This window comes from Gallinula chloropus (assembly GCF_964237585.1).
Source record: "Gallinula chloropus genome assembly, chromosome: 1".
Classification (NCBI taxonomy): domain Eukaryota; kingdom Metazoa; phylum Chordata; class Aves; order Gruiformes; family Rallidae; genus Gallinula; species Gallinula chloropus.
This window is the reverse complement of record NC_140085.1, coordinates 77,069,058-77,140,648: the sequence shown is the minus strand read 5'-3', so window position 1 is coordinate 77,140,648 and position 71,591 is coordinate 77,069,058. Positions and strand designations below refer to the sequence as shown.

Sequence of the window (71,591 nt, the reverse complement as noted above, 5' to 3'; positions counted from 1 at the left end):
TTCCCTGGGGAGCCTGTTCCAGTGCCCCACCACCCTCTCTGTAAAGAATCTCTTCCCAATGTCCAGCCTAAACCTCCCCTGTCACAGCCTCATGCCATTCCCTCGCGTTCCATGCCCGGTCACCAAAGAGAGGAGATCAGCGCCTGCCCCTTCACTCCCCCTCGTCAGGAAGCCATAGACCACAACATGTTAATTAGAAACTGTATCTGACTGATCTAAATCCTTTGACACCTTAGAGATGCTGCATTGAACACCTGTTTGGAATAGCAGGGGAACCAGTCAGTGAAACCAATGCTGTGTATTAGCGTAAGTGCCTGAAAAATTCTGTAGCACTTGATTGGAGATCTTTATGATTCCTGAATTACTGCTTGTTGCTAGAGAGACCAAAATATTAACAACTTTGTGATACAAATAATTATTGATTTTTTTCCCCACACATTTTCATCTTTCTTTTTAGCAGGAAGTACTTTGTGAGTATGAGCAACACACAGATCCTTGTTAGTGTCTGTGTCAACTTGACAAGTTGTTTTTCACTGCAGCATTTATCAGAAAATCCTGTTGAGATACAAACCTTTTTTTTTTCTCATTTTAAGTGAGAGAGATGATTCCAGCTGGATTCTTGTAATACTGTGAACCTAATGATATTCTTGTTTCAGTACTATAATGGCGGTTTAGTTTAGGTGTGTTTCCTGTGAACATAAATACTCCATGGATTTGGATTTAGAGAATTTTTTGCCAAAAACTTTTAAGAAATCTTTGTGCAAAGCTGTTGTAAACTATGTAGCTTCTAGTTGGAAAACATAAATAAAGGTAATGAAATGTTAACATTGAGGTATTGTTTGTTACAGAATGATGTTGCTTGTTTAGGGTGTACCCTTTTTCTTCAGTAAAGAACTGGATTTGCAGTCTTTCAAACTGCATTCTAGCCTGTGCCTACTTAACTCAGACCTACCTTTGCTGAGATGTTTTGAATGAGTGTCTTGGTTGATGGTAGTGCATAGGTCTAAGGTGTGCTACCGAGGGGGACGCAGGTCATTGATAACGGAGAAAGCCAGCTCATTAAGCTCAGATACCGGGTACAGTGTGCCACCCAGTGGTAATCTTTGTAGTTCATCTTTGCCTGCACCGTGTGCATTTCCTGCTTTATCGGTCCTGTGCGTTGGGTTGTGAGCCTGTGGCGCGTGTAATGAATAACAGCCAGCCAAGGAGAGTGTGAAGGCATCTTCTTTAAGGGGTCAGTTACACCTGCAAAATACTGTGACACTGAGGGGGGGGGGAAATTTGCTGATGTTCTTCAATATCTCAAATTGGGTTTTCTTTTCTCTTAATTTTTAACAGAAAATTTTCACTGAAGATGGGAAGGAATATATGTATGAAAAACTCTGCTTGTGTGCTGGAGCAAAACCAAAGTTGATTTTTGAAGGAAACCCATATGTATTAGGAATCCGGGATACTGACAGTGCACAGGTAAATGTGTTTCAGATGTATAAATGTGTACTATATTCCTGCTTCTGTTTCCAAATACTAAAAATGGTTGCAGACTGAAATGGAGAAACATGCAATCATGTTTGTTATTATATATCCTTAAATAGGAATGCTTTCAGTAGCAGGGAAATAGTCTTACATACCATTAGATAACTCCAATGCAGTGATTTGGGCTTGTTCAGCCTAGAGAAGAGAAGGCTGTAGGGGGACCTCATTGCAGCCTTCCAGTACCTGAAGGGAGCATACAAACAGGAGGGGAATCAGCTTTCTAAAAGGGTAGACAATGGCAGGATAAGGGGGAACAGACTAAAGCTAAAGGAGGGAAAGTTTAGATTAGATATTGGGGGGAAGGTTTTTACTGAGAGAGTGGTAAGGTGCTGGAACAGGCTGCCCAGAGAGGTGGTGGGCGCCCCATCTGTGTAGGTGTTCAAGGCCAGATTGGATGGAGCCCTGGGCAACCTTGTGTAGATCCAGGCCTGGAGGTTGGTTGCCCTGCCTGTAGTAGGGGGGTTGGAACTCTGTGATCCTTGGGGTCCCTTTCAACCCAGACCATTCTATGATTTATTATAGATAGCTCATAGACAGTATTTCTAACATGATAATGTAGAATAAATGGTATTCTTTTACCGTCCAGGCAGAAACCAATGTGAAAATACAAACAGGAAATAGACACCAGTAGACCCTTCCCTGAGAAGGTGTGTCTGGTACATGGTACTTCTGGTGAGAAGCTACTGATGGACTTTTGTTGTTTGGGGTTTTTCCCCCTAGTTCTACTGTAGCTTCCCCTTACTGTGCAGAAAAGAGCTACAGTTGCGGTCGAAGATGTGGAAAAGTTTTCACATGAGGAATGGCTTAATAGACTAAAACTTCAGCTTGAAAGTCGAGTGAGGTTTCACTGCTATTGGTCTTCAAAATTAGAGGAGATGGGGTAAAGGTAAACACTGCTTCTTCCTAACATAAGAACTGTAATTTAATGAATAAAGTTGGACATGGAGAATCAGAGAAGTAATTACTTTTTCAAGGGAATTGAAGTGAAACCATGAAATTGTTGTTTGTTTTGGATATTAAAGCTTTACCTGAGTTTAAAAAAAGAAGATACACAGAAGAGGGAAGAAAAAATACACAAAAAGGACAGCCCTTAATAAATTTATCTTGACTAAATTAAAGAGAAATGTGCCACTCAGGTGGCTGGCTGGAACCTGTGGGGATGTTCCTGGTCTGTATATTGTCATTTTCTGATGGTCTTCCCTGCGCATCCACTGCCGGCCGCTGTGGGAAGCAGTGGATGGGGTTATCATTTGCCAAAACTGATGCTGAACTTTGAGGCTGAAAACGTTTCTGGCTTTTTGTTTGTTTTTAGTGGTGATTGGTTGCGTTCACTAGTCCCTCTGATACAACTTCAGTACCCCTCTTTGAAGGGATTAAAGGACTGCAGTTTTCATGGTCTTTTAAAGGTTAGGTTCTCCAACCCAAATATGTAAATAGGAAGCATGGATGAGCAGATTTTTGTGTAATTGCAATAGTTGGTCTGATAATGATGATTCTTGATTTGTATGAAAGAAAATACTTGAAGTGGTGATACAGTAATCTAAACAATACTGGTCTGCATGTTGTAACAAAGATGCGACTTGGAGACTAGTTTCTTTCTGAAAGTGTTTTGCACAAATAAAATTGGTTCTCAGATTTGCTACATTTTTTTCTTTTAATTCATGATTTCTTACCAGGAATTTGTAAACTCCTAAATGTCTGTATGTTTGCCTTTTATTGTTATGCAAATTACCATGAAAGTTAATCTAGTTTTATTACAATTTGCATAATAGATACCACAATGCTAATGATCTCTAGGACGAAGAAAAGACTCTGGATACTACTGAGGGCTTTGTCAAATTGGTTTAAATGTAATTATTTAACTTTTGTCTCAGTTTGAGATTTGTAAGGCTGAATCAATAACTTCATCCCCTAATGTGCTAGAACTTCACAGGCTTCATTAGCTTATCTAACAGATATTAGCATAAACAAGTGTGTATCATAGTCTGAGAAAATCAAAATAAGACAACTTAGGAGAGCAAGAAAATGCTGAGAAGGATGTAATTGATCAGTGTGAGGGAACATATGACCTAAGTTGTAATTGACTTTTTTTCTCAATGCAGGCTTTTCAGAAGAATTTGGCTCAAGCTGAGAGAATAGTAGTGGTAGGAAATGGTGGGATTGCACTTGAATTAGTGTAAGTAAACGACTCAATTTCTAAAAATACACATGCAAGTAATATGTGTAATAAGGCACTGGTAAAACTGGTGTGCATGAGTTTGGGAGACTTACAAAATTGTAGCTTTTAAAGAGCATTTAGTAGCAAGTATGATTAAAATATTTTTTTCACGGTATAATTGTGCTTTCTTTTGAAAAAAATCAGCAAGCTTCAGAAAAAGCTTTGGCACAGATAGGAAGAATATGCAGCATTTTTCTGATTTGGCAACAGGTGCTTCTATTAAGGGCAATATTTAAGTTTTAAAACTTGTTTGACTTCTGGAGGCAGATGATGTTAACAGGAGTAAAGCAGCAGCTTACCTGCACCCTGCCTAAATTAAGTCTGCAGAGCTTTGGAAGTGTGACATGGAGATCAGACACTGAACACGTGGTCCTGCAGCCTCCTAGGTTGCAGAGCCACTCATATGACACAGTTGCATGGTCTTGTGTTGTGATTTCACTTTCACAAAACTGTCCTCTGCATATCTTTGCCAGTTCATGTTCCAGGTAGTATAAAGAAGATCCAAATGCTTGTTTTTAGCAGTGGGCAGTCTGGGGAAAAAAAAAAAAAGCACATTTCTTTCATTGTGGGGAGCAGGAAATACCCAATATGATTATTAAAATTTGATCTGCCTCCCTTCACCTCCTGTCCTGGTTCAGTCAAGGCTGCGCTGGTGAGAAAGTATGACCTGTCAACTTGAAGAGATAATTTCTTTTTAAATTATTTTGATGGGTTTATTATGTAAATATTTAGAAGCAGTAGGGGAATTGATAGGTTGAAAAGCCTTGGGTACCTTATTTTTAATTTCTGGAATGAAACCTGGCATGCTTCTGTCTGTGTTGTGAGAAGTCAGGTAGACTGTGGCTTTATCCATTGTTTTAATGTCCACAGGTATGAAATTCAAGGCTGTGAGGTGATCTGGGCTATCAAAGACAAAGCCATTGGGAACACTTTTTTTGATGCAGGAGCAGCTGAATTTCTTATTCCAAAACTAACTGCTGAAAAACAAGAGACCCCAATTGAATGCAAAAGAACCAAGTATACAGTGGAAGGTACGGTTTTCAGTCTCCTGATGCTGCAGCAGCAGTGTTTAATGTTAAAGATACCACTAAGGTCAGGTAATTTTAGCAGGCTGTAAATAAGGTTTACTGTTATCATCAATGGCATTTCCTTCTTTAAAAAAAAAATAATTAAAAAGTGATAGAAAACCCCATCCAGAATTCACGTAGACACACAGCAGCATGTAATAGTTGCCTACAAACTCTAAAAATTCTCTATATTTGTGCCAAGCTTATTTAATTTCCTGATGTATATATCCTGATGTAGTGTACCTGGACTTCAGTAAAGCCTTTGACACACTTTCTCAGGGCATTCTGCTTGAGAAACTGGCTACCACTGGCCTGGACAGGTGGACCCTCAGATGGGTTAAAAACTGGCTGGGTGGCCAGGGCCATAGGGTGGTGGTAAATGAAACAAAATCCAGCTGGATGCTGGTCACGAGTGGCATCCCCCAGGGCTCAGTCTTGGGTCCAGTTCTGTTCAACATCTTTATCAATGACCTGGATGAAGGAATTGAATGCTCCCTCAGTAGTTTGCAGATGACACTAAGCTGGGAGGAAGTGTTGATCTGCCTGAGGGTAGAGAGGCTCTTCAGAGGGATCTGAATGGACTGGACCGATGGACTGAGACCAACGGGATGAAGTTTAACATGGCCAAGTGTAGAGAGCTGCACATGGGACAGAACAACACCATGCAGCACTACAGGCTTGGGGGAGACTGGCTAGAGAGCTGTCAGGAAGAGAAGGACCTGGGGGTGTTGGTTGACTGCAGGATGAATATGAGCCAGTAGTGTGCCCAGGTGGCCAAGAAGGCCAATGGCATCTTGGCTTGTATCAAAAACAGTGTGGCCAGTAGGTCTAGGGAGGTAATTGTGCCCCTGTACTCGGCATTGGTGAGGCCCCACCTCGAGTGCTGTGTCCAGTTCTGGGCTCCTCACCATAAGAAGGACATTGAGGTCCTTGAGCGAGTACAGAGAAGGGCAACCAGGCTGGTGAAGGGGCTGGAGGACAGATCCTATGAGGAGCAGCTGAGGGAGCTGGGGATGTTTAGCTTGAAGAGGAGGCTGAGGGGAGACCTTATCACTGCCTACAACTACCTGAAGAGAGGTTATAGAGAGGTGGGTGTTGATCTCTTTACCCAAGTAACAGGTGATAGGATGAGGAGGAATGGCCTCAAGCTGTGCCAGGGCAGGTTCAGATCAGGAAAACATTCTTCACCAAAAGGACATCAGAAGAGGCGCTTGAATCGCCATTCCTGGATGTATTTAAAAGATGGGTAGATGAGGTGCTCAGGAGTATGGTCTAATAGCGGACAGGTACGGTTGGACTTGTTCTCAAAGGTCTTTTCCGACCTTGTGATTCTATCTGCTGAAGAACTTGTTCTATTTTCTGTAATCTCTTGATGTTTTCCTGAATTACACCAGCATTGTAGGAAGGAGCTATCCCGTAATAAGCTGTTGGGAGGACCAGATGAAACCTGACAAAGTATTACAGATGCAGTGAAACTGCAGAGTCTTACGGTAACAGATAACTAGAACTGCACGAACAAACATTATGCAAACATACATGTGATTGAAGTAGTAACAAAAAGGGTGTGGTTGCAGACTTCAGATCAGAGGCAAAAATTGTCAGTCAGCACAAACATCACAAAACTCTACCCAACATTTTCATGTGTCTCATGGGATGCTGGAACATGCAGCTCTGTGCAGTGGACCTGAATTCCAGTATTAGCCGTGATATAAAGCAACTAAGTCTACTGTGGGTCTCCAGAACCCTGGTGCTGTTGGGGTCTGGCTGGCTGCCAAGGGTCCATGCAGACACCTAACAGTGATGTGGTTGTTTTGGAGACGAGCAGTGTAATGGAAAGGCATGAAGGTGAAAGGTGTTAAAAAATGCTGGCTTGACATCTGATTTATTGGCAGATTAATGGGGCATCACCCACTTCTGTCTCCCCTCTTGGCAACTGGATCGTATTTCCCTGAATTGAGAAACCTTGTTTTGAATTGTGTGGGCAGTGAAGCCTGCATGCTCAGTCTGACATTCCTCACCCCTTTCTTTCAGGAAGTGAGGAGAAGGAGAGACCCGTGGCAGCATCTGACAAACTGGGCAGTGCCTTAGGCCCCGACTGGCATGAGGGTTTACATCTTAAAGGGACCAAAGAGGTACGGACACAATCTGCCTTGTTTAAGTGTTGCTTTAAGTGGGTACAGGTGACAGGATGTGAAATGCCACATTCAGGATTATTAGAAAAATAAAAATAAAATGCACTTGAAGTGATTCTTCTGCCAGAATGAAAAAGGAAAATATGTTAACACAAAGCAACTTTCTGCTTCGGGAAGAAGGTGACTGGTCAGATCTACTGGCAGGGTTTTAGCAACGTGCTCTTCAGATTGCAACATAAATGTTGGTTAGCATATTGCTGTGGGGCTGGTGTCAAACCAAGCTTTACCCAGGAGTGGTCCCTCTGTTGTCCTCACTTCAGCTGCTGCATTCACGTTTCCATTTGTGAAAAATGGGACAGCAGAGTTTGTACAGAGGTACAGGGACCATCTCTCTCTGGTCACAGCAGATAATGAAATGTGAAATCGGCAGTGGACATGAGTATTGTGAACAGTTGCATGCTTGGAAGCAAGTAAAAATTCTCACATTCTGTTTTTTTAATCAGGTTTTTCTTTATTAATTTCTTAGCTGCAAGGTGTTTGCATCTGTTGTGTGCATTTAACACAAAGACCTCTGAAAGGTGATCAGTCAGAGATTGTACAGAGTGGTTTTACAGTACCAAATAAAGGCTGTTTAGGATATTCAGCAGATTAATCGCTGGCATTTTGGCTGCTGAAGGCTGTGGAAATATGGTTGTGTAGTGCAGAATAAAACGGTTCAAGGCCTGAATCCACAAATAGTTTAGAGATAAACGGGAGCTCAGACTAGGAGTGAAATCCTGCAAGATAGAGATGAGTTAACTTCTTTTTTTTCTGGTTCTGAGTATTGAATTCTTTTCCTGTAAATTCAGGGGAATTTGAATATGTTCTCTGCCATGACAGGAAAATCTATACTGGTGTGAAGTTTCAAGGAGCATCAGATACCTGCTGAAAAAGCAGGCAAACTGCCATTTGTTACGGTTAGATCTGTGCCATAAAAGGAAAACGTGTGGGAACTCAGCTAATGCATTGCGCTTATAGGATGGGACATGTATGTGCTGGCTTGGTTTGGGTTTTTTTTTTTCCAGTTGAGTAATGGCAATTTAGGTGCAGGTATACTTGGTGTTACACACATTTTTATTGCTAGTCATTATGTTTAACACTTTGTCAATCTTTTCTTTCAAGTTTTCTCACAAAGTCCACATTGAAATACTCTGTGAAGTAAAGAATATACACCTGCAGCAAGAATTCCTGCAACTGCAGCGGCCTTCTCTGAGCTTTCCTAAGGAAGAGGAAAACGTCCAGCAGGAGGAGGGTAGGTGCCAGTGCTGGAACGTGTGTGATACCATTCGCTGGTTTAGAGTAGAGATTTGGAAAGTAAATCTTTTATTTCTATAAATTAAATGGAGGCCTAGCCATTTATAGTAGTTGAGAATTTAATTTACAGGCTATGATTAAATTACAAAATATAATGGGTCAGGCACTTTCTACAAACTGATTCCGTTGTGACAGTCCAATAAAATCATATATTAATAGTGGAGTTAAAATGGAAGAGGGGGAAAAAACCAAATTCTTGTCAAAACTGAAGTAATCCTTTAAAGAAAGTAGAAGGAAACAGAATTATTAATCAGGTAATTGATACCTATACCGTCCACATGAAGATACTTAATATTTAAAATACTATCTCATTAAGCAGTTACTTGCACCATAAGATCTTAGAGGAGACCAAATCTTGGGCATTCTCTTTGCTTATTGAGGCATATCCTGTGCTTCTGTGCATTTGTATGTGAAAGGATATTTGGCAGTGGAGAACATCCCGTGGGCCTGAAGCACTGGCAGGACACAGTATTTGCTCCCTACTTTGATTTAGTAACGTTCCAGAGGAAGTTAAAAGTAGGACTAGGAGCTAAGCTCAAAATATCTTTTTTCTAGTCCTGAAAAGGTAAGAAAGGTTACAAGTAACCTCTGATTTTTTTCTTTTCTTTTTATTTTTCCCTACCCAATCAGTTAGATACCTCAAGAGAATTTTTAATTTCTTTTCTATCTTATTATAAAATGTAATTAATCAAGTAACTTCTGTTGGTTACATTCTCAGGGCAAAATTTTCCCCTTTTTCAGTGCTATGGCCTGTATATGTGGAATTAACCAACGGAAAAATTTATGGATGCGATTTCATTGTCAGTGCAACTGGAGTTGTGCCTAATGTTAAACCATTTCTTGATGGCAATGATGTAAGTATACTGATTCCTTTTGAAGTTTGTTTTTTAAGGACAGTGAAATGAACGTTTTCAGCTGGTTTATGCTTCTATTCTGACATAAAACATTGTGTAGCATTTCAAAATAAGGCAGGTATGTTGACACTGGAAATACCCAGCATGATAAAAATTAATTTCATTTGCAGTCTTGGCTTTTTGTGCTCTTCATATGTACTGATACACAGTACACATACAGTATACACTGTTAGGATTACGCCCATAGAAAATGAGTTGATTAATGTGGCTAAAATTTAGAATAATTTTCATGTTAATTTTGCACCATAATCTTACCATTCAAATCTTAACTGTTTCCTTCTCCAGAGAGAGTTTTGTTTCCAGTATTCATCATTTGTGAGTCTGAACTACAGAGTTGGTCATATCCAGTGAGGGAAATCACTTGTAGACTCAGCATCCAAATGTGGATGAAGATGATGGAGCTCATAGCTACCCTGAGATCGTTCTGCCTGTGCGTTAGGTGTCTGGGTTAACCCCCACCAGCAGCTCAGCCCCACACAGCAGCTCACTTACTCCCCGCAGTGGGATGGGGGAAGAGAGAGTAAGAAAACTCATGGTTTGAGAGAAAGTCAATTTAGGCAAACACAAGCAAAGCAGAGAGTTAATTTGCTACTTCCCATGGGCAGGCGGGTGTTCAGCCATCCCCAGGAAACCAGGGCTCCATCATGTGCAACAGTGAGTTGGGAAGATAAGCACCACGATTATGCATGTCTGCCTTTCCTCCTTCTTCCTTCAGTCCTTCTTGCGGAGCGTGACATCATATGGCACTGAAAGTGCCTTTCATCAGTGGGGCTCAGCAGTCCCGGCTGTGTCCCCTCCCAGCTCCCTGCACACTCCCAGTATTACTGCTGGTGGCGTGGGGTGAGGAGCAGAAAAGGCCTTGGCTCTGCAAGCACTGCTCAGCAGTAACTAAAACATCCCTGTTATCATCACTGTTCCAGCACAAAGCCAAACCATAGCCCTATACCAGCTGCTGGGTGGAAAATTAACTCAATCCTAGGAAAACCCCAGTATATCAGGGTATTGGGTTTTGTGTGGTTCCTTCTGATCGGGAAACAAAACAGAAGAAACAATGAAAACATGGATCTCACATTGAGCCATGAAGCATTTCAAGGCTCCGTTACAGAGTTAGATGAAGAATTAGGCAGCAATGGTATTTTCTGGCCTTGGCAAAAATACAAACTGAACACTTAAGCCTAGGTAGGAGTTCCTCTAACATACATAGTGTCATTTGAAATTTGGCAAGCTCTCTTGCCTAGGTAGGTAGGTATTGGTAATGGTACGTTAAAACACTGTGCTGTGTTCTAGAAATAATGCCTAATGCTCTGGGTCTGACCATGGAGGTCTCACCATTCTGGACAATCTCTTGTGAAATAGTTTTATTTGGTATGTAATGCTGTTCTAAGGGGGTTTTAATACACAGACTTTGATGTATTTTAAAGGATGTGTGATGTCACTTGTAAAATGCAACACTGGTCTTAAACTTAATGAGGAATGGTGGTGAGTACCTGGCATCCAGCCAGGGTCAGCCCACCAGAGTCCTTTTTGGTGCCCAATGTGGGGCACGAGGAATTTGAGGTAAGGATCATAATCGGGAAAGGTAACAGGCAAAACATGGATTGAGCACAGCTGGAGTGTGAGAAGCAGAATGATTGTGGGCAGTTTCCATTGTTGTGGTTGTGGTGAAGGGACAAGGGGCAGAGTGTGTGTGTAAATTTCCACTTTTTTTTGGTGTTGGATGACCTTTCAGTTTTGGTGTGGGGAATTCTTGTTGGTGTGAGTGAAATTTGTGACCTTTGTGTGATGAATATGGATTTGAATGGCAATTGTTAAATTTGTGATTCACAGGGTTGGAATGTTTTGGGTTTGCATGACTAGGTTGGGGGGGAGAGGGTGGGCTACAGGGGTGGCCTCTGTGGGGAGCCGTTTCCCCTAGCTAGGCCCAACAGAGCTAATGCCAGATGGCTGAGATGGACCCACCACTGGCTGAGGCTGAGCCTGTCAGTGATGGTGGCAGTGCCTCTGTGATCCTGTAGCTAAGGGTGGAACACCCCACACCCCCCCCCTGCAATACCAAGAATGATTGCAGCCAGAGAGGAGCCAGTAGAGCCAGTAAGAGAGGAACAACCCTGCCAGGTCAGTGAGGAAGGAGTGGGAGTAGGTGTTCCAGGTGCCAGAGCAGAAATTCTGCTGCAGCCCAGAATCTGTAGGGGAGCGATAGAGTGGCTTTGGGGGCACCTGGCCTCCAGACAGGGTCAGCCCACCACAGGAGCGCAGAAATTGCTAGGAAAAGGTGCTGTTGGAGGCTGATTTTGCCTTGGCTCACTTGAAGCATTGTAGCTTTGCTGAGATTCAGGAATATTTCTGCAGGGGGTGGGGTTGCAGTACAATATGGAGAAGTAATACTTGATAGGCAGGCAGTTGGAAGTATTTCAGTATGGCACTCCCCAGGGGATCTGTTTTCCCCTTGAAGGTGCAGTCTTGAGACTGTGAGGTTTTGAACAATATGTTTCTCTCATGGTCGTCAGTCTTTCTTAACTCAGTCAGGTTAGATGGGAGAATGAATAGCCACAAATAGTTTACAACCAGTGACCTATTTCTCTGTTGTTATGCAGCATCCAGAAGAGCACTGCGCTGGGTTCTCATACAATTTTACAGCTCCAAATATTTTGATTAAGCAGAAGAGTGGATTTACTCAGTTTCTTTTAGGAGTCTGCCATTAAGAAGTAACAAATGAGAGTACTTAGTTTAAATGATTATTTTTCTTCCTGCTCACCTGTGTGAATACTTTAGTTTGCTGTAGGTGAAGATGGAGGTCTTAAAGTAGATAAACACATGCACACGTCCCTGCCAGATATATATGCAGCTGGAGATATCTGCACGGCATCGTGGGAACCGAGTCCAGTGTGGCATCAGGTAAATTAACTCACAGGACTGCCTGCTCAGCAGCAGGCTGACCTGTAAAGTAAACTGCACAAACAGGAGAAAAGGGAGTTTGCCTGAAATGGAAACCAGTGAAGTACTAAATAGATAATGCTGGGTGTGCTGCTGACAGATCCTTGTCTCTCTGTGCCCAGAAGCTGGGATGTGCAGCCTTTCCTAGCGTGCACCGACGGGAGCGCTGCGTCAGCCAGCGACACGCGGCTGTGGTGCTAACACCTTCTCCCTTTTCCAGATGAGGCTGTGGACTCAAGCCCGGCAGATGGGGTGGTACGCTGGGAAGTGCATGGCAGCAGATGTGCGTGGGGAGGCCATTGATATGGATTTCTGCTTCGAACTATTCGCTCACGTTACAAAGTTTTTCAATTACAAGGTAAAGTAACTCAAGGCCGATGGCGTTGAGCCGCTGAGTAGCACCCCTTGCTCGTACTGACACAAGTGGGTTTGTCTCTGTAATAACCTTACTCAGGATTTTCTCAACTCATACTCACTTGAATGCTGAAACCAAAGAGGGCACAGATCTTTACAGAAACATTACAAATTTAATTGGTGAGTGACAGCTGCGCTCCTTCTGTTACCTCTGTTCCATTTCATTAAGATTCTGTTGACAAATCGTATCAGCCCAGCTCAGCGTAGTAACTGGTTTGTGGTTTGGTTTCTCTCTGACACTTCAAGGTGAAGACTTCTAACTCCATTGCGGGTTTGCGAGCCAGTGAAGGGGGGAGGGTCCTGAGGGACAAACACTCCCTCTGTAGCTTATCAGCAGAACCACTAAAGGCCATGACAGTGCTCCTACCAGTGGTTTTTCTTCTTCCTTCGTTAGGTGGTGGTTTTGGGAAAATACAACGCTCAAGGCTTGGGTTTGGATCATGAACTGCTGCTGAGATGTACCAAGGGCCAGGAGTACGTTAAAGTAGTGATGCAGAACGGCCGCATGATGGGAGCTGTGCTGATCGGTGAAACCGACTTGGAAGAAACCTTTGAAAACTTAATTTTAAATCAAATGGATCTTTCAGCCTATGGTGAAGATCTCCTGAATCCAGATATTGATATAGAAGATTATTTTGATTGAACAACCATTTCCGTACAGTTTTGATGCTGAGTAACTTGGCCGTTCCCTCAGGATTACCAGAAAGTGGAGATAACAGGGAATCACACTTAAGATTTTGTGTTCATCCTGTCAAAACACTGACTGGCACCTTAGATTTCTACACAAATGAATGTAGCAACAGAGGTTTGTGCTCCACTAACCGTGAAATTGACTGTACACACTGGGACTTCTTCCAGAAGATTATTGGTTTGGGGTTTTTTTTGGTGTTCTTTTTTTTTTTTTAAAAAAAAATCAGGGTGACTGTTTAATTAAATGAATTAATTCCACTTTTGGCAAGGGTTTCAATTCAGTCATGGACAGCTCTCTGCCAGAAAAGTAATGATGAAGAGTGTGTTCTTAATCATGTTTGGTTTATATTTAAATTGGTATACAGCTGAATAGTCAAGTTTGAACTTGCCTTATTGATCACTGGGGCTCTGCCACTCTGGCAGCAGCATGACAGTTTCTGGAAACTGGAGGAAGGGAGGAGGTATTTCTACTCCACATGCAGTCCAGCATTCTTCCTGCTGAAATGGGAGGCAGAAAAATTCTGTAGCTGAGTGTTTCCTTCACTGGTACAAGCTCTACAGGGCAGCAGGGAGGCCCCAGCACCAGAGGGAGGACAGGATGCTGATGCTCTTATCTGGACTCCCCGTCCCCTGGCTGCTCTGGGCACTGAACATGGAACAGCGCGAAGCCGCCCTGTTTCCTTGCTCCGAAAAGACTCAGGTTCCTCACATCCCTCTGTGAAAATGAGCTTTCCATTATGATTGAGTTTTTCCTTTTATATAAAAGAATCAAATGTACATAATAAGATGGCAATAGTGTTCTAGCAAGTTCTTGAGGTACACGAGGGAAGGTTCTAGGTTCTAACATGGTTCTAGGCTGAGGTCAGTTATTAAGGGTAACTTCCCAATTCCCAAATTTATCACAGCAGCACTTTACAGGCCTGGAGTTAGGGGATCAGCATCCATCATCATAGTGTCATTTAGGAAAACGTATGAGGGGAAATCCATTCAGAACACTGAGGGGCAAGGAAAGGCCCGCTCCATCTTTCTCACAATCTCCATGTGGCTGAAAGATTCTTTCTAATAACTAGCACAACCCCATCTGCACCACTGAGATTGTCCCTCACCTGTCAGCAGCACTGAAACCAAAAGGTTCTTCAGGCATTTCTCCTCAATGCAGCTATTCCTGCCACGGTCTCTGACAAAGGCAAACAGAACCGAGATACAGCTGCTTCCAGCTCTTGGCAGCAGTGTGAGACCTTAACACCAGTAAGGCAAGCTGGTGCTTCAGGAGCAGCTGCTGGTTCAGAAGAAACGTTGGACCTCCTGGTTCAGAGAACAGTTAGACAAAGCCTAAATGGTGGCCATTTACTAGCAGGCAACACTCACACATCGATACTGGTGCCAGTATGATTCAGGGCCTTCAATAACAATCTGGATGGAGGGATGGAGCATGCTCAGCCAGTCTGCAGCTGCTACCAGGGCTGCTACTGTGAGTAGCCCCAGACAGGCTGGGCCCAGGAGCTGATGTGGACTGGCAAAGGCAAAAAGTGAAATCCTGCACAGGGGAGGGAGCAGCAGGATGCAACATCCCAGGCTGGGGCCAAGGTGGTTAGAATGACACCTTGCAGAAAAGGACCCAGAACCTGGTTTGGTAATGTCAGTGAGCAGCATGCCACTGCAGGGTGAAATAATAGTGGTAACTTAGAAATTAAATTTGTGTTCACGGTTTAAGGTCCAGCATTTACAAAAACATGCCAGGGTGATGAGCAGCTGATATGCCAGGAATCCTTGACACTGTAAGTTCCTAAACATCCTTTCCTCACAGTAAGTGCCAAGGGAATCTTTAGGGTTGGTAACGTTGGGGGAGCATGTAGTTCTAACCCTGAGATAGCCACACAGAGGGTGGAGCAGAGTGGAGACACCACAGCCAGGCTCTGGGGTAATATGGGAACTTGAAGTCTAAACAGAACTGACAAGCTACCTGAGCCAACAACCAGCCTGTCATGTACTGGACAAAATGCTGTTCTTTGCCTATTCTAATACAAAGTTTACTAAAAACACACCTCCACCCTGAAAGCTACCCACCTCCAAGGTGTGACCACCTGCTCTGAATTCTGTCAGCCTACACCTTTAAACAGGAGGTGAGAGAATTATACACCAGTCACAATAAAGGTACGTATGACTAGAGTCACTCAGGCTCTACCTTAGAGGTAAGAAACCACACAGAAGTAGCCCAAAATCTGAGGTGTGCCAGGGACGACACCATCATGCACCATCCTGACCCCATGGGACCAGTCAACAGGCTGAGCCTCCCTTATGAGGGTAAGATTCAAACGCTTGGTTACACCAAGTGCTTTCCCGGTAGGAATACACATCTCTGTAGAGTCGCCATGGATCTTTTAACACAGTAGTAGTTAAGACCCTTGGTATTTACAAGCGCTTTGCAGACCCTGAACTTACCCTCAGCAGCCCAAGGAGCCTGTGTGGCTGTTGCCTGAATAAACTGCACTTTCATTAAGCCAGCTGTGGCAGCTCTCGCTGAACGCGACCACGCTCTAAGCCTGGGGGCCGGGGCAGTTCAAGGCAGGCGACCAGGCCCAAAGTGTATTTCCCTGTGTGTGAATCCCAACCATGACAGTTCAGTGCACAGAACTTGTAACAAATGATAAACTGGGTGTATCACTACCCTTAACACAGCATGGGGTACAGGCAGCAGCCACCCAGGAGACTGTACAAGCAAGAACGTAACCAGGGGTTTGAGGGAAAGGCTCTTGCTGGGTATTCAGCACTTGTGAGGTTACAGCTGGAGTGCTGGGTTAGGTTCTGCACTTTCCAGTAAGAGAAACACACTGGTAACACTGGACTGAGTCTAGCAGAGGGGTACAATCTGCCTAGGTGTACAGAGAGAAGCAGGGACTTAGGGAAGAGAAACTGAGAACCTTCCTCTTCTTTAATTTAGAAGAAATCCAGGAGGAAGGGGGGTGATTGTTGTGATCCTGCTGTTGCCTTCACCCACCTAATGGAAGAGCACAGCAAGAATTGGGCCAAAGTCTTCTCAGAAAAGCACAGGTAGGACAAGAGGCAACAGACACTTGCAACACGGGAAATAACGCTCTAAGAAATGTCCTTTTTTTCTTTTTTGGTTTTTGGTCATGAAGATGGTCAAATGCTGGAACAGGTGCTGAGAGGGGTTATAGAATATCCATCCTTGGAGGACAGTCAAAACTTGACACAGCCCAAAGCACCTTCTTCCAACTGTAACTGCTTTGAGCAGGACGTTGGGCCAGCTGCTCTCTGGAAGTCCATTCCAGCCTGCATGATTCTGCAAGTGTTGTGCACTCACCTCTAAACAGGTTGAAAAGGCACCATGGCACTTGTTTACATTTTGTAGTCATTGCTGTATCATGAGATACGCAGCAGTTATTCTGATAGGAAGCATTTTTCCTTTAAGGACTAGACTTTTACTAGATTTGAGGGTTGTGAAGATACTTATTGCCCTGTTTATTTAATAAAAAAAAGATGCATGAAACATACCATTACTAAAACACAATCTGAACTTCCACACCTCATTGTCCATGGAAAAGCACACATGATTAGATCCTACGTCAAGTCTGTCACAGTCAGTCAAGAACTACCAGCTGGTCCTCTCCATCTGCCTGAAGCTTAAGCTTCTTTGCTTTTAAGTTGGGACTGCAGTTTGGCCGTTTATGTTCCTGTGGCTTCTTCACTCCTGAACCCTGGGCAGCCTGTGAAACAGTCTGAGCATCTTCTCTGCTTCCTTTGGAATTCGAAGACTGGGAGGGTTTGTCCTGTAAGTTACAAACAATGCTATTAAAAACATTTATATAACATTATTTTCCTCCTTTGTCAGTGGTCTCTCACAAGAGAGAAGATACTTGTGAGGTCTACTTGAAGTCCTGTTGAAGGCATTACTATGAAAAAGGTATACTGAGCAGATACCAAACTATTACAATAAATTACAAGGAAGATGTGGTAAAGATACCTATACAGCAAGTGAGATCAGCTCTAAATACCTTGGAAACACTTTTCTTCTTTGATATCCCTTCTATAGTTATGACATGGGCCTCATTCTTCAGCAGAGCTGCTTTTGGCCCAACCTTCAGGTAGGATATCGTAGCAAATGCCGTGAAGCTGAAGTCTTCCCTGCAGAAGTGGAATTGGTGTTACAAGAGAAAGGCTGAGATAAAGACAGGCTGGACCACACGGGGGGGGAAATGGGCCACATTAACCCTCCTGGTGGATTTTTCAAATTGCAGCTTGGCTCTGCTTTGTCTGTTCAAGTGGACAGTCGATTAATTTAGAGCCAGTGTGGTCAATGCAACATAATTCAGTGTGTAGTCATACACACAGAGAATGTATCCATTAGCCACTAACACTACACAGAAGTAACACGAGAGTAAAGAAACATTACTACTAGATTATTACTTTTTGTAAAGTACATCATCTTACATACTTCAGATACTGCTGCAGCAGTAAGTGGGCAATAATTCTCTCCAGCTCCTCACGAGGGTGTTTTGGTGGAGTGACTTCGGCCACCCTGAGTTTTGATACACCCTTCCCAGACCATGCATCCATCAGTTTCAGCGGGGTGAGTTTTTCACTCATGTTTTCAGCTTGCTCAAGTATCTTGATCAGATCCCTGCAGTACCTGGTTATATCCATTTTTTCACATGCTACAAATAAAAGTGTAGTTATTTAGATAGTATCCATGTATGTATTAGGTATATACATATAATTTTATACCTAGATACAGATAATAGATACATATGCATCTACATGCCACACAACAGCAACCCTTTCTCTGTTGTTTTTAAATGAAGAGCTGTAAGTTCCCCTCCACCAGATTCAGATATATTTATAACTGACATTTATCTTCCTATTTCATTATTAAAACTCCAATCCTGCAAATATTTTTACAGGCATTTAACACTGCAAGCCACACAGATTATTTCAAAGAAACATTTACAAAGCATAAAATCTGTAAGGCAGCAGCAAGATTCTTCTTCCTCACCCATAACCTATTACAGAAAGATTAGAGAGCAGAGGAATTGAAGGATACAAGTGAGACATTTCTTCTCTCAAGACACTTATGAACAAAATAAGAAAAAACAAAGTATTAACTTCATTAATTAATAACTACTTCGAGCACTAACACATGCTTGCAGTACATAATGATCGTGCCTCTACAGCCTGATGGGATCATGGCATAGAATGACCCATGTGCCTCCTCCCATACCAAGAATGAAATAATCAAAATCTAGCACTACTGCTGGGCTTCCCCAGACCTTGCTTATTTATCCAGAGGCCCTGGGGGTAAACCAGCAGCAAACAGGATATATTTCAACTGTACTTCATCACATGGTTCCTGTAAATCTTAAAGTCTGTAAACCAGCTCTAACCTCTGCTCAACCTCTGATCCCAGTATAGATTTCAACTAAGCCCCATTTACAACTAGAAAATAACAAGACATTGTTACTAGCATGATTTTACAAGGCAGTTTTATGATGTATGATATAACTAACTGTATAAGGAAAAAAGGTAAATATCTGTTCTGTCTACTTTACTCCCCTCCATAAAATTATACAGGGAAATAAAGTCTAGTTATGAGAATAGTTTTGAATACAGATTTGTTCCTAAGTCTTGCAGGTGCTGATCGCTACGTTATACAAATACTTTGCAACAAATAGGAGGTATGAGGAGATAGTATTTTCTGTGTATTACAATTCACCTGGTCCTTAAAGAAATTCAAGATGGTTTTGTGCATCCAGTTAGATGCCCAAGACCAACGTTTTCTCAGCACTCTAGCTGAGTGTAGGGTTTTTGTCACTTACAGTTCTCCCTGCAGCAGTTATCACACATTCTGTTGCAGTTTGCAGAAGCCCATACTTCATCAAAATGATGGGCTATGAGGACCCGGCGACACCTGAAAGAACAAAGAGAAACTATAGAACATAAATGTATACAACTGTGCCATAAATCATCAAGGGGGCAGAAAGAAGGGCCCCTGGGTCAGCTCATATCTTAATATAAGCAGAAAGAATTATCTCAAGGGGAAAAAAAAAATAAAAAATAAATCAGAAAACACACCCTGCAACTCACTGCCAGTTACACTCACAGGAGAAACTAGCAGCTTTCAGCAATACTAAACACTGCTGTAGAAACAGTATGGTTAAAGCAGGAAAGTATAATCTGCAATTCCCATAGGATGAAAGACCATGAACTAATTCTCAGATGGAAGCCAAGAGATGCTATACTGAACACACAACTGTCCACACAACAGATGGGAGCGTTTCCCACGAAGCGTTCGGCACCGCTCAGTGCAGCGGATGAGGCACTGAGCATGCCGATTCCCGCATGGCCACGGAACACCAGCGCCTTAAGAGTAGAAAAAAAACCCCAAAGCATTGCAGTATTTCCTCTGGATGGGGCATGAAATCCAAACACTGTTTGCTGACAGGTATTTTACCTTAACATAATCAAGCAACACCCCCCCACTCAGGTACATGCAAGAACACACACGCCCAGCAGCCAAACCACTGTTGCAATGGCAGTGTCTCTCAGCATGGTGGGGTTTGTTGTTTTGGAGCTGGTTTTGTGGGGGGTTTTCTTTGGTGATTTTTTCCTTTTAAAAAAATACCCTCTAAAACCAAGCCACCACAGTAACTTACTTGGTCATGTTCTGGCAGTAAGACACCATATCGTACAGCTTCTCTTGCCCTACGTTCTCCATCACTACCATTGAGCTGATCCTGAATATATCTCCAAAACCATAATACAAAATGCAGTCTGCTTTCTGGTCGTCTCTACCTGCAATGCATTAAACAAGGAATTTAGACTTTCAATGAGATTCACTGTAAGCATGGCATTTCCTGGTGAAAATTCCACTTTTACCAGCAGAGGCTGCCAGCACAGCCCCAATATACAGAGCGCACAACTAACAGCATCAAGGGTAGCACAGCAGCCAACAGAATGAAGAAAATATAGACATAAAATATAAGAGAGTTCTACAACTAGGGAAGCAAGCAAACTGAAACTCTTACACAATGAAAATTTTTACTCTAACAACTGAATTAGAATTTTAATGTCATGTAGAAAGTCAGCCAAACCACTGTTTTCTCACCCTAACACCTCTTGGAAAAATCCAGCCAAATACATCTCAAAACCTATTTCTTATTTGATTAAAAGACACCATGAACTTCAAATACCTCATTGGGTATTAGTGGTAATAAATAGTTAGGTAAGGTTTAACAGAATATTTCATTTAAAACTCACTTTGTTTTTCATAGCTGAACTTGAATCCTCTCTTCCTTCCCACTGCCCACCCTTTCCCATGATGTGCTGATGGGTGCCCTCCTGTTGTCTACAGGATGCAGAGAGCAGAAAAGGTCTAAAAACCCTGAACTTGCAAAAATTTTAACATGTAACGGAAAGGAACTACTTCACTTGGATGGGCAGCCAAGGGGAAAGAAGAAGGTTTCACAAGCTAAGTTGTATGTTCAGGCAAATGAGCAGCGGTGCTTAATTAGCCTCCTACCCAGAAGAATCGTATTTAAATTAAGTCATAAGAAGCACACAAAAGTTTGCTCCAATCACCCCAAGCTGATGAACTCTGAAACAACTATTTCAGCACCTATATGGCCCTGGTGTAAGAAGGTACCAACTCCCACAAACTTAGACCACAGCTATATTTCTTAGGCCAGCACTAAGGCCAGTTTCTATCCTACAGGCACAGTGAAAATCTCAACCCAATTGCCCCCCAGGGTCCTTAAGCAGCTTTCCTCTGCACTGATTCCAATCTGCCTTTGAAAAAGTAATAGTGCACAAGGTCAAAAAACCACAACCACAGAGCAAAACTAACAACCACAAAATCTTTTTAGTCCTAACAGCCATTTAGTGCTGCTATATGCTGATTCAAGATTCCCTGCTCCAGACTCCCCATCCTACTTGTATTTCTGTGGCCGTGCAGTGATTAGGTATCAGCTAGCTCTAACATCTGCTTTAGCATCAATCTGAGCAAATCAGGCATCCCAGATGCTATGCACAGAAAAAAAATGTAAACAAATTTAAAAGATCTTTCCTGTAACATACATCCACTGCCATACAGTCAATGTCATGTTATGAAATTATTCTGGTAAGCCATGGCTGGTTGTCACAAAAAACGAGTAACTAAAAAAAAGAAGCTGATTAAAGATCTAGGTAGGCAGTTATTCTGTGCTACACTGCAGTGAGAGAGATCAATTAAGGTAATTTAGATTTGCTTTAAAGTCTCTTTACAGAGGCAGAGAGGCATTATACTTTAAAATCTGTCTCAAAGACGAGACACTTTGCTGTAATCAGAGCACAATTGTATTGGTTTAACAGATGTTAACAGAGCTACTTGGCACGGGCCATTCCCTGTAATACCTGCACGCCCGCTCTCCTGGTAGTAGTTCTCCATGGATTTGCTCATAGAATGATGAATGACAAACCTCACGTCGGGTTTATCGATTCCCATGCCGAAAGCAACAGTCGCCACCACAACCTGAAATCGGATTAACAAACCATCAAGGTACTGAAATACTACTGGCTTAAGTGAGACATAACTCTATGAATAGCATCTACTTTACCTGGATTTGATTTGCTGCCCATCCTTTATGAACTTTGGACTTATGTTTAGCATCCATGTTGGCATGGTAAGTCCCTGCCTTGATTCCCAGTTTCTGCAAGCTCACAGTAACCTGCTCAGAATCCTTCTGAGAAAAGCAGTAAACGATTCCTACACAGAAGTGAGAGATGCCTTATTGTATTGCCTTAAAAAAAAACCCACAAAAGCAAAACAAAGAATCCCCAATGATGAAAAACTACCCTGAAAGTTTTATACATTTAAACAATCTTTGTGCCTGTTCAGCCTGCAGTATTGGTAGCCAGGAACAGAACTTCAATTACCAGCTTTGACTTGGAGGCTAAAGAGAAAACACAGGTGCCAATCCACATAACAGAAGTGTTCTTTTAATGTTAGAAAAGGCACTGCTCCTTACAACATGGATGACAGTAATCTGGGGTTTCAGGTACATCTACTTTTTGTCATTAGTCAGTTTGGGTTAAGTCAAGGATGGCACTCAAATCTACCCAATTTGTGATCACCTTAGCACGGTTTCGACTCGGGGAGCTGCCCAGCTCTCCACAGCAGAGAACAGGGACAGACTGATGCCCTGGCAAAGTGAGTTCTGCTGCCTTTGTAACACCCCTCACCACCTTATTTGCGGTACGTGACTTAGTGACTACACAAAGCCCAGCTCTGACAGCTCTGCACTCCCCAGAAAAGTGCAGTTCTGCCCACCACTCACCCGTTCTAGGCACTGAATAACAGGTGAATCTTGGGATGGAATACAGGAAAGTGATGTTAAAGACAGTAAGTATCCTGACACAGGGATACTAAGCGGCACACACATGATTTCAGAACACAGATAACCTTTCTGGAGCCTTGTTTTTAGAATTTTAAAACTGGATATTGTTCTTATCTATGTAAGCCCTGTCCTATATACATCAACATTGTAATTCAATATTTCAGAAGATGAAAGTAAACTGTAAAACCATTTAAACACTGATGACTGAAAAGAGTAATTATTAGAGATATGGATATTATTAAATTTCATTTCTTACAATGCTGGATGTTTAACGTATGGTGAAAGTAGAACCTCTCTACATGTTTCAGGACCACTTGAAAACATCCCTGTGATGCTGAAGATTATAAAAAACCTATTTTTTCCTCTCACTGTTTACCTGAAAGTCCTTTGTATCTTCCATTGATGGTCTTAACTATGTCCTCAATGAAGTCTTCGTTGTTTGAAGGCTTATGTCGAACCTCAAAAATATAATAAACACATGCCAGAGTTCTTCAAGTGGGGGCATAATCTGTCAAACATTTCCATTATTCTACTTCTTCCAGCACAATAAACACAACTGCTCTGCCATTTAACTTAAATGACTAGATTCTCTTTGTGTAGTCAGAATACATCTCAGGAGTCTGTAGCAAAGCAGCACACGTTTTTCCATGAAGAGCAATAAGACACTGTGGTCAAACTGAAAATACAAAATAATTCCCAACTTTTTGCAGTCATGTGACATTTTCCAGCAATTCAGAAGCAGCCTGAGCCCGCTACCTACCTCTCCCCTGTACACAATCCCATCTACTAAGCCTTGCTCACAGAGACAGAGCAGTCCAAGTTCCTCTGCACACGACAGCAACTTCACCAAGATGAATTAATGAAAAACATCGTAATTCAGTTGAAAATCTATTTATTATTAAAATGCATAATTGGAAATCTATTCTAAAATTCATCAACTGTAACTTACAGCAGGTAACAGGACTGCAATGCAGTCAAATAGGTAGTAAGACATACCTCGTAGTAGAGATTGGGTCGGTTAAAAGATGCAGTAAAGGTAATGCACTTCTGAACGTGCAAAATTTTCTGAGCATCCTTTAGAACATGATTTGTGGCAGTTGCTGTCAATCCAATCAAGGGAGCATTGGGGAACTGTCTTTTCAAGATACCAAGAGACTTGTAGTCTAAGCAAGGAAACAAAAACGGGGAAAGAAAAAGGTTTTTCTCATACCACAAAGTTAAGAAAAGATATAAATGCAGATTGCACTCAGTGGGGTAACACACTCCAATAAATGTTATTACTGATCAATTTACTACAGAACTAACTCATACATCTAAATGAAGTAATAAAAAGGTTGCACATATCAAAATAGATGGTTTCTCTTCTAAGGGAATTTTCTAAAGGCAGCCACAATTCAGAAGGCAGTAAGTATTTGACACAGAAGTTCTTAAAAGGTGAGAAAAACCTAAGTGGCATCGTGTTAACCAACGTTCAGGTTATTCTGCAGGTTTGTTTTTACAAACAGCTTTTTGATAAGCAGATCTCTGCTAAGAAACAAGCCATGCAGAACAGACCAGACTGTCCCAAGGAAAGGCTTTAAAGGCTTGGTGCTAACAGTCACTTGCTGCTGTAGGTACATATGCAAATTCCACATCGCCTGTAACTGTCACGGCTCTTCGCTCAGACATCACTGTCTAAAAAAACCCCAACTAAACAACCTGCAGAGTCTGACCTTACAGTTACCACTACTTCATATTTGGTTTCCTTTTACAGGCAAAGAACAGGTAGCCAGTAAACAAGAGTCTTTTACAACTAACAAGACAGGAATCAAACTGAAGCGTGCTTTCTTTCCCTGAAAGTCGAGGGCATTTATTTCAGCTGGCTTTAGAAATGATGAAAGTCTCACTCATGAATTGACTAAATGCTCTTATTTCTGTCACCCACCGTGGTAGGGAGCGGCGGACAGAACGACACTCTCTCAAACAGCGGTAAAGGTGACTATTCTACATATTAAAAATAGCAGCCAAAACGTTTGATTTCATTAAGCTCCCATTAAAATAAACCGATTTAGGAGCTTTTTCAGAATACCAACAGCAAAACTGACGTTGAAATCACTCCCATTTGCATGAACTTTGCTCCCGGATACGAACACTGCCATTTGTGCATTAAAGTCCTTGAGCTAACACAGGTACCTGCAATATGCTAAGTATTTACTTAACAGATGAAAGCACCTGGCTGCGTTTCAGGCCTAACTCGTTATGTATCAACCCCTGAGTAACTCTGGAAACTGGATTTCCAAGGAGCATACCAGGCCTGAAGTCATGGCCCCACTGACTGCAGCAGTGGACCTCATCTACAGCGATGCGAGCAAGGCACCCGGCTTGATAGGCCTTCTCCAGCTTCGACATGAACATCTTGCTCTTCGCGATCTTCTCCGGGGTCACGTAGAGGAGCTTCAGTTCCGAATCTCTCCTGAGCATCTCGGTGTGAACCCACTTCACGTGTTCCTGTTCAAAACAAAAAGGGCTGACAAAGTGGGACAACACGCTGAAGTTGCTTAGTGCTACAGCTCTTAAGAGGTTATTAACAAATTATAAGTAGTAATTAACAGAGACTGACAGGTGGCATTTACCATTACCATAAGGCTTTGCAGGAGATCATGAGAGACAAAACGTGACTTTTAAAACTCAGAAAATCAGACAACTTTGAAAATGCAAAATATTAAATATTTGTCTTGCTTCATCATGTGGTTATCAGTATTTTCCCTATACACTACATCCCAAACGTGCCTGAGGTACAAGGAGAGCAAAATAATTCCTTACACATAATTGTAATTTTTATTATTGGGTTTTCAAAGCACTCAACCCCAAAGTGGGCTCCAAGTTTGGCACAGTGCATCAAGCCACTAACCTATCAAACCCAGTGTCATCTGCAAGATAATGACCATGGCCTCCTGGTAGCCTGGAAAATACATTCCACTGTAAAAAACAATAGACTAATAACAGACTGGGAAATAAGTTCCTCCTTGGCTTCTGGTTCAAACAGCTTACCATTCTAAAGATGAATAATTATATGTAAAAGCCCACACTGCTCAACGTGTTAGTAGGTGACAAGAACCACCTACTCCAATGTTCTTTTAAGCCTAGAGCCTAAGTAAATTCTACAACACACATCAGCCAAAGGTACCTGACATCCTCTAAAGAGTCCTGTGAAATCCATTAATTGCATGAAAGGTGTTGGCTGACGTGTTCTTGTCATTAAAACAAGAAAGCAAAGATATTTCTTCACATTACCCATAGCACGGCACGTGGCTGGCAAGATAACGTTGACAGAGTAGCATTAGCTGATAAAGCTACTGTTCGTTCTGTATTCATAACAGACAGAAGCAAGACACCAGCACAAAACCCACAAAGGCTTGGCAGCTAAACATACCTTACTGCTGGAGGCATTTAATAAAGCTGCAGAAATACCAAGCTGTTCCAAAACCATGAGCTGATCTTCCATAAGCGATATCAAGGGACAGATCACGAGCGTGAAACCTGTAACAATCATTGTGCAAACTCAGCAGTGTGAGTGACACAAGTATCTCCTCTAATACTTTCTACTAATGCATCAGCTCTGCGGGACCTGCCAACTAACACCCAGCAGCAGAGTCCTCTTCTAGGTAGCTGATAAGCAGGTGCTAGGTCACGCAAAGTTACTTGCTATCAATTGCCTGTGACAGGCACCTTCTCTGAGAAGCCTGACCACAAACAACAGGCCTGCAACGAACAGAACACAAGAACTAATATACAAAATGAAGAAAGTTGGATTCACATGTGTTGCAAGGCGCTGATTACCTCACAACTGAGCAACACTTGGCATCGGTAAATTTGGTCTTTGTTAATAAGTACATTTCCATTCAACTGGACAAGTCATAACTCAAAAGAAAACTTAAAAACTAAAACTGGATGCTTATTTTTAAAAAAAATAATATGCAACTCTCCCCCAAATAACCTGAAGCCAAAATTAGATGGAGCAGACAAAAAAACCCCAGATATTCATAATTCAAGAATGTACAGCCTGTATACTGAATTAAAAAGGAAAGAAAAACTGACAAACTTTTTAATATGTTTAATAACATAATGTATTGAGAGGAACATAGATAATTTATTTAAATCTCAATCTCACATAAAAGGCACAGCTACTTTAAAGCTACTATTGCATCCTCAGAGAAAATAAGGTAAGACAGCAAAGCAAACACCTCTGCTAATTTTTTCTCTCATATCTTTGCTCTTTTTCCCCCCCCCACATACTGTGACTATTAGTCATCAATATAATGTCCATTCTCCAGGTACCTATAAATGGGGGAAAATATATCCAGTTGTTTATTTATGACCTTTTCTTTCCTTACGTACCATCGGAGCAGACAGCTGGTAACTGATAGCAAAGGCTCTTCCCACCACCTGTAGGCATGACAAGAAATATATCCTTTCCTGCCATTGCAGCATTTACTGTTTCAAGCTGCAAGGACCTAAACTTCTGGAGTTTAAACTTGCTCTGCAGCGCAGCTTTTATCTTCTCATACCATGGAAAATCTGTTAAGGGGGAGAAAAAACCAAACCCAAACAAGTGTCATAATCAGGTTCATTAACATGTAAGAAGGACAATTTTCATACACAGTAACTACATCAGGAAGCAGTACACTTTTAGATCTGGGAAAGTGTTCAAAGATTCAGTAAAAGCACCCAAAAAGTTACACACAACCTAAGTCTGCATAAACCAGTTTCTAAGGTGATCCTTTGAAAACCCTATGAAATGTAAACCCAATCCACCTGCAGACTAAACGCTCTCATCGCACAGAAATGCAAACTAAGGCTAAAAACTCACAAGCAGATGAAGAGCTTCAAAGTGCTAACGATCAAGATAACAGATGAATCCAAAATTAAATGGAAATGAGAAGCCTACCCCAAAAATAAATAAGACCAGACACTAAGCCTTCCAACAGTCTCACCCATAAGTTGCCCAAATGTTTCCCTCATACAAATAGCATAACAAAGGCAGTGCTAACCTCTTCCCCCTCCCATATATTCTAGAGATAAGCATTTACTTTTTGCTTATTTTAAGAGGGTAGGAAAATTTAATGTTGCCAAAAATAACCACCCAACATTCTTTTTTTCCCCCCTTTAATAAAGAGCTAAAGACTGCATCATTTAAAGAGAAGGTAGTATAAAAAGAAGATCAGATGCATCAGGAAGCATATTAACCATTTTCACATTATTAAAATGTGGTAACTATGCTGCATTCAATGCAGTAATTAACTTTGATACTTGAGGTGACATTCCTTCCTAATTTACAGGGATCACAGCCAAGATCCAAGGCTCTCTGAACTCAAGAAAAGCCTCCCACTGACTTCAGTGAGCTTTATGCTGGGACCAGATTTAGCTACTGCTCTTACTCAAGATGTACACAGCATCTGACTGCAAAGCCGTTATTTGTCAAAGCACAGGGGGAAAGAATTAGGCATAAACTCACCAAAAACAAATCCATTTGTTCAACAATGTTGCAATGATAAAGTATCACTATTTTTATACATACATAACACTTCACAAACACAGACAAATAGAGCTTAGGCTACAAAATTCTTTTTGGTTTTTAATCCAGAACTTCAGTTAAACTTGAAAAACAGTGTTTCCAAAAGAACAGAATCTCTCACATCACCACAGGGCACTTGGCACGTGGACTAACCAACCCTACCATACTAATGTATTCTGTGTTACTTCTGGCAGTCAGCATCCATTTAATTTGCATCATTTAGTAAGATGGTGAGCCTACATAACCCATGGCAGACATAACCAGTTGTCCTACCCACTCAAGCAAGAAGAAACACAAAGACAGCAAGAACTCTGACAGTGCAAGACTGTTACTATCAAATCCTGAAAACATCCAGAGTAATTATTTTTAGAACATAAATAAACAGGGAATATAAGTATTTAAATGTATCCAGATATACTTTGGGATTCTTACAGCAAATCAAATCGAGTTCTGTCTTTGCAAAAAGAAAAGAATAAAAATAGCTACAAGAGGGAATTCTTACAACAATTCTGCCCAAATAACTCAGATTGGTATTTGGGAGTTTCCGTGGAGTTAAGTATAAACATCACCCTGGGTAATTAAGATGGCATGACACCTGTGACATAGAACAGTATCATTATCCAAACAAAACTCTGTCTGAACACATTTTTGCCTTACTGAATTAGTTTACTTCCATGTTGTAATATTTTAATTTGACTCTGCAAACCTTTTTTGTTCCATGCCTCAGGTGAGGTTTCAGCGTCTCTACTTCCACCTGCCTCCACATCTTCCAAGGACTGCTTTATCAGATTCTTTATTCTCATCTTCTTTTGAAGAAGTTCCTGCTGTTTATCCACAAGCTCCTGGATCTGCATCTCCACTGCCTGCAGCTCATTTTCAACAGAAACAAGTACGTCTTCTAGCACTGAAGGGGAAAACAAGGTGAGGGCAGAAGAGAGACTATAACAACACGCTAATCCCAATTTTAAAGGAGACTGTACTTCATTTATTGATTGAGAAGCAGACAACCTGACAGGCCCACAGATAAGATTATAGCATTTAACATCACATATGCCATGTAGAAATATTTAGGCAAGGCATATTTCTTACACTAGTTGATCAAATATTTACAGGTATGCTGTAAATTGTCATCTCCAATACAGTGTATGAGAGAGATGCAACACCATCATTGCCCCTGTTGATTAACAGAGAAGAAAAGAGATCACAATCCAGTTTCTCAAAAGCAGTGCCTCCCCACGGAGACATGTGACATCATTTTATCTTCTGCAGATGCATGTCAAGCAGTGATAAATAAGCATACTGCATCAGCCCTGGCATTAATTAAGACAGCAAGTACTGCAGCCAATCCTAAGGTGAGCACAAATTCAAAACTTTTTAAAACAGAAAGCATTTGCATGTGAGAAGCAACGTTAACGTCAGCACCAATAAAGTTCTTCTGAAGATGGAAACAAGGACCTTAGCAAAACGGTACATGTCATGCACCCAGACCTCCCTTCCATGCAGAACCAGAGCAGAGGATCTGCTGAACATCAAGGTTTGAACAGAGAGCTTTTGAGAACAGAGACCATCCTTCAGATCTGAAAAACCTGAAGGAAATAGTCTGCAAAAGCTTGGGTTACATACATGAAGGTAAGTGGGAATTTGCCCCTTTACATCCTTACATGAATTGGTGGGAATTATGGATTGTGCTCCAGAATCCAATCACCACAGTTTAAAAGGCAAATTTACACAAACAACAGGAAGCCAGGCATGTATCAGTACCTCAAAGCCAGGTCAGAAAAGCACAAGAAGAAATACACCTCCAGCCCTACTCCCCCACCCTGGCTTCCCTCCAAACCCACAAAATGAGATAATCTGGACCAAGCACAGCAGACACAATAATCTGCTTATGGAAGCAAAAGCATAGGGTATGGGGGAAAAAAATACATATATCCTCATTAAAAATGGCACAAGATTGGGACACATGAATTCATAAATGACCACTGTTACTCATCAGGAAAGAGTTGATAGTATCCTAAAATATGAGGCATATTTTCAAAATACAGAAAACCAAGTCATTTCCTATACAAACCTGGGTTTCTTCCACTTTCTGGGTGTTTTTTTCCAATATGAATTAATTTTAGTAATATAGACACTACAAACTCTTTCCTGTATACATGAAATTCATACAAACAATAATAAATAGCATCAGGTGACTGCATCTGAGCTAAGAGACAGCAAAAGGAACATACTATTTTTGGATTACCTGCAACAGCTGCCATCTCTGGAGATTAGGGGTTGTTATCCTTAGGACACCTTATTTAGCCAAGCAACTATCACTAAGAAGAAAATAAATAATAATCTTAAAAAAGGTATATTATTCCATGAGTAATCCTTCTAGTCTTAATGCAGGAGATTCTTCATTAGTATAGGAGGTGTAAATAGAACAGTTTAAGTTCCAATTTAACCTGCCTACGTAAATATCTCCAACTAGATGACAACACACATTTTTCCCATCTGCAGAAGGGACAGATACTGACCCACAACCAATTTCTAAGGCTATAGCATCCAGCCTTATAAAAGAAAACAAGTCAATTTTGGCCAAGTCAGCAATTTTTCTGCAAGAGGTGCGGTCTAACAGACTAGTCATTCACCTACATTCGGCCTATCTTCCCTTCCCCCACCACCCCATCTCTTCAAAGATCATTTTATAGAAAAGTCTGAACAAATTACATTGTGCTCATTAGGAAAGTAGTCACATCTAGAGGATCTTCTAGGAGAAAGTGGAAAAATAGTTTGGTTCAGAGAAAGGGACTGGTTCTGAATAGATCATCAGTGACATGAACTTACAAATTCTATTTATTGGCTAATTTTTTAACAACTTTGACATGTTATATGCTAATAACACAAAACTCAAGAAATGTTACATTCTCTCACCTTTCTTGATTTCTGAACTATTATGTAAATGGGACCCACATCTGGGGGAAGGTGAAAGGGAATAAATCCAGTAGAACCTCACTGTACGAATATTCTAACAAATATTTTACTGTGTCCTATAAATGGAAAGCAGGACATTTCTATCTCCATATATATGAAAAGAATGTGTCACTATAATACTGACTTTGTCAGAAAAGGTTATAATCAAAAATAGTTTTAAGGCCCATGCGCCAGAAAGAAATTGAGTATTGTGTACGTAACTGAGCGGCGTCCAGGCCACCCACAGTTTGAGTTACACGTTTCTGTCTTTATAACATGTGCCACTTACACAAAACTATTTGGAAGTACTGGTCTCCCCACAGCACACAGCAAGTAGGGGTGTCGGGAAAGAAGAGTGGCTATGGCACAGACACGCTGTAAATGCAACACGTGCCTTCTACTCTGCCCATAAACACAACCCACATAAATATCACTAGGCTAACGGCTCAGGAATCAGCCGTTTTCTTACGCACAGAGCTGGAAGAGAATGAAATTTACCTAAGAAAGTTCCCCTAATCGCTGCCAAAGCTCCACAAGCGCTCGGATCTCTAACAGAAATGCCTCAGCATATCTTGTAGCTGATTCTACACCACCGCCACCAGCACAGGTCCCCAGTTATCATCTGACTCCTCGAAAACGCAGCTCCTAAAATAAAACAAAACAAATTAACAACAAGCTGGTATCTTACAGCCCACAGCGGACAGGAGGCAAGCAGCAGCAGCACCTTGCCCCCTCAGGCAGGTGTCCCCCACCACACAAGCAGGCAAGGCCCGTGAACTCGTGCCACAACAGCCCGGTCCCGGGGAGAGGAGGCCCCCGAGCCCACCCACACCAGCACTGCCTGAGCCGGACGGGCTGGGAAGCGGCTTCACTCCCTGCCCTGCGCGGCTCCAACTCCCGCTCCCGGCTCGGGAAGCTCCCGTACCTCACGATCCACCCACAGCGGGCAAAGCCAAGCTGCCCAGCCCCGACCCCAGCGAGCGAGGGGCGCTAACGGACCGTCACGGAGCGCAGAGCCCCCGAAGCCAGGGAGCAAACCCCGCGACCAGCGCGGGGGGCGCGGCGCGGCGCCTGGGCGGCGGCGCACGGCGACCCCACCCAGCCACAGAGCGCCAGAGCGCACCTCGGGAAGCCGAGACTCAGCAAGGCGGGGAGGGGGGGGGGGGGGGGGGGGGAAGAGCCGCCCCCCTGTCAGCGGAGAGGTGTATTTAGGCCGGCCCTCTGGGCACCTGCACGCCGGACACGAGCCGCGGGCTGGGGCCGGCCGGGGAGCAGAGAAGGAGGCGGCCGGCAGGCCCGCGCCTCATCGCCCCCTCCCTCCCTCCCTCCTGTAACGGGGGCTAGAGCCGCGGCACGCGCTCCCCCGCCAGCGGGTTCCCGCGCGCCGGCACCACACCGGTCCTGCCCCTACGGCTCACCAAGCCGGCTTCCGCCTCTTCCGCTACCGGCTTCCCTCGGCCAATCAGCAAGAGCGAGCGAGCGTGGGAGTGACGACACGCGCCCCTCTCCCCCAATCAACAGCAGGCCCCGGACGCCGCTCGTCGGCTTTAATGAAACCCGAGAGGCGGGTACGGAGATGGGAGGCGCAGCCGCGCGAACAACGCGGGTGCCGATTGGCTTCGGCTCCTCCAATCAGCGGCCTCCTTTCAGCCGGCGGCGAGGTGAAGGGGGCTGCGTGTTTCCGGAAGACGTGGCTGTTGCAGCCGCCGCTTCTCTGCTCTGCGCCCGCCGCCACCACCGGCACCATGATCTCCCTCTCGGACACCCAGAGTAAGGGCCGCCGGCGCTCCCGGGTGGGAGGCGGGTTGCCCGCCGCGGGGCTGGGGGCGGCCGAGGTGCGGGGTGGGCCTGGCCTGCCGGTCCCGGACCCTCAGCCATTGTTCGTGCCCGCAGCGCGGCGGTTGCAGCTGTTGGGGCGGCTGAAGGCCCCGGGCCGCTGCGGCGGGGCGCCCCTGCGGTTCTTCTTCCTTAGCCCGTGCGCGGGGGGCGTCCCTCGGCGCTGGGGCGGGAGGCGCTGAGGAGGGCTCCGGCTTGTGCGGGCGAGGGAGGGCTGGCGGCCCGCCCGTTCCCCGCCCCGCGGCGCTCGCCGGCGAGCAGCGGGTGGGGACGGGCGGGCGCAAGCGGAGCTCACCTGGCCGCGCCTGTCGGCACCGCCGCTCTGGCGGGGCTGCTGGAACCGCGGTGGCCCCGGCCTCCGGACTGCCGGTACCGCGAGTTGCCGGATGACAGGGGCGGTGAGGTGGGATGCAGGGCCCGTGCCCCCATCCCTGGGAGGGCACCGTCCCCAGCGCTGCCGCTGCTGTTGGGCTCCGGCTGCCAGACCCTCCGTGGCGAGAATGAATGAGAGCTGAGCGGTTAACAGAAGTGACGATTAGCTGAAGTCTCCTGGCGTGCCTCCGAGTGGGCGGTAGTGGTTTGGTTTCGCTTAATTGCATGCCAGTGGCTCTACGGTGTTTCTCCTGACTGCCTCTTACTGCGCTGAACGTTCAGGGGGTGACCCTGAGGGGGTTTTAAGGTGAGGACCAGGCACTCGGTCTGAGGCAGAAGTGCTTGTACGTGGCCATGGTCTCTTTTTCTTGGATACATATATCTGGAAGCAGAGATGCTGAAACGGAAAGTACAAATAACTCAAATTAAAGGGGTTTATATGAGCTTCAATTGTATGGTAAAGGACAACGTGAGGTCTTTGGTTTCAGTCAGCACTCTTTGTGATACACTTCTGGTGTGGCTGTGTGAAAGGAAGTGAGTTCTGCTTGATATGAGTTGTGGTATCAGGTATGAAGGAGGGTAGGTGTGAGAGGTGTGAAAAAGGAAGTTTAACTTGATAGCACAATACTAGAAACAGATGTTGGAGAGCCAGTCCAAGGGTGAAGACGGGCAGAAAAGCAGGCTAGCAGCTTCCCAGGTCAATTTCTTGAGATGCTGTGCTCTGTCACTGGTGTGGGTGCTAACCCTTGGGGCGAACTTTTAGATTTCTGTTTTATTAAACCCTTGTGGATTTAGCTTTTGCCCATTCATCTGCTCTCTTGTCTGAAGTATTAATTGGGGGGAAGGGGAGAATCTTCGGAAAGAAAGAGTGAATAGATTTCTTAGTCCCTTGTGTGGGACCTTCAGCTAACTCTACTGCTGCTGCCTGTATTGGTTTTAACTATGAACCAAGAACAGTGAGTAAAATACTGTGGGGTTCAGAGTTTTTTAGGGTCTTGCCCCACAGTTTTTCTGAAATTCTGAAGATATTGCATCATGTATTGTTAAACTTTCTGCTGTCTGGAAAAATACAGAGCTCACCATAGAGTTACTGGTGGAATACCATGATAAGTACCTAGAGAGGATCACTGTGCTAGCTGATGCTTGGAAAGTGAAATTTGCAGCAGTAGTCCAGAATGCCTTTTTTAATTATTCACTGAACAGAGGTATAAACTGTCAGTAATTGCAGAGGAATGCACTTAGTTTTCCCCAAACAAGCTGGTTTCTCAATACTAAAAAACACTACTAGCAAAACAACAATTAAAATGTAAAACATTTTGTATAACTGACAAAACATGTTAATTTTCTTCATCTGGGAGCCTGTAGTGCACAATTCCATTCTTATTTTGCAAGTAAAAGATAGAGGATGTTGTCTTCTCTGAACTTTCACAAGCAATGCATCTTAATTTTAAGTCATGATATTTTCTGAGCTGTTTTGATACAGTGCTGCAGTGCTCTTGCACAGCTTACAGGATTTCTGCAGAAACACTCAGAAAACGTTCCTACCTCCACTCTGTATTTCTAGGCATTGAAATGTATTTGAGGAGTATGGGAAGGCTTTTCTGGTGCAGCATTAAGTGTTTAAAAGCAGCTCATGCTCTATAAAAATTCCTAGTTCATTTTGTACATGATCTTTGCAAAAGTGGCAGTGTTCTGGGGCTTTTTTTTCTTAACCTAAGAATAGTTGTCAAATATGTTTCTAAATTCTGCTATAAATCAAGTCAGTAATACCTTCTCCTGAGATAGTGGCAGCAGAGAGTAATAGTCCTGGACCACTCATCATCTTTCAGCAGTAATTTTTGGATGATGAGAATGGAGAGGAATAGTGGGAGCAGCAGCAATGTGGCTGTAGAAAATCAGTGCATTCCCCTTTCGCTCACCCTTGTGTTATTGCTGTCCCTGTGACCAGAGAATTTAGACACCTGCAGAACACAGCAGCAAGCAAAACCAGCCCCTAGTACTACAGACAGGCTGCCAGCCCTGCCTGTGCCTGTGTGTGCAGATTGGGTTTGGAAGAACCCAAGAGTTTTGTATAGCTCGGCCCCAAATAAAACCCAACTCACAGTCAGAGCCTTCAGTGCTACTGCCAGCTCCACCTTAGTGGCACTTTTGACTATAACATACTCTAGTTAACTGTTCACTGCTGCTTGAAGAGCTCAGGAGTAAAGGAGTACCCCCTGCCTATTTCAGAGCACCAAAAAAATTCATTTTTTGACTGAAAAATCTCCCCCAGCCAAGTGGGGAGATTTGTTACAGGAACAGTCAGCTTCCCCAGCTGCAGTGAGGGCTCACCTTTCAGCCAGGTGACAGACCACATGGTGTGAAATCTGTGGTTCTACCATATCACCTGTGTGGCTTTTCATGTCTGGGTTCTTTTGGAGGAAGGGTGAGGGTGGGGGGTGCTGCATGGGTGGCTGCTGCAAGAAGCAGCTGGAAGCTTTCCCCAGGCCTGACAGAGCAAACACCAGCTGGCTCAAGGCCGGAGCTGCCACTGACCAAAGCCAAAGCCCTTCAGCATTGGTCATGGCACCTCTGGGAATCACTCTCAAGAGGAAACAAACCTGCAAGCAGCTGCTTTTTGCCACCAGAGAAGGGAGTGAGAAGATGTAAGAAACTGCAGACACCAGGGTCAGGGCAGGCAGTGCTCTAGGTGCTGGAGAGGAAGATTACCCTGTAGCCTGACCATGGTGAAGCAGGTTGTCCCCCTGCAGCCCATGGAAGATGATGGGGAGCAGTGATCCCACCTGCAGCCCATGGAGAGACCCCATGCTGGAGCAGGTGGACACACATGGAAGATGCTGTGAACTGCATTGGAGCAAGCTCTTAGCAGGACCTGCAGCCTGTGGAGAGAGGGGCCCGCACTGGAGCTCGTTTGCTGGGGGAACTTGTGACTCAGTGGAGGACCAGGCTGGAGCAGCTGGGGCCTGAGACACTGCTCCCCATAGAAGTGACTCATGCTGGGGCAGTTGGTGAAGAGATGAAGTCCCATGGGAGAGGACTCACATTGGAGAAGGTTTGTGATGGTCTGTCTCCTGTGGGTGTGACCCCACACTGGAGCAGGGGAAGAGTGTGAGGAATGCCCCTCCCTGCACCTCCACACACATGCTAAGAAGGAAAACAACTTGTGAGGAACTGAAACACCCATTTACTCCACCCCCATGCCATCCTAGGGGGAGGGAAGGGAGAGAATTCACGGATAAAGTTCTATTGGTGAAGTGGCAGGGGCAGGAAGGGGGAAGTGTTTTAAGATCTGGTTGTACATCTCATTATCCGTCTCTGGTTTCACTGTGTGTGTAGTGTAATAAATTGGAGAGTTTTCTTTTTCTATTCTATGTGGAGTGTGTTTTGCCTGACACACTGTGTGGAATGATCTCTCCCTGTCCTTGTCTCAACTCCTAAGCCTCTCAATATCTATTTTCTCCCCTGTCCAGCTGAAAAGGGGAGTGGTAGACCAACTTTGGTGGGTGTCTGGCCTCCAGCCAAGCTAAACCACCACAAACTCCCACTTTAAATTTCTGCAGTGAGCATATTAACCACCCAGAGTTAAAACTGCTATGTAACCTGCTACAGTTTATTTACTGCAGGCATTCTTGGTGCTCATTTACAAGGAAAAATGGAATTGCAGATTTTATTTCCATTGAATCTGCTGACTGAATGCAATGTGACAATTGCAATCTGCCCTTTTCTCTAGTACTCTTTACTTTAGAAGAGCAGAAAATCTGTATTCTGCAAAGAAAACACTTGGAGGCACAATGCCAAAGGAATTACCAGCTACCAATAAACGAAATATGCAGTCATGGGAAGGGACTATTCATTTCTGTCAGCCACAGCACAAATTAGGGATCTAGCAAGAAAGCAGAGGCTTGGTTTCAACAGCTGCTATGATTACAGCTGCCATTTCTCCTGTATTCACTTGAAACATGTTTGTAATCACCTACTGCTACAGTGGGGTGTTCCTGTAACAAATCTTCCCACTCAGCTGTTTCAAATTTTTTTTGGTGATAAATAGGCAGGGGGTACTCCGTTACTCCTGAGCTCTTGAAGCAGCAGTGAACAGTTAACTAGAGCACATTATAGTCAAAAGTGCCACCGAAATCCCCTGAGGCAGAGCTGGCTAGCAGTAGCACTGGAGGCTCTGACTGTGAGTTGGAGTCGTTTGGTTTTGTTTGGGGCTGGACAATACAAAACTCTTGGGTTCTTCCAAACCCAATCTGTCTCTATGCACAGACATGTATAGGGCTGGCAGCTGGTCTGCAGTACTGGGGACTGGTTTTGCTTGCTGCTGTGTTCTGCAGGTGTCTAAATTCTCTGGTCGCAGGGACAGCAATAACACAAGGGTGAGTGCATGGGGAACACACTGATTTTCTGCAGCCACATTGCTGCTGTTCCTGTTACTTCCCTCCTATTCAATCTCTGAAAGGATGGCCTTAGAGATTTAATTTTAGAAGTGGGATGTATTTCTAAGTTTTGTCTTCAAGATACCTTGGAGGGCATTGTCAAGTGGCAGCTTTAATCATATCTTCACATTTCTAGCCCAGTTTCTCAGGCAAACCTTCCATCCTACTCACCTTTGTAGTATTTCTCGAGCAACCTTTGCAGACAGGCAGAACTCAAAGATACAAAGCATCTACTAGTTTTGTGAAAACTGGCTGGAGACCCAAGTGCTCAGTAGCTGTCAGTGGGTGTGCAACTTGGAAAGACCCTACAGCATTCATCTGAATTGTATTTCATCCAGATATTGGGGGGAGGTGGGACTGCTGTGCAGGAGTATGGGAGATGGAGAGTGAGGTCTCAGGAGGATGGGATGGACTTCCCTTACTCTGATAAACATATGGGGATCAGAGTTGCAAGTTGAAAACAAAGTTTACTTCTGTGTTCACAAAACAGCCCTTTTCTCCATACTGACAGTTACTCCCAGGGATGTCTTTGCTGTGTGTATGTACACATGCACACTTTTTTGTTGTGTTCAATTTCAACATGTAGTTCTAAATAGGTATTTTCTGGTAAGTAGCTTCTAAGTAATGAAGAGTTATTGAAGTAATGTCTGTCTACAAAACTTGCTGTGTTTGTATGCTCAAGAAAGTTTTCAGGTGGTCATAAAGTAGGCTGAGTTTTTCTATAAACTTGGAATGACCATACACTGGATGTTATAAAGTTTGTCACCATTTATAGTCTAATTTTTTTCATGGGGCTTTTTATGAGTGAGTTTTTCCTGTTACCATGTTTTGTTATGTGCCTAAATTTGTTTCTTTTCCAGAGATTGGAATGGGACTAACAGGCTTTGGAGTGTTTTTTCTCTTCTTTGGAATGATACTCTTCTTTGACAAAGCTCTTTTGGCTATTGGAAATGTAAGTGCTCGCTGTTTATTTAGTATTAGACTCTGCACTGCTTAGTATCAAGTATGATAGATGATTCTATTTTTCTTTTATTTTTAATATGCTATTGATTTCAAAGTGCATCACAAAAATGCATTGGCGATTTAGAGTAAAGAGTTATGCCCAGTGATGTGTGTGAATCATTTGTCCTGATTGAAGTTGGAAAAGCTCCCGTGAATCTAAATACAGTACCTCCAGGTTGGGCCTGCGGTAGGTTGGTTAGACAAGAAGCAGCTTGTTCCACAACTGTTATGCTGTTGCAAATAAGGTTTTTAGACTGGCTGTCATTGCTAACACTTTCTTTTTTGTGATCTTGCAAGATAACTGTCAAATTTAAGTATCTATTCGTGTAAGAACAGTGAAGTGTTCTGTACGCACCAGCAAATGTAGCTTTGCTGTGTTTTGTGAGGAAAGGAAGAAGTATTAGTTGCTGATAGACTGGGTTTAGAAGAACCCATCACTCTGCATAGTAGAGAGATTGAATGTCTTCAGTTTTTACCAAAAAAAGCTTTCACTTAAAGCAAGACAGAAAATAAATCCTAGTTCTAGTAGACAAACTTCCCAATCCAAAGCAAATGTAACATGACAAGGTGTTTTCTGAATGTGTTAATCTCTGTGCCTTTGCTCTTCTCAGATCTGCCAGCCAAGAGCGTGACCCAGTAGAGGTTCATGTCCTCTTTTGCTGATGCCTAAAAGTCTGGTCAAAACTCATGAGTGTCATCCTGTGGCAGCAGAGTCAAATACCAAGATTCACTGAAGGAAAATTTAAAAACACATATTTGCATTTGGATGCATTAGTTGAAGCATTGATCTGAACCATCAACAAAGCGTATAGTAGAAATGTAAAAAAGAAAATAATGCTTGTTCTAGGTAGGAAGAGACAATGACAGGCTATGAGGTAATCAAAGATAATGCAAGAAATGGTACTGTATCCTTACAGAAATCTAAAGTGGTATCAGAGAGGGGAAAAGGTGTTAGGAAAGTGGTTTATTAAATAACATACAAAATTACATCTGTAGTCTTGAGTGAAGTCTGAGATACTAGCCTCTTTTCAGCAAAAATGTTGCCCAGATATATGCTTACAAACGGAAATGTAATTACAAGTCCTGTTGCTAAAGAACACTAAAGGTATTTCTAACTAGTTTGGACTAATGTGGTAGTGTTCAGTCTGTACTGGAAACTGGTAAATGTTGGACAGACTATACCCAGTGAGAAACCAACCAACCCCCCCAAAAAAGCCCCAAACAACAAAAAAACTCGCAAGGAAGGTAACTGATCATGCTCTTCATCTGTTTCCCTGGTTTGGCTTTGGACTGTTCAATAGATCATCTACTGAAGACGCCCATGGCACAGAACAGAGGTGCTTTTGCAACATATCTTCTCAGTATTTTAGGAGCCTTTTCTGTCAGTGGTACTGAGCTCCAGCACTGCTGGCTGAGAGTGAGTGTACTGATGTTACAGGGCAGGTAACTGTTGCCACCTGGTCTTTTGACATCATTGTGCTTGTCAGCACAAAGGTAGTCTCTTTACTTTCTAAGCAGTTTTGAATGCTAGCTGCAAATGCTTTAAGATGGATGTTAAAAAGAAAATCACTAGTAAATTTCTTCCTGTCATCTGTCTTTTGATATTAAAAGAAGTGCAAGAAATGCAGTCTAATGTTGTAGAACATACATGTTTACATCCTAAACTTAGCAATTTAACTATTTTCATTCTTTGGTTTTTGTCTTCTAGGTTTTATTTGTGGCTGGCTTGTCCTTTGTTATCGGCTTAGAAAGAACATTTAGATTCTTCTTTCAAAAGCACAAAATGAAAGCAACAGGCTTTTTCCTGGGTGGTGTGCTCATAGTTCTCATTGGTTGGCCTTTAATAGGAATGATCCTTGAAATTTATGGGTTCTTCCTATTATTCAGGTAAGACTTGTTTCAAAATGCCTTTCTGTACTGGTGCATCTAGGAAGAATTAGAATTTGTTGCTGCTTTACAGCTGACAAAGTGACATCCTTTAAGTGTTTGCTTTTGATAGGTGATATATAAAACATGTTGATTCACGTTTCCAAGATGCGGAAAGTTGGGAAGTATTTTTCCAATATTCAAGTCTGCTGATGTTTGAGGTATATACCAAACTGACTTGAGTAATGTTGTATATGTCTGACCAAAGAATTCTAAAGCTTCAAAATATCCAGAAGCCCAAATTGATAGTAGTCCAAAGCCTAAATATTTTCTCATTTTAAAAAAAGAAGGCAACTTAGATACTTTGTTGTTTGGATTTTGGTTGTTTTCTTTGGTGGCGAATTTCTTCTTTAACAAATGGGGCAAAGGACTTGGTTATTTTTCTTGTTTCATCAAAATACTTTAATTTCATTACTATGGTAGCCTAGTGAAAAGATGTTTTTATTTCATGTTTTCTATAACACTTCATTATGCTTGTGCCCTAGTATAGTCAGAACTGCTGATTTTGGTTAGTATTGTCTGGATGGAGTTAAGGAAAGATGACAGTTCTTAGTGTTTGGACAGCAGTCTTGATCTGTGATTTCTCTCTCTGTCAGATGTCATTTAACTTCTTCACAAATTCAGTTGTGGTGGTGAAAGAATTTGACTTGTTAAAACCTTCATATCTATATTTTATCTCTATCTCCACAGTTGAACTTTCATACTTCAGTATAGAGTGAAGTATAAAATATGCTAATAAAGTAAGAAGGAACTTGGAATTCTGTTCAGATTAAGATGCTCCATTAATGCTTGTTAATCTAATAACAGACCCCTAAAATTTTCAGTGCTTAACTGCTGGCTAAATAATACAGTTCCTGTTAATCAAAGTCCAACCACTGTTCTCCGGTTCTCTTTTTTTCTACTCTGCAAAGTAGTATGTTAATCTTGTATTTAGTTTAGATAAAGTATTTAAGCATTTTAGAAAAAAACAATAATTTTAACTTTGCTCTTAATACATGCTTCTTATTGTTGTACTCAGTCTGAACTCTATCACTGCAAGTGTTTAGAAAATCACAGTACTTAATGCACTGTCACTTCTGGGATGTAGCACTTGGGTTTAATCAGGCAGCACAAAGCAAATAGAGTGTTCCCAACCAAACACCCCTCCTTTTAAAGGATCTTGTCAAACTTAGAAAATTACTGTGTCTAAGCAGGTGCTGGCTGTGGGTTATCTGCTGGTGTTAGCCAGAGGCTAGCAAGGTAAAACAAATGTTGAACAGGTTATAGAAGCTCTGTAGTTATCCCTAGGTCACAAGGACTGTCCCTTAGCCAGGGGAGTATCAACAAGGGATAGATAATTCTGGGTGTGAATGCTGCCCTGATCTAATTTAAATCATCTTTAGACCAGCTTTTATAGTGCTTAATAGTTCTTAAAATCTAAATTACTTGCTACAGTGTTAGCTGGTTACTACTTCAGACAAAGCTTTTTGGTTTGCTTCAGTCTTGTTCATTTCAACCGTTATTATGTTTTTGGCCTTTACTCCAGTTCATATATTGTACTTTTCTCAGTCACTTGATTTTTTTCAAAGTAAACTACTAAACTAGTTCCATTAGGTGTTCAGATCCCTCTGGTAATCTTGTAGACTGTTGTCTTGCATTTCTAGACTGCTTTTACACAGTCACCTTTCATACGCCCTGTAGCAGTAGTTGCTGAGACCCTGTTGTCTAGAAAGCAATGCTTAAATCCTGGTGTCCAAGAACACTTAAGACAGGATTACAAAGATTATTTCTTTTTTGTTTGTGTGTGTGGTTTTTTTGTTTTGTTTTCTTGTTTTAGTTTCTAAGATGCATCTGACTGCAGTGAGAGAAGCACAATTATTTTACTCAAGTTTCAATAGCATGTCTTTCCTTTCTCACCTGTTTTCAAAAAGCTGTCACGAGTTTCTCATCAGAGGTTTAGTCCTTTGCCATACTTGGACGCATTCAGATTGCATCCACTGAAGAAGGCTAGTATGAAATGGTGTATCAGCTGCTTCTGAAGCCTTGTTCAGATTACAGGCCAAAGTCACAGCTAACAGTACTGTCCCACCTATACAGACTTATTCTTGGCTACACCAGTTGTTTTAATGTGTTACAAGTGTTTTGTGTGCTCTCCATCACAATTTACTGGATCACTGAAATGATCTGGTCTTTAAAGGGAAAGTTTCCAGGAAACACTTGCTGGTATTGATATTACCCACCAAATAAAATGCTTTAAGAAGGGTAGCGAAGAGAATGAGGACTTGTGAAACTTCACTGTGGCAGGGGCTTCATTCCACGTTAATCCTAATTCTACTCAAGGAATGTATAGCTCAGCAAGAGAGAACTCTTGAGTGCCCCCACCAGCTGAATTGCTCCACTTGATTGCAAACTGCCACAGAAAATTTGTTTTCCTGCAACAGAGACAAAATGGTCAGTGCAGGGGACTGCACTGTAGCAGCTCTGCTAGGCAACATCCCCTGGCTCATCATTCAAATTCCTGACTTCACATAAATTTCTCTAATAAGTGAATGCACAACTCTGTCACGCTTGGTGTTATTTAATGTAAAGAGTTCCGTATATGGGTTCAAAGGGGATTACTCAGAATTAACTTTAGTTGGTTTTACATCAGGTACTGCAAGAATGTAGCTCCTAAGAATGTAAAAAAGAAATTATCTCAAAATACATATAGTAGCTGTGAGAAATTACTTAGGACTATCAGTGCCATTGACTAAGTTGTGTATTTAAGAGCTGACTGAGGTTTGCCAGCTATGAAGAAAATTAAACCCATTTAAAAATAAAGTGTTTATTTCCTGGTTCTCACATTTCTCTGCTGAATGTCTGTTGATATATTTAGTAAAATTAATTTGCTGCTAACAACATACAAGATTTTATGTCATTTTGGTTTACAAAAATACCTCCCATTTCTTCAAATAGTTTTAATTATAAAATCTAATATGATCTTCTTGATATGTCACTTAAAGGGGGTTCTTTCCTGTGGTGGTTGGCTTTATTAGAAGAGTTCCAGTTCTTGGATATCTCTTGAATTTACCTGGTATAAGCTCGGTAAGTGTTCACTACTCTGTGCAAAATTTGACACTTGTACTGGTTTGTTTATTCCATTGTCATAGTGGTAATAGAAAAGCATCAGAAATAAAGCAAATGGAATGTTAAAGGAGAGACTTTGAGTGTGTGTCCCTGTAGAGTTCTGGCACCATTACTGATCCCCTTCGTTCCTAGTGAGGTGTAGGAGGAATGGAAGGGCGCCTCTGCTGAAGCTTACGCCTTGTGAAGTGGGAAGAGACTCAGGTTGTGATGTGGAACGCTGCGGTTCTGCTTCCAGCCTCACTGCTGGCCCTAGGTGACACCAGATAGGCGAACTGTGCCACTGTGCTCTGCCTCTTCTCTTGCCTCTGTGCGGCGAGGAGGGTGCTGTTCTCTGCGTGCTGTTTGCGTGTACTGGTGAGAAGTGCTCTGTGAAGGCAAACAGTTTAGTCTGGTGTTAAGTTGCAGCTTGTATGGCGAATCCAGAAACTTTAACGATGCATAATCAGTCCTCAGATGTATTTAGGAAGGTCTGCTGTACCAGACTATGTCTTGCTGTTTACCAAGAGTTGTGATTTTTCAAATGCAGTTTCCCTTTTCTTAACCAAAGAGCCAGGGATTTAAAGATAATTAACAGGTGCCAGAAAGGTGGTATTAGGGTGTTTCAGTCAACTACTTTTACTGTGCTAATTTCTGTATGTATTTTAACACAAGCATTTTTAACCCTAGTTTTGAAAGTAACAGTTTAAACAGCTACTACTAAAACAATTAATAGGGGGCATAGCTTAGATGTACACAGTCTGTATTTTTTAAAAAAAATTAGTGTTAAAGATCATCTGTTCCAATCTTGCAGTTAGGCCAAGTTCTGGCTCATAATTAATGATCAATTGAGTGCTTCATTTGTCAATTGATCTTACATAGTCACATTTGATCATAACGGGGTTAAATCTTGTTTTAAAAAGATAATTGTTAATGTTTTATTCAAAGCCTACGTAGGCTCAGAAGAGAATCCACAGTAATGGTCAGTTGAAATATCTTACTTGGTCTACTAATGCATGTGTGGCTGATACTGTATTGTTTTGTTTAATCATTAAGCTAGCAGTGTTATCTGCATTCTTCTATTTCCTTTTTCATTCTGTTGCATCTTCATTTGCACTGTAAATGTCTATATGAGAAAAAACATGTCATGCAGAAACACAGTTGCAATGTAAGATTTTTAATTTTCACAAACTTAAAACCATGAGACCTTGGTGAGTACTACTTGACTCATTTCCAGTCACGTACTAACTGTGCAAGTAGCAAGTACTAGTCGAGAGTAACTTCACTGTGCATAGATGTCATGCTGCTTAAAACCTTTTTGTCTCCTTTTTCTACAGCTTGTAGATAAAGTTGGAGAAAGCAACAACATGGTATAATGACAAGAGGGCGGAAGACTGATTCTAAACTTACTGTATTATTTATAAAATCCTTTTGAAGAATACTCAGCACAAAGATTAAGTTGTGTACAAAGGAAAAGCTTGTTACATTCTTTACATAACAGTTTAATTTAAAATGTATAGTCAACAATATACATTAGAAAAGAAGCTCAGCAAGTACGCTTCTAGGAAAGTAACTCCAGAGTTCAGGAAGTAAACTGAAGAGGTGAAAGTCATGGAGTAACCCGTGTTACAACTGTTCAGGACTCTTGTTGTTTTTGGAAAACACGCTCGAGGCAATGAACCCTTGTGGAATTAACGGTGCCTGTACTTTACCTCCTTATTTTGAAGGTGCGGTAGAGCAAACAGGCCTACATTTTTCAGGGTGACCCAAACTTAGCCAACCCTCTGCTTGCTATCCTCAGAGTGCAAAAATACAAACAGAAAACTTCTTGTGTAACAAGAGATGCGTCTTTGCATGAAGGTTAAGATGACTATTCATCTTGAAATGTATTACCACAAAAAGAGGAAACCCTACACGGTTCCGTTGTAAACATTTTTGTAAATATGTGGCTGAAATAAAACATTGTTATCTTAATGTTTCCAAGCCAAATGTACGTTGATTGTATTTGCCTTCCGTTTCGGAATATGCAAAAGGTCAATCTTAAATAACTTCAGTCTTAAATGTTGGTTCTGAACATGTGGAGCTCAACAGGGGACTCTGGAGACTGATTTGCACTCCTTCCAGTTTGTTCTCCTTGAGTGGTGTTACACGTGCATCCAGATGAGAATGTAGCCCATTGTCACTAATGTGAAAACTTCGTGAAATATTCTTAGTTCTTCACAAAAAAAAAAAGAGCATTTGGTTAAGGTGCTGATATGAACCCTGTGAAACGTATCTTATCAGAATTTGAACCTTTGTTTTTAAATAGCTCGAAGCTAAGGTTTCTTTGTTTACTCTGGAACTACAAATTGACTTATTTTTCACAGTAATAAAATGAAAACTTAAAATTCTGTGTACGTGAGTCTCTGGGGAGAAAACTGAGCTAATGGGGCTAACTAAAGATAAAAGTGCCAATCTCCAGATGTTTTGTATCTTCTTGTTTGGGTTATCTTCAAATAACTTCAAACTTCTGTCAGACACAGCAACGACTTTGCTATTACAGAGATTCTTAGTTAACTCGGGATAAATATCCCCTGCTAATGCAAGGGTCATGTTTCTGCTTCTGTTGGAATGTCGAACGTGGTGCACTTTCAGTAGATTTAGCTACGTAGTGTCCTCACCTGATAAAACGTGATCATGAAGTAAGTTGTGTTTGTGCAGGCTTTAGGGGTTTCTGTTGATTCTAACTTTCTTTTCCACTAAATGTAATCCTAAAATAATTACTGAACTGCAATGGTAGTATCTTCTGTAGCTGTGTAGTCTTTAAGGTCTAATGACTTGTTTGGGTTTGGGGGTGTTTTTTACTTTATGTGGTTAAAATTGGTATTTTCCAAAGTAACTCTGAAGTTAAGAATCTGCATATGCCAATCCTTTGGAAGTTGCTACAAAGTTTATTTGTACAAGACATGTTTTATTTTCATTGCAACTGTATAATTAGCCACAGTCATACTATTCCCAACTTTAAATTGCTTCCTTCTCAAGCAGGCACAAAGGGATTCAGTGAAAAAATGTCATTGTATTTAGTCAGTGGCATCTGAAAAATCAGTGGGTATATTGTAGAAATTACAAAAATTGGCTGTATTTGCCTGATGTGCGTTATAGTTTACAGACAGGACTAAAAATGACTCGTGGCTTCTACCTCAAGAGATGAACCAATTTTAACTGCTCCCTTAGATCTATCATGTGTTTAAAATGACTTGAGAACAACACTACAGCAGCTTAGCAAATTCATCTTCTTTGCTTTGGTAGAGCACTGGTCTGTGCTGTGGGGATCAAGTGCTGTTTGAAGCAGACCAGTGTTCATCATTGACATTAGAGGGCCGCTACCTGAAGGGTTTCCTCCTTGTCTTTGGGAAAGTAATGGGATGGGAAGGGCGGATTGCACCACGCACTATGGAGCTCTGACTGAAAGCAAGTGGCTTAGTAAGCTGAAGTACCTTCATCAAGAAGAAAGCTGCTGATGAACCTTTCAGAGGCAATAAATGTGTTGCTGTATATGGTCTCTTGGCCCTCTGAAAGGCTGGGATGTAGGCAGTTCATCTCGCTTCTATTTAATTCATTGTTTTAAAGCAAAAGTCAATGTTTCTTGTCAGATGTGAACTGTTGTGAAAAGCGTCTGAGGGAACAGAATTGTATGTTGAATATAGCATAGTCTTTATTCCTCAAGGTAGTGTTGTCTTTGAGATGGTTTTGCCAAGATAAATGTGGGTGGCAGCAACAGTCAAAACAACTTAGCCTTAAAGTGTTTCTGTCGTTGTAAGAAATATCTTTAACAGAAACATGCTTGGAACACTCCCCCTTTTAAATGTAATTTATAATTGCTGCTTTAAAAATCATAAGGATGGATCTTATTCTGAGCAAATGAATACTGTAAATATCCTTGTCACACCTTGAATAAATGGGTACCTTTTTCTAGAATTTGTCTTTGTGTCTCTTCATATGCATGTTTTAAGAAAGCATTTTGACAGGTTTTCTTTTCCAGAGGTTAGGGCATGCACATTCATACTGCTTGGCTATTTCATGCTGCTGACTTTCATAGTAAATATGATTAGTCTTTGATTAATCTTAAATGGAAAGGTTTCCTGTTTTTTTTTAGAATAAACCTCCTGTAATAAGTATCCCTCTAGCGATGCAGGTTCCCGTTTCAAACACATCACAACAAAATGTGCAAACTAAACCTGTGTGGGAAATAGTTTGTTCATTTACCACCTTTTCTGAGGAAATAAACTTGAGAAAAGGAAAAGGGCATGTGTCTAGAACTCAGCAGGTTCTAGTCTCTCTGCTTTCAGTTTGTTTCAAGGACGTGAGCAGGAGTTCTCTGTAGCCTAGTGAGTGGCCTAATGAGCAGGTTTACTGTTTTGTTGTGCTCTACAAGCTTGCAGCCCGTTGTTGAGGATTTTCACATGGCGGGGAGGGGGGGGGGTAAAATAGCAAAGCAGGGATTTTAACTGCTTTGTTGAGGTGGTGTGTTGGTGCTATGAGCTAGTTAATGCCCTAAAAACTTACTTTGACTAAAGCTCCAGCCTTTCAACTGAAGTTGGTACTATCTGAAGAATTCCACTAAACTGGCACTTATGAATTTCAATTTAAATTTTATAATCTGTCAAAACTATTGTAAAGAAAGGACCTTTGTTTCTGCTGGGGATGTCAAAGGATGTCAAAGGCAAGGTTTTACCGTTACTTTAAAATTACTTCCCCTCCAGATTTCAAGGTATGGACTTCTCCAGTAGTTGCCTTTCTAGGCTTCTTGTTGACTTTCCTCAGGCTAGGTTGCCTTTCTCTCTGGCTGCCATGTCCTGGCTTGCTTTGGCTGTTAATTTGCTCCTTCAGATTGCTGTTACCAACTCTGACAGGGCTAGTGTGCCATTACCAGACTAACTTACCCAGCAGAATTTGGCCTTTGTGACCTGTTTGCTGACATTCTAAAGCATCTTTCAGAAGACTTGGATCTCATGCTCAGTCCAACAAAGAGATTCTGCAGCTGCTGTAATTCCTGGCCAAGCCTAATTTCAGCACAATTATTATATGCGAAAGCATCCTCCTCAAATATGTAACAACTCACAGAAAAGCCACAGGAGCAATTTGGTGTGAAATTCCTTATCTCAAGCTAAGTCAGCACTGATAATTTGGAATATTGTTCAAGCTCAATTTATAGAAATTCATTTATGTGGTTTTTTACCAGCCATCAATGTGAGTAGTGCTGAAGCAGTGCCTGTCTGAAGGCATACTTAAGCTTCCCAGCAGGTACCATATTTTGGTTGAAGAAGCAGTACCACTTTGCAGGGAAACGCCACGTAAAAATACATGGGAGTCAAAGTATCTTACTGTGTATGACACTGAAAGCTCATGGAAGCGTTGGGCTCCTAGCTGACTAGGAAGGAATTTCTCCACTGAAAGGGTGCCAGCGTTTATTTATGTTGTTTAACCTGCTGTTCGGTGCAGGGGTGTAGTTCTCATTAAGACCCCAAAGATGTTTATAGCCAAGAACCGGGCTCCTGCACCGTCGGATCGATAGTGCAGCTGACCACAAGCCAACCGCAGGCGGCCCACAACCTCTTTATTTTCCGTTTTTCGGTACCTCCCTCTTAACCGCGGTCCAGGTCGGTACCGGCCCTTCCACGGTCAGGTCTGGTGCTTCGGTCACGCCGCGGCCCAGGCCCCAGGGGGGCGCGGTGCTGCCTGCGACCACCAGAGGGAGCCGGGAGTAAGAGAAACGCCCGCGGGTGGCGGGAAGGACCTGGGCGTGAAGGTGGCGGGGGGCGGGCGTGTGGCACCAGGGCTGGGGGTGAGGGGAGGATTCCCCTGTTCCGTGTGCACCCTGTGCTCCGTAGGGCCTGCCTGCAGAGCCAGGGACTGGTGGATTAGGGGATGATATCTCATGGGATATAGAGCAAAAGATACCTATTGATTCTATCTCCTTTTCAAATCAGCAGCACAACGAGCCAACTGTGCAGAGATGGTAAGCGGAACCCAAAAAACGCCTTGAAAATCTCTGGCTGGTGTGTTGTGCACCTTCTGAAGTCTTTGTAAGGTCGATTTAATTTAGACCAGAGAAGCGTGGTGTGGCTTTAAAGCACAAAGCGGATGTTGGGCTTTTTATAGAGAGCCGTTCGCGCCGAAAAGCTGCGCCTCGGCCCCTCTCAGCCAGCAGGTTTTGAAGCAGCCGAGTTGTGATGCGGAGACAGAGAAAGCGGGCTTCCCACTTGAAGCACACACCCCAGCTGCCTCGCTGCCTGCTTTTCCCCAGGCACTGGAAAAGCTCTGCCAAGCAACAACCGAGAAATCCAGATTTCACGTTGATTTCTAAAATCTAATTCTACCACTTTGAAATAAAAGGCGGTTTTGGCCCTGAATGTTTTATGCTGCCCCAAAAAGATCACATCGGGTTAGTCTTTAAAAGTATACTGATGAATTCCTATTGAAACCACGCAGTTCAGCAAGTCTTCCAGGTGGCCTGGCTGAGTGATATTTTTTAATTAACCATCTAACTTACGTGGAGAATTATCCTCAGTTTTCCCCCTCCCTCCCCCAAGAAAACAGCAGCCCAAGGCAGGGAGTATTTCCCCTATCTTACTTTTCTGCCAGGTGTTAAGCAGGCCGGACTGGGGGAGGAAAGAAGCAGCTTAGTGTTATGAAACCTCGTGAGTTACCTTGGATGGGGAAAATGGGCTGGAGAGGACTCATGGCACTTCCATTAAAAGCTGAAGGGGCTGTCAGTTTTGATGAAAACTCATGATTCATGTGTTAAAGCCTCAAACAGAGCCAGCTGAGGGGAGCTGCAGCTGACCGTCCCTCTGACAGGCTGCCGCTACCCGAAAATCTCCCTGTGCCCCATTACTGCCCCTGGTGCACCTAAACTCATTTAAAATGCCCTCTGATGGCTTTGCTTCAGAAGCGTGACTGACACTTCACCTGCTGCGCTGGGAAGGAAGCTGTCCCCAGCCTGGCAGGGCAGCCCAGGCAGCAGCCCGGAACCTTCTGGAAAAGGCCTGAGGTCAGTGGCCCTGCGCTGCCCCTGCCCACCACTGCTGAGGAGGCTGTGAGGAGCAGAGGGGAAGCTACAAAAACAGCAGCGTGGAAGAAATGCTGGAAACAAATTGTTCTTGGTTAATTACCAGAGCGTAATGTTTTTCTTGCCTCTCAGGGCAGAAATAAGTGACACATTCACAAAGTGCTTATTTGGGAAGAATGTGTAAAATGTTGTTTCCCTGAGTGGGTGGGAATGAAAGAGCAGGACTGTTGTGTTTATTCGGTTCCAACTACAGTCACACATGCGGGCTTTTTCCTTTCAGCCTTTTTAAAGCTTTTTTTCCTGGTTGTCAGGTGTTGTACAGCTGCTTTCCCCTTTATCTTCTCTCACAACTCTTGTTTCTTGAGGTTTCTTTCTGACACCAACTATGCAGTTTGCTTTGTGAGGATGCCAGCTTAGAGGCTTCCTGCCCTTTAGCATCTACAACTCCCATGCTTTTTACTGGGCTTTTTTGAATCCAGATCATTCCATTAATCCTTTTTGCAACGGAGCCCACACACAGTGGAGTCGGCACGTCCAAAGAGGTGGAAAAGTGGCATAAGGATGGAAATGGGGAAACCAGCACCAGGAGAAGGTGCTGCCACACAAGATCTTGCTATTCTGAAAATATCATCCACTGAAGCTTTGCATTTCACTCGAGCACTTCTATGAGAAGATGTGTGCCTGTCACTGTGAAAGAGGTCACTGTGCCTTGATCTTTCCTGATTCTGCAGAGTATCCTGTTTCTTCTTTTCCAAAACGAAGACTAGTAGTCGCAACCATCACTTTCTATGTATAGGGCTTCTTATTCGGCTTCTCCCAGCATTCATTTTAGTCCAAAATTACAAGACTTTAAATGACCTGTCCTCCTTTGAAATAAAATAATTTTAAAAATTATATTAGCCTAATATCTTGTATGTATATGAACACGTCTATACATCTAATATTTACATAACACTTTTTTTTTCTATTAGGAAATTTCTTCAACACCAACCTGATTCTCATCCAAAAGCTTTTCTTTCCATCAGTTAAAAAACTTTCCACAACTGTATTTCCAGTTCTGCAAGGCACTTACATGGAAATCATATCCTGCAATTACCTTCTTAATTGCTTCCAAGAGTTTTAGTTTTGTGACTGAAATCAGCCACAGATTTCCCCTGAAGAATATTGTAGATGAAAGTTAATACTTCCTTATTTTAAATATTTGTGCCAATGCACTTTCATGCAGTTGCAGAAACAAAGCAAGATTAAGTTTTAATACAAAAGCTAAGAGGAAGTAAAGTATGTGAGAAAACATAACATTCTGATGGTTTTGGAAGGGATTCGTTGTTATTTTGGGAGTTTTTAGATAGCTTTCAAAAGGGCTTATATTACAAAGAGCTTTGAAAAATTTAAAAGATCAAAATCCAACAAACATAGATTTTGTCAAAACACTGTCTTTTGAATCAAAACTGCTTTCCCCACATTGTACTACAAGAATTTCCCTTCCATTTCAGAAGCAAAAAAAAATCACCTAATTCTATCTTTCTCTTAAACAGAAAGCCTGGTTTCTACCCACCTTTACCCAATCTTCATTATGCAGAAAAGGGTTACAAGAGAAACTCTTTGAGGGTGTGTCAAGCCACAGGCTTCTGCCCTTCGTTCCTTGTAGAATTATTGAATTATACAATCTGCTTCTTTCAAAAATCCCTATTTGGCTTTATATCATAGAGCCTTTTCCCAACATTAGTTCCTCATATCTGTGGCTAAAATGTGAATTTATTCAGTTCTGGTTTGGATAATGGGATGATTGAGACCCCTTTGGTCTCCTGCAAAAAGCCCACAGTAAGTAGAAGGGATGCTGTGCTCTTCTTATGGAGCTTCTGTGCAGAGCAGCGAAAGGAGCGGGACGTAGTCATGACAGATTTTTGCAGCCACCCTGTTAACATCATCTACCCCCAGGACCCTGGGTATCCACAGCTCCTATTCACGTGGTGAATCTCTAGAACCTGTGATAACACTTTGGACTCCACGCACATAAATTACCTAACTCTCTCATATCTGTGAACAACTTACTCATTAAAACTTCTAAAGTTTAACAGTGCGGTCAAGCGTTCACCCGATGCTCTGCACTCATGGAGAATCCAGCGCTGAAATTAACAGTGGCCATTAAACTGCATTAAACTGCATGGCCATTCATCTGCATTAAACATGGCCTGTTCTATGCAGATGAAATATCCAGAACGTAGAAAATGGATGTTATTCTTGATGGATGGATAACACTGAGTGAATCAGTAGAGGGAAAGATAAAGTCAGCGTCCTCTGCATTGTGACTTCTGGAGTGTTACATAGGGAACTGTAACTAGATTGAGGCAGTGCAAGCCAGCACTGAAAAAAAATGCCAATGTGGCACATTTACTAGTGTCAGTTTCGAGCGTTGCAGCAAGATGCAGGTTCTAATATAAGTTGTGTAGCTTAGCTGAATTTTGCTCTCCTCTTTCTAATTTTTCTTAGCATGTGCAGGACCAACATGACTTAGCAATAAAAAGATCCCTTTTTAGCCTGCATCCCAGATAACTTCTTGTTTTGCCTTTGCACAAATCCTCAGTAGTTCAGATACCATTTCTCCTTTCCCTTTCCTTCTTCTATTTCTTAGTTATGCCCAGACCATGGACTCTGCTCTGTATCTCAGTAGTTGACAGTAGGTTGAGGATGACTTGAAAAGCATCTCTGCAGTGGAGCGTGATGCAGAGAACTTAGAAAGAAAAAGGGCTCACAGCACATACGGTTCAGACTGGCAAACTAATGTCTGGAAACAGTAAAACTGCATTCAAACAGCCTTTGTTCTAGAGGGATTCAGGATACTGAAGGAAGTCTGGAGAACCGATAATAAGGAACAAAAAAAAGATATATATGGATAAATGTAACATTGAGCGGCAGACTCGGCATGACTTTTCCACAAGGAAATCCTGACCTGCCTATCTAGAAACTTCTTTGAAGGATTCGGTGAATGTGCAGACAGGAGAGGTCCAATTGATACCATCTACTTGGATTTCCGAAGGACTTGGCAAGGTCGTAGAAAATAAGCTCCCATGAGAAAGGCTCCTCTATGGTTGCTCTTGTTAATTGGTTAAAAGATAAGAAGCAGAAGAGGGAGAGAGAATATGCAGTTGGAAAAATGGTAGCGAAATGGAGGCGAATAGGGAAAGGACCAAGTTTGCTGATGAGATTAAATCCTTCAGGGTAATGTTGTTAAACCATTCAACCGCAGTAGAGCTATCTGCCAAGAGTTGCAGAAGGACCGTATGAAATTCAGTGCAGTTATCAAAATAACATAGAATAATGTCTGCAGGTATAAAAATGATGCACATGGCCCCCAAAATCTATGTCAACAGCGGTGGGTTGTGAATGACCTGTTACCCTTCAGGAGAGAAATACTGTGATTTGATTGATTGTAAACATGCTGTTTGAGTACAATGCTCAGGAAGAGCCAGATTAGGAAAGAGAATGTGAGGCATCATTAGGATAAGAAACAGAGGGAAGAAAGCAAATTGAAAGTAAATACGCTGACCTGCATTTTGGGAGTTTTGTACAGTTCAGGTGCCCATCCTAAATCAAGAATGATCAGAGGTATGGCACTATTTTTATATTGACACTGAAAGTTTAGGACTCTTCATCTAGGAAAAGGAGATGGCTGGCAGAGGATTCAGCAGTAGTTTGTAAAATCACAGATGACATGAAGTGGACAAGTATTTTGATCTTTGTTTGTGTTTACAGTCTGACAGTATCAGGAGAAGGGAGCATGATGTGAAATTTTCAAGTGGCAAGTTGAAAATAAAACAAAATTATGTATTTTTCCCAGAACAGAGTGAAATTGTGGGACTTGTTAGCACGAGATCTTACAGATGCCAACTTTTACACGGGTTCAAGAAACAATAGAACAAAATTCCTGAAAGAACTGTTGAGCCTGAAGAATTTATCCTTCAGGAAACTGCTGGTGGTACCAGCTCCTTGAAGCTAGAAGAGTGTGTCAGGGAAGTGCCCCTATGTGCTTATTCTGTTCCTGTAGCTCTTCTGTAGGCATTGTTGTTGTCGAGTGTCAGAGACAGGATATTCAGTTAAATGGACTGTCGGTCTGACCCCGTGTGGTTGCTCCCATGCTGTGGTTGTAAGCTGAAGATAAGTCACTCTGAATGGATTGAATTGCTCTCCTGAGCGCTGAGTAGCAGTAGTTCAGTGATGATGAATCGTAACTGCCTGGTGCTTCTTTGCTGCCTTCTCAGCCTCCCGGTTTTTTGCTCCTAACTCTTATATAGCCTCCTTTTTTTTGCTCTTCTCTCCTAAATAGCCACTCAGACATCGCTGTTCATGTGAACTTTCATTCCAGGTAGCATTGTTTGCCTGCGTTTCTTCGGAATCCCCAAGTTTCCTAATTCCATAAAACATCACTTGCTTACCTGGCTGAGGAGTGGCAGGAACAGGAATCTGCTTACATTGATGCAACCAACGCCTGGCACTATGCAAGAGAGAGAAACTCACGTGTGCCGTGCAAAGCAGCGCCTGACGCTAGTGCTGAGATGAAACAGCTTCCTACAGCTGTTCTCAAGCAGATCAGAAGGGGAAAACATTTGCAAAAACCGGTGGTAACCAAAGAGAAGACTTTACTGTAACAGCAGTAAAGATGAAAGTGAGCACACTGAGAACATCACGCTGTGGCTGCGTGGGGATTTTCTCTTAAAAAATCCCGGGGTTTTTTTCTACTACTGCTACTACTACTGTACAGTTTCACTGGCAGCGTGACTGCTAGAAGTAGCAGAGTAGACTGGTCTCTGATGTTTATTTTCTTGTCTTCAGGTGCTGGTCACCTTCCTGCCAGGTGCCTACGCAGGGCAATGGGAGACACAGTGGTACATGCCAGCTGGCTGTAAAACGGCCCTGAGGTATGAAGAGCTGTGAAGGGGTAGATTCAAGGACTTCAGCACGGACTAGGGGCTGGTTGGCAGGGGGACAACCCAGAGCCCCGCTGTGAAGCATCTAGCAATCCCAGCTAGCTCCAAACAGAATGGGTTGCGTGGGCCCCGCCTGTGTTTGCGTCCAGCCCAGGAAGACTTGGCACAAGTTGCGCAGGTGGCGTTGGAGGGCCTGGGGAAAGCCTGCCTTTCCAGGGAGAGCCCACGGGCTCGCCAGGGATGGATGGGAGGGATGAACGGTGAGGTGTCTGGTGTGTCAGACAGCCAGACAGCTTGGACACAGGAAGGAGGAAATGACTCAGGGCCTGAAAATGATGAGTTTCTTAATGCTTGGTGAGGGAGAGGGGCAAGAAGAACGTGTGCATTACAGTAAAAGCCTTTAAAGTGTCTCTGCTCGGTAGGTGCAGCGCATGATGCGGGGCCATTTTAGGGGCGAGCCACGGCGGACCCTTGCGAGTCAAGCTGCCTCCGCGGATAGGTGCGGGAGATGGGCTACCTCCCGCCGGCCTCGTCCCTGGCCGGGGCGCTCCTGGTGCTTCCCCCAGGGCGCGGGCGAAGTGGGAGGCGGCGGGGCGGCCCTCCGGGAGGTGCGTGCGTGCCCGCCGGGAGGAGCCAGGCGGGGCGGCCCGCAGCCCCTCGCCTCTACCCAGCGTGCGCGCCGCCCTCACCCGCTGATGCAATCGGAGCCCGCAAGCGGCGGCAGCGGCCACGGCAGCAGCGGCGGCAGCGGCGGCAGGAGCTCCGGCAGCAGCAGCAGCTCCCGCGGCGCCCGCAGACGGATCGACCGGCCCTGAGCCCGCGCAGCGTGCCGCCGCCCCAGCCGCGCCCGGGGGCCCGGCGACCCGCGGAGCTCCAGCTCCCGAAACGAGCGGCAGCCCGCCCAGAGCCCCCCTCCATCGCGGCAGGGAAATTCCCCGTCTGCCAGCATGATGAAGGTAAGCGGAGCGGCTTTCCTGCCATCCTTCGGGGGATGCGGAGCAGCGGGGGGACTTTTCCTTGGCAAACAAGGAAAGATGTACTTTGCGGATTTGCAATTTTAGACATTGATGCTTTTATTTGTTATTTATGCCTTATGAACGAGATTTCTGCCCCCCAAGAGATTTATTGTTTGAGATTCAGAAGCAGGATCTCTGTGATTCTACCTCTTTCCATGTTCTTTCATTGCAGACAGCATGTGTAGGAAAGAAATGGGGGAGTGGGGGGGGGGGAGGGAGGGAAGAGGGGCTGTATAATTTCCTCAAGGAGGGGTTCTTACTGTTTCTTTGTAATATGGGACTCTTAATGATTGAAAATTTTAAAACTGTAAAGGGTATGGTTTCCTGGCATGCATTGTGCCTTTTATGCCTATAAGTTTATTATAGGGCTTATGTCTGCCACGGTACTAAAATAGATTATAGATTGACCACAGTAACATGTATTTAGAGGTTTTGAGTAATTTCAGAAATAACTTTAAATAATGGAGGAGGAGTAGTCGGTAGTGAACACTAAGGTGAGAGATGAGCATCTGTGAGAACTATCCTTTTGTAAATGTCATGTTTACATTCTGCTTAGTGAGGCTGATCTGGGGATTAAAAAGAAGTCTTCCTTGTCAAGACAAAGGGCATGAAGATAGCACAGGTGCTTTTCAGTTAGATTGAAGGAACTTTTTACCCTGTGGAACAGCTGCACTAAGAATAATTCTTGAGTTTTGAAGAATGTCTGTACTGGGCTGACTGTGAACTTCACAGCCACAGACCGATGCCAGTATTAACAGCTGAGGAAAAACAAGACTGAGTTATTTGTTCTCCTTGTGTAACTATAGCAGATGGAATGTAGGCACAACAGGTATGTGACTGGCAGGTGTCTCCCCAGCTCCTCTTTCCTGTTGATGCCAAGTATTACCTTCATCCCGTCCTAGGGCTCATCAGCATTGCTTCTCCCGGGTAGGTCTAGCAACATTGCAGGTGCTAACCACGATGGCAGGGCTAGAATGGGTGAGTGCTCCAGAGGAGCCTCAGGAGGCTCTGATTAGCCCCATCTGCACTTTTGAGAACTGGAGAGTGACAGACCAGCCGTGGCAGAAAACTGATCTGAAACTGCTCAGGGAAGATACCCAAGCAGCTGCCCCCAGCCAGAATGCTTGGGGCCAGAATGCCAGCATGTCAAGGGATGAGAAAGACTGTCATGTTTTATATCACTTTTGATGTACCTGTTGTGTGTCTAGGAAAGAGGGCAGGACCCTGATCTCCACGGTATTACCCAGCACCTGTCAGTAATGCTGTGGCATGCCCATGCAAAAGAACAAGTAGCAGGCAAGTCAAGCCATGGACCTACCTGCTCAAAGTGGTGCTGACATTTCACTGGGCTCTACTCACCTGCACAAAAATGAACTTTCTATTTTTACTGTAGAAAGGACAGCACAAAGCAATAGTTGCATCAGTAAGAGTACACTCTTGTCACTTGAAAGTGGAGTAGCCTTGGGCAAGTCAGTTCTGTCTGAGCCCTTTACCCGTTATTTGCCTCATCTGTTCTGACTAAGCTTTTCAGAGCTGTCACTGTGTGTTTGTAGAGCATATATCAAAGGTGCAGAAAATTACCATTTGATTATCACAATACTTAGGCAAAACCCAATCAATTTATAAAGGTTTCAGTAAACAACATCATTATTACAGCTCCTTATCCCTTCATCTCCCACTTCATAATTTCCTGGTTTTAGTCACAAGCTTCCCTTTCTACTTGAACTATTTCAAGCTCAACCCTCTGTCTGGCCTGTTTGAAGGGATGTGATGTATAAGAAATGAATTACGCCTCTGGTTTCTGCAGTCCTGCCTTGTCCACCTATTGCACTGATCGTTACTGACAGGCCACACTCGTAGCACTGTGTAGCACTTCTAGATCCAGAGAATATTCTGATTCTTTCCTGTGGAAATTGAGTATTGCAATCTACTGCAAAGTCATAAGTAAAAAAGAAGATTGCAGAGGCATTAGGTACCTTTAACACAGTTGATATCTTGCTAAGCTAGTCCATAGGCTATATCCTTGGTTTTATTTGATGGGTGAAAAGAATTCAAATGGAATTTGCTAGTAATGACTTTATTGCTGGGAGGGCAACGTTAGGGAAGGAGGTAAATCAGCTCATTAATTGTGTAAGCACTCAGTTACTCTTAATTTGTTCAGCCATTTTGAAACAATTTATTCAGTGTGGCCATGGCAAAGAATCAGAAGAGACGTTATTTTCATTACTTCCTTGTTTTCTTACATCAGTGATCATAGCTGAATGTGTAGTGACCTGTAGTTTCTTAGTGGGTTTGAAGGCAGTACCTTCAGTGTTAGAATGAAGGAGATAAGGGGTAAATTTGTCCCACACACATGAGGACTGGCATCTTTATGTCACTACAGTGCCATATTACGTACTCCACAGTGCTTGATAAGTTCACTGGAGACCCCTATGAGCTCAAGCCACTCAATACTGATTGTGACCTTTAATAATAAATTGTGGCTGTCCGACTGCCGTGATGGCTGTAATGTAGAGATTAAATGCACAACCTTCATCTTGAATGTGTGAATTTTGTTGATGCTTGAGCATAAATCAAAGTAGTACATGACCCTAATTGGTTATTCATAGTCATTTTCATGCTTGCAGTTTGATACCTCCAATTCTTATATAGGATGAAGTGAATGGGATGGTTCCATTTACCTTGGAAACAATTTCATTACTTTATGACCTTATACATTAAAGGGACAAGTAATATTACCTCATAAAATAGAGCACCTGTTGTAGAAGGGCAATTTAACAAACATTACCATATGCTATTGCAGATGAAAACCCAGTGTCATGCTTATGGAAAGGCCTAATATTGCCCTTTGTTGTGTGTATCAAATGATCCAGAAGACTTAACATGAACTAAATAATTGAAACTACCTTTAAAACAATCAAGTAGTTTTACCCACCTGTCTTTTGGCCCATAATTTATTACTGTTTTTACAAACTAATGTCATAACACCCTTCCAACAGAGTTACTCATTTACTTTCCTCCACTGAGGCCTGCAGCTTGTTTTATCTTTGAGCATACCTGATGCATTAATGAAGTGCAACATATGACTTCTCAGTAGGTACACAGCTATGGCTAATTCAGTTTGCCTATTAGAGCATTTCACACAGCATTTGATAAAAACACTCCTAGTATGCACAGAAAATATGTTTTTCCTGGCATTTGAATAGGGTTTGATTTCACAGGATGAAATTTCTGATTTTATTCATTTCCAGTAGCGTTCAGAGAGATCAGTGCATGCAAGTCATGTCCACTTGTTTAATTTTATTTAGATTGTTGTCCTAGGGATTATTCTGTAATAAATGCTTGAATTTGCATTACCCTTACTGAGAATGAACTTTCAAATAGAGACTGAGGGAACTGGGTTTGTTCAGTCTGAAGGAGAGGAGGCTTCACGGTGTTGTAATGGCAGCTTTGCAAAATCTAGAGGAAAATGAAGGAGAAGGGGCCAAGCTCAGTGACAGTGTATGGTAGGAGGACAAGAGATAATGGCATAAATTGAAATGAAAAAGGTTCAAGCTGGATGAAAGGGAAAACTTCTCCCCATAAAGACAACCAGGCAGTGGAATGGGTTTCCAAGAGAGGCTGTGCAGTCTCCATCCTTGGGTGCTCTCAAGACCCAACTGGAGAAACCTTGAGAAACCCTGGCTGAGCTCAGAGTTGACCCTACTTTAAACATGAGGTTGAGTTAGAGACCTTCCAAGGCTCCATCCAGTCTGGATTTTCCTGTGGTCCTGGAAAAGAGCCTCATGAACTAAGATTTTATTTGTTTTAAATGCAGCCTCAGTCTTTGATGCAGTAATGTTCATCAGTAGAGGTTTGTTCAGAGCTCTGCTTTCTAGGCTTTTAAAAGTACAAAGCACTCTGTGCAAAAATGGTCTTTAAAGTCACCATTATGGGCAGAAATCTTTGCAGAAGGTAATTTCTTTAACATGTCAGTACAGTAGTAATATTTTGTTCTTCTCTGTTATCTTGAGGAACATCAAGTGTGTATCAGAAGAGGCCAAACAGTAGTACTGGTTCAAGTCTCTTCACAAGAATGCTACTTCATTTAGAGTTTTTTGGGGATTTTGGGGTGGTGATGGTGGTGGCAGCATTGTACCACTTTTCCTGGAGATTTGTTGTTTTAAATACCTCATTAGAACCCATGGTAAGATTTGTCAATACTCCATCAGTGTGCCTACAGCTGAGCCAGGAGAGAGGACTATACCTCCTTCCTGTACTCTCAACACCTTCCCTCTAAGTACTGTACTTTCTTTTCCCATCTGCATTGGAGACCCAAGCTGGTACTTTTTCCTGCAATCAGACTACATCCTGGTTGGATTTTTTTCTTCCCCTTACCATGTATTTTAAGAATACCAGTAGCCACTTGCCTTGGGAAGGGAAGAGGTATGTCAAAACTCCTAGGGAATTACTAATGTCAAGGGAAAGGTAAGGGGAGATCTTAGGGGTTCAAACTTTTTTTTTTCTCTTTATAATACTGCTGGCCCTTTAGAAAATAAGAGCTTCTTGTTGATTTTGAAATGAATTCACAAGGTCTTCTTTTTACTTTGTCTCAATGCAACTGACTGCAAGTTCACACTGTTAGAACTCTTAGAACTTTTGAAAAGGTTCTGTCTAGTAGTTGTCACTTCTGTAAATATTTGATGTTAGATTTTCTGACTTGTGTAATTTTTCCTCTGATATGTGGAAAACAAAACACTAGCAAAACAATCTGAGGCACTGAAGAAAAGGAGGGCTTTTTTCATTTTCTGGAATGTGAACTTTAAATTACTATATCTTAAATATAATATACAAATATACCATACAAAACTGCATATTGTAATCTTAAACCAAACATTAATTCACAAAGTTTTATACAACTGTGTATTGTTGTGAGACACCACCTGGTGTACTGTGTTAGCTCTGGGCCCCCAACTTAAGAAGGACATGGAGCTGTTGAAGGGAGTCCATAGGAGGGCCACAAATATGTTTGGAGGGCTGGAGCACCTCTCCTGTGAAGATGGGCTGAGAGAGTTGGGCTTGTTCAGCTTGGAGAAGAGAAGGCTCCAGGAGACCTTATAGTGGCCTTCCAGTACCTAAAGGGGCCTACAGGAAAGCTGGAGAGGGACTGTTCATAAGGGAGTGCAGTGATAAGATGAGGGGTAATGGCTTTAAGCTGAAGAAAGGTAGATTTAGATTGGATATTAGGAAAAAAAATCTTCACTATGAGGGTGGTGAGGCCCTGGAACAAGTTACCCAGGGAGATGGTGGCTGCCTCCTCCCTGGCAGTGTTCAAGGCCAGTCTGGATGGGGCCTTGAGCAGTCTGGTCTAGTGAGAGGTGTCCCTGACCATGGCAGGGGGGTTGGAACTAGATGAACTTTAAAGTCCCCTCCAACCTAAACCATTCCATGAGTCTGTGATCATGCAGCTTGTTTGTTTTAAAAAAATCACATAAAGTCCAGTTAAAATCAATTTATTCTAATATATTTTAATAGATTTTTAATACATATTTATCCACTTAAAAGAGTATAATGTCTGTTAATGCCTGGCATTTCTCACCCTCCAGTAAAATTAAGGAAATTCTTAATGAAAGCAATATGAGGAAGAAACCTTTCTAGCAAATTTTAATCCTTGCAGTATCCTTGACATATCTGTCAGTCTAGCTGCTAAGTAAGTTTCTTACCAGGTGCATGATGCAGGTTTTATTTCTCTGATTTTAAAGCTTGAGGAAACCGGTATGCTGAGGCTTTTACCCTTGACAAATAAAAGCGTAGGCATTTTGTTGTTTGTTTGTTTGTTTTTACTAGGATCTAGAGTTTTAAAATATTCAGAAATACTGTAATCATTTTTGAGAACAGAGTATCAAAAGTTACTGAGATCATGACATTATCAAGGTCACAGTCAATGCTAGTGTCAAGAGTCAAAACTATAAATCCTTCTGAGTCCTGCCCTGTACCATGGCAGTGCCTACTTAAAACCTCAAAAAAACCCTTTTTAATTGCTGGAAAGTATTGACTGAAGGACAGGGGGGTGGAAACTATAAAAAAATGAAGTTGTGTACTGGTTTAAAAGTGTAGCATGGGCCAAGTTTATTCCTTACACAACATGAACTAATAGTTGTAGCATAGGGTATCGTAGCATTATAGCTACACAGCCACAGTTTTTGCTGCAGCTGTACAGTAACATATGTTCATATATGCATACATAATGAAAACAAAAACCCCATACTGTATTCACATGCTCCTATATTTGAGGCATTTACCCATCATGAGTATACAATTTGTCTTTTAAGCAAGTAGGTTAGATGTGCTGTAACTGTGCATGGGAACTAAATTGCAGGCTCTGCCTTAACCTGGATTAACTGTCTTTAGAAAGAGAACTGCAGTTTGGGGGACAAATGAAACAAAGTTTCCCATGCTGAAGAGTGTTTTGTTTCTGTAGCCATGAAGGAAGTCCATGGGGTTGTTCACTGTCGTTGCTTTAGTTTGGTTTTACTTCTTTCCATACCATTCTATCACAGCTGTTCTTCTAAATCTATGCTGTGTCCCAGTCCATGGCCCAGGCTTCATTCTGTGTCACACAGTTCTTTATAGAATACAAAGACAAGTTCTGTAGCCTATGCATTTTTCCTATCAAAAAGTGTCTGCAGCATTGGTATAGCCCTAATTTTAATAGTATCCTTTGCCTTTCCAGACCTTTTCAGAGGTGATTACTGGCATTTGCGGGTTGATCCTATTTTTAACGCCTGGAGACAGAAGTTCAGTAACATAAACATTCCTTTCTGGTTCTCCATTGAAAAATGCTGCATTTACAATTGCTTCCTTTTGGATCTTCCTTTAAGTGGTTTTGCTGTAGCCAGCGATGTTTTCATCGTGTCCGTTGGGCAAAATATCTATTGTGATGTACAGATAAATTGAATGTTCTGTCCTGCCTTTTCCAGGTGAGCTGGGTTTTAACAGCTGACAAATTCAATCCAATTCTAAACTGTTTTAAGGTGCTTATTAGCTTCATAAATTCATAAATGATGGAGACATTCTCGTGAAAAGTATTAATATTCATGTGGGCTGAAGCTGGGCAAACCCCTTAGTTCTTGGGGGTGTTATAAATAATTTGTCAATTTAGATTCATTGAGCTGAGCAGGGCTGATTGATCATTGGTACAGATACTGAACTGTAAGAGCACAAGTCTACATTACTTGTCACAGGCTTGTTTATTATCTTCATTACTAGTCCCATTTCCTAGTATTTCAATGTTACTCTTTTTCTAATAGGGACCATATCACTCTTACTTTGTGATGACCTTTTACTGTGCTACACTTTTGGCAGAGGACTTCGGGTTGCTTTGCGTGCTTAATGCATGCTTAATGCTGACACCTCTACAAATACCTCAACTGTGACCGTACTTTTTCAAGGCCACTTTTAATGTGCTGCGTGCTGTTTTGCTCTCAGATTCCCTGGGTAGAATCCAGTTTTCTCTGTGCACTGTCAGAATGAAGGGCTTGCTCACAGGGTTTTCGGAAAGGGTGCATAGGGTACCTTTAATGCAACTCCAAAGTGGTGGAGTGTTATTATGTGGGAATTTTTTTCCCCTGTCCTAGAGTTTTTAGACAGTCGAATATATACTAAGTAGGTAGAGTATTTGGCTTTGTCACTAGCTTAAAAGATTTTACCTCTCTTCATCAGACATCACCAAGGAAGGCAGCTTCTTGTGGCTGTTATTTTGATGTTTTTCCACATCCATGGGAGTTATGTGTGACACTGTGCAGTGACACTGTAGCTATGGTCTGCTTTTCTTCACTGGTTAGTAGGCTTCTGTGGGGTTATTTACATGTGCTTGGTGTGGTGGATTACATTTACCACATTTCATTGCACCCACTGAAACTCATAATGACTGTAAAGCGAAAGAAGTTTCTGGCATATTCTGAGCTAGATGTCTGTAAGGCAAATATGTCCCTTCTCTTTAGCTTGTTAATTTTAACAAGAACACGAACATCACTGTAGGTTTGCTCTTCAAACAGGTTCCTAAGATTTTGGGAGTTAGTTCTGTTCCTAGTGTCCTTTATATCAAGACAAAATCTATTTTGGTGAATCATGTCCAGTTAAATTAAGACAGTGTTTGAACACACAGCAAAAGGCATGTCACAAGGCTATAAACCAGGTTTTGGTAAAAGCCAAGGAGAGATCTCCCATTACTTCAAACTGATTATGCCAGGCTTGAAACCTACTGGAACTCGTATAGGCAGGTTTGCTGCAGCTATCACCTGAGTGCTGTTATGCAAGGAGTTTGCATAGGGCATAGCTGTGAGTAGAGTGGACAGCCAAAACCACATCAGTCATTTGCACTTGTTCTTTTCCCTTGACAAGAACTGTAATGGATCTGATGGGTACGTCTCCATAAGGAAGAGGAGCTATAGATTCAGTTCCTGGGGAGCTGTGCACATCCTGTTGCCGCACCTGTCAGATTCACAGTGGCTTCTCCACAGAAGCTGCCAGCCAGTGTGAGCTATGCCAGTGGGATGGTCTGTGCCGAAATATCCTGCCTGTAGAAGAGACAGATGTTTCAGCAGTGAGGACTTTCATTTAAAGCTTATAAATAATGAAGGTCTTGGTCCTTTCTCTGGAACAGACAGTCAAATAACTGCAGGCATCATGCAGACCAGCCCACCATCAGAATTCAAGAGAAAGCACAGTGCTTGCAACACCTCTAGACAAAGCTTACTGTCTGTCGTTTTGTGGGGTGTTGGATTTTTTGGGGGGGTTTGTTTTGTTTTGCTTTTTGCTTTTTTGTCTGCCCTGGCTCGCATCACCAGTGTAAGGAGACCACCTAGATCACAAAATCCACTGTAAGCTTTGAAAGCTCAAGTCTGGGTTCCTTAGCAGCATTATGTCCTGATGTCCAGGCAGAACATGTATCTAGGTGTGTACAGTTCTTCCTACAAGTGAAAGAGAAGGGCTATGCTCAGCCATTTGAAAAGACCAATATAGTAGAGAGCACGCTTCTAGGGGGGAGTACTCTGACTAGTCAGGCAGTGTCCCTGCAGTATTGAGCCCATTCAGATCCCCAGGTTAGATAGCTGCTGCCATGCTTTATCAACTTCATCTGTTGGACCCTTAAGAGCTAAACAAACCACTTGGGGAGCAGGGAACAAGCAATAACTGCACTAGCAACATAATGAATACAGAAAGTCATGTTTCTTATGCCTTAGCACCAGTGGTATTTGATACTCAGTGATGAATTAAATAGGCCATGGAAAGTTATCAGGTTTAGATGTGGTATCAAGCCAGTGTGTGCCTGCCCTTTACAGACCAGCAACCACAATGCACACTTGCATCGTGTTTTATTGTACTTAGTGGTATTTGAGAGCCCACTGTGTAAGTTACTGTTTTATTATCTCTAATGGGACTGTATTACAGAACTTGTAAAAAAAAGTAACTCCGTTTCCTCCTTTCTTTTGGCCCCAGAGCTTTTGTTTTCAGTATGTGATTCATCATTGCTCAGCATCTTATGTAAACCTTTATTCCAGTGCAAAATGGACTTAAATGGGACATGGTCTAAGTGTTCTGAGAATAGCTACAAATGACCCCTTACACAGGCCAGTGATTCAGCCCTGACCTTGTGTTTCTTCTGTCTCTGCTGTAGTTATGAGGGAGCTTGCAAACAGGACTGTGTCCTTAAATACAGGTTTTTGTCTGCTAGCTCTTTTCCTTAAGCATGTCGGTTCTCATTTTGGAGCCCATCACTGCTCTGCTGTGGTTTGGTTTGCTGTTTGTTTCCTAGAAGCCTACAATGATTTATTTGGAAATTGTAGAAGCTTTGGTCTCCCACACTAAATTATCTGCTTCCAACTCTAAACCCTCAGTAACTCTTCAGACAATGATTTTATTTGTTTCTATGCATTCATGTTACTCACATTATGATTTGGTAATTGTGTCAAGCCACTTGCCTTGGTTATGAGCTGCAGGATCTGTGTATAGTTTCCATCACCGGGGAATTTCACACATAAATTGCAAGCTATATTTTATGCATCTTTAAATGAGCTCTGTACTTTACCTGTACAGCTGTCTCAGGATAAAAAATACAACCAGTAACTGAATCCCTGCGGAAAATAAACAGACTAATTTTTTTTTGTGCTTAGGGTCATCGTCTTTGCTTGTATAACAGTGCAGTTAAAGTTACATCCCATAACTCTGGTTAACTTTACAACCAAAACTTAAAATGCTAATTTAGTACCTGGCATTATAGAATGCATAAGCAAAGAGGAGTATTAGAGAAAATGTGATGAACACAAGGTTCCTTGTCGTTCACAGCAAAGCCCATTTACAGCAGTAGGGGAAAGCTTGTAATAGTATTTATACCCTTTCTTGTTACCAGTTTGCTGTAAAAGATCTCATATCAACTAGAACTGGGCCTAAACACAATAAACCCATGGGGACTCTTACAATTTTCATTTATTCTGGTTGAGTAATTACCTTATCACATAAGACACTATCTAGTTAAAAAACAGGAGGATGAATTTATAGGTTATCTAGATCCAGCTGGTTGCTTTAACATGTTTTTATTTATGCCATTCTAGCAAACAATGCACTTGTTAAAAACCTAATTAATGCTAGAGCAGACAAACAAACCAACAAAAGAGGCACTTAGAGGCACTGTTCATAGGAGTTAGAGATGTTAGAGCTCCATTAGGTCATCTGCCTGCTCCTCTGATAGTAGGAGGCTGTTTTCCTCGGTCAGAAGAGTGGGTGAACTAAGCAAGAGGATAAAGACAGAGGAAATGGCACTGAGGAGTGACAGAGAAACAAGAGGATCATAGCAAGAAAAACAAACAAGGGCAGTAAAAGCAGTGGGCTTAGAAATCAAGGTTAAACCACGTGTCATTTGGAGGTTATTTGTGAAGAGGATTTCTTTAGGGTACTTGCCTATTTCTGTAAAGAAAATAGGAAGGAGGATTGTAGGGCTGTGCAGAAAGTGTATTAAGATAAAACTAACTATTGAATAAAGGGACACCATGCAGAGATATACAGCTGCTTTATGTCCTGTATTGGATGAGGCTGCTGCTAGGTTTTCAATAATTTTCATTTGGGAAGGATCACACTTTAGATTCCATGTTGTATGAGTGTGATTCACAGCTCACGTTGTACATTTTCTGAAATATCTGGCAAAACGTACTTTTTGGATTTCAGAAGTAGTTATTCTTCACCTTGTCTAGCCTTGCTGCCTTTCAGGTGAACCAATAGAAGCTTTGTTACTCAACAGATTAGGCATTACTGAACTCATTCAAATATTAATTTAAGCACTGAGTCAAAAAACTGGCATTATTTCTTAGAGATGTTTTTCTCCCAAGTGCTGACTTGACTTTGGCAGTGTTGTCCTGCATTTATTTAATCTTGTGAAACCAACTTGGTCTGCTTTTAGAGTTCTGATATAGCTATAAATGGTACAAAAAATGAGTTTTGGATGGACTAGCCAAATATTTCAATTTCTTTATGTTCTCTAAGGTTTTTCTAACCAATAAGTTTTGCCTCTATAATCTGAACTGTCTTCTATTTAAACATAATAAAAACAGTATTACTTGTTTAAAAAGGAACATATTTCAGTTTTATTCAAACTACTTAAATTGCTTTAAATTAAACCACATAAATGGATGCTTTCACTCTGGTGCAGAAGTCTCATTAAATAGTGTGGAAGCTTTCTTTTCCCCTTAAAAGGCTGGTTGCCTTGTATTTTTCTGTATTGTGTACTGTAATTACATTGACTCACTGTTTAACCAACATCAGGGTCAGATCAAGGTTGAACAAGTGAGGTGATGATGCCCAGCTGGCAAGGTAGCAGGGCAGGTGCATGCTAGCTAAGAGGAGTCTTAAAGAAATGTATTGGAAGCACAGAAATTAGTAAAAATGAGAATTCTTGGTGAACTAAGTGAGAAGCTAAGCATTGAAACTACATTTGCCAAATTATCTTTTTGGGGGTTTGGTTTTGGTGTTTTATTGGTGGTTTTTATTCTTTGTTGGTGTTTTTGTTGGGTTTTTTTCTTTTTTGGGGGGAGTGGTGCTTTTTTTCCTGGTGTTTATCTGTGCATACATTGAGGTGTATCATTGGAGTTGCTCTTGGATTTGTGCTGTGCACATACTTTGAATTCATTATTGAATGCCAATACATGCAAGCCAATACATGGGGAGTTCTTCAGCCTAACAAGGATACATACCTCAGAGTTCCCACTCTGGCTTGGTAGGTGGTTAGAAGTACAGTTTAAGAATTAGTCTTCTGCTCCTTCTGTTTTGATTTTGAAAAGGGTACATTTAAAAGAAGTTCTGTGGATAATGCATGCCAAGCTACCATGTAAGTGACCTGGCCCAATGAATGTACTTGGTGACACTCGCATCATTGTACATTCATTGGGCTGGGTGTATAATGATGAGAGTGTCACCAAGTACATTCATTGGGCTGGGTGTACTTGGTGACACTCGCATCGTTATACACACATATGTGTATGTTCATATACATACAATATAAAGACAGTTTGGGGGATTTTTTGGGGGGGTGGGGAGGTCTGTTTTTTCATATGTCGTGCAACTGCTCCTGTGACAGCTGTGGTACATGCCTGGCTGTGGGATTCCATAAATGAGCTTCTTGAGCTCTGGAAGATTTTCATAAATGTTGTTTAGGAAACATCTTTTTAGTTGATATTAAAACCAGCATCACACGATTCGGCCCTACAGCAGTATTCAGAATTTCTCTCTGTCTGACAGTGGGTGCATTTTTTTTTTTTTTAAGCTATGAACATCATTACTGTTTAGGTTTTTTTCCTGTGCAAATTCATCTTCTATGTGGCGTGGCTGCCAAATTGCATTAACATTTCCTAGGGGCAGATGAAAACTGTTTTGAAGTCGTGGAAGTGTTCTGTATGACTGTAGTCACAGAATACGTGTCACAAGCATTGGACTCTATTTTATATCTAGAACAGAAAGACAACTCTGCTTTGTATGGCTTTGAAAGCTGAAGTGCCTGTCACCCCACACCTGATTTGATATGAATATGAGTACTTATGAGTATAAACTACGAGTAGAAGAAGGTATGCAGCCATAGCTGTGTATCTCTGGTTTATTTACTTCTTTAGGTTTTCATTCTCTATGAATAGCCCATGCCTGCCAACAGAGTACTGTCTACAGTTCTTTCGTGGGCATGACACTGGGTTTTCTGATGTTGGCTATCACTGGTAGTACTCTAAGCAGGGCACTGGTGCTGTTGATGCAATTTTCACTCTAAGTGGGACATCAGAGCTGTCCACAGGCTTACTTGGATAAGCACACATTGGTGAAACCAAAAGGATGACTGATGAGTTTGTGAAACTGCAGATCTTGAGTTGTTTTGAAAAGCAACCAATATGATTTCCTAGCTGAAAGTGTGAACTCCGTAGAAATTACTTGCAATATATTTCTTTACTCCTTGCCATAACTAGAGGCATGACAAAATGGTAATGGTGAAGTTGATTGGGTGGTCTTCTCCTGCAGGTCAATACTTTAGCTACAAGATGTCATGCCCATAACAGAGTAGCAGTCAGAGGTGTGTCAAAGACAGCAAGGAAAGCCAAGAGGTGCTGCTTAGAGCATCCTGATGCCAAAAGATGTTGAAAATATGTATGTCTAATGCAGGCTGAGAACCAAATGCAGGGGTTGAATGTTCAGATTTGGGAAAGATCCAGTATAAGTGCAAGTGACAATTATTAAGTGTTGGCAAGTGTTACACACACACAATGAATGATCCTTCCCACGTTGGGGGGTGACTGATCCTCCCCTCCCCAAGGCTTACATCTTTTTTATATGAGAGTTACATTGGAAGGAAGTACTAATGTGAGGGAGCACTATATCAGATTGTCTATATTGTGATTACTTTTATAAATGCTGAAGGATTTTCAATAATTATTTTAGCATTGAGATCTTCTATGAAAATAAAGACAGAATTACTCATCATTAGGTCTTTATTTTAGCTGTTTATCTCAGTGATGCAATGATATATAAACCCCATTTTTCAACAGTATTTAATCTAGTGTAATGCTTTACACTTTTTTTTCTCCTGCAGGCTTTACAGTAATAATAAAATCAATGTGTAATTTCAGTATTTGTGAAGGAAACTTGTGACATGTTTTTCTACTCCCAGTTTAGAAAAAGCAGTTACATATACCGTAAAGAAAATGTTGTTAGCTCTACAGCACAGCATAGGAAACTGTCATGCTTATGTAATGGCATAGCAACTTCAGACAGACTTAAATGACTTTGGAGCATACATTGACCCAGTGGCTCAAGTGTATCTTTAGGATAACATCAGTGTTTTAACGGAAGCAGTTTTAAATCCACCAGGCTGTTAAATGCAAAGGGCAAATTTATGCCTGGTGTTATCTCCCTTGGCAATGTTGGCACTAAACTAGGAAGTAATTTTCCCTATTGCATTTAACAACATGTTTCAGATTTAAAAGCCGTGGAGTCATTAAAATATGACTCCATCAATTAGAAGGTAATTGTGGTACGGCTTTCTAGTGCTGAGGGATTAACTCGACGTAATCTCAGTGTGGTTAACAAAGGCAGTTAGCTACTTGCTCTAAGTATGACTTAAATCTGTAAAACATGATGACTTCATGGAGAACAGGATTGGCCCCATAACATATGCCCTGAAAATGGGCTGTTGTCTTCATTGGGTTCAGTGGGAACCTGGATCTGAAGAGCAACACGATCAAACCCCTCAGGGCTGTTCCTGTGGGTGGTCCACACATGAAATTC

The 71,591-nt window shown here is 42.3% G+C and overlaps 3 protein-coding genes across 3 annotated transcripts in view; 2 read left to right on the top strand and 1 right to left on the bottom strand.

Annotated features, from left to right (window-relative positions):
- The window catches only part of PYROXD1 (pyridine nucleotide-disulphide oxidoreductase domain 1), a gene marked incomplete at its 5' end in the record, with an annotated part of 19,551 nt that extends 5,933 nt beyond the window's left edge, over window positions 1-13,618 (top strand). The window contains 9 exons of the mRNA XM_084279339.1: window positions 1,339-1,467; window positions 3,636-3,709; window positions 4,622-4,782; window positions 6,850-6,950; window positions 8,112-8,241; window positions 9,045-9,157; window positions 11,990-12,112; window positions 12,372-12,509; window positions 12,960-13,618. Of these exons, the coding sequence (XP_084135465.1) occupies window positions 1,339-1,467; window positions 3,636-3,709; window positions 4,622-4,782; window positions 6,850-6,950; window positions 8,112-8,241; window positions 9,045-9,157; window positions 11,990-12,112; window positions 12,372-12,509; window positions 12,960-13,208 (1,218 nt within the window). The 3' untranslated portion in view covers window positions 13,209-13,618. The remainder of the gene's footprint in view (window positions 1-1,338; window positions 1,468-3,635; window positions 3,710-4,621; window positions 4,783-6,849; window positions 6,951-8,111; window positions 8,242-9,044; window positions 9,158-11,989; window positions 12,113-12,371; window positions 12,510-12,959) is intronic.
- Window positions 13,619-16,677: 3,059 nt separating this feature from the next.
- Window positions 16,678-30,459, bottom strand: RECQL (RecQ like helicase; the record flags this gene model as incomplete). Its single annotated transcript, XM_084269439.1, has 14 exons — window positions 16,678-17,046; window positions 17,272-17,401; window positions 17,712-17,931; window positions 19,090-19,181; window positions 19,927-20,065; window positions 21,662-21,779; window positions 21,865-22,013; window positions 23,021-23,102; window positions 23,641-23,807; window positions 24,933-25,131; window positions 26,057-26,163; window positions 27,022-27,201; window positions 28,905-29,102; window positions 30,444-30,459. The coding sequence occupies 14 exons, from the start codon at window positions 30,457-30,459 to the stop codon at window positions 16,858-16,860; spliced, it is 1,986 nt and encodes a 661-aa protein (XP_084125565.1). The 3' UTR covers window positions 16,678-16,857.
- A 2,393-nt stretch (window positions 30,460-32,852) lies between these two features.
- On the top strand, window positions 32,853-45,182 carry GOLT1B (golgi transport 1B; the record flags this gene model as incomplete). Its single annotated transcript, XM_084269325.1, has 5 exons — window positions 32,853-32,923; window positions 38,658-38,749; window positions 40,508-40,686; window positions 43,707-43,788; window positions 45,144-45,182. Exons 1-5 carry the CDS (start codon window positions 32,899-32,901, stop codon window positions 45,180-45,182), a joined length of 417 nt encoding a protein of 138 aa, XP_084125451.1. The 5' UTR covers window positions 32,853-32,898.
- Window positions 45,183-71,591: the final 26,409 nt, after the last annotated feature.